This window comes from Capsicum annuum, chromosome 8 (genome assembly GCF_002878395.1).
Source record: "Capsicum annuum cultivar UCD-10X-F1 chromosome 8, UCD10Xv1.1, whole genome shotgun sequence".
Classification (NCBI taxonomy): Eukaryota; Viridiplantae; Streptophyta; class Magnoliopsida; order Solanales; family Solanaceae; genus Capsicum; species Capsicum annuum.
Window position 1 is genome coordinate 17,134,811 of NC_061118.1, and position 72,089 is coordinate 17,206,899.

General features: G+C 33.9%; 1 long non-coding RNA gene across 1 annotated transcript; it reads right to left on the reverse strand.

The window, feature by feature from the left end:
- Positions 1-14,311: 14,311 nt before the first annotated feature.
- Positions 14,312-52,838, reverse strand: LOC124886552. The gene is made up of 3 exons (XR_007043907.1): positions 42,903-52,838; positions 34,141-34,217; positions 14,312-24,298 (listed from the first exon to the last, which is right to left on the reverse strand). It is a non-coding gene; the product is annotated as an uncharacterized LOC124886552 (long non-coding RNA).
- Positions 52,839-72,089: the final 19,251 nt, after the last annotated feature.

A 72,089-nucleotide genomic window follows, 5' to 3' on the forward strand; every position in this document is an offset into this window, starting at 1 on the left:
TTTCTAATTTCTCCTTTATGTTTGAGAGAGTTACCTTATTTTCTTCTTCATTTTCAATGTTTGCCATTAGAGAAAATAATAAATCATAGGTAACTTCACATTCCTCAACATTTAGCATGCACACATATTCAAACTTCTCAATCTCCCCAAACATCTAGAGCCAGACTCACTGCATAATCAGCTGCAACTTTTCTTCTTGATTTTCTAAGGACCTGGTCCCTATTGCTTGTTTTGTCACCTCCAGTCTTGATATATTCCTAATAATCCATTTTGTGCATTGGAAAAGCTTTAATGAGATGCTTAGGGCTTCCACATTTGTGACAAACTTCAACATTGCCACCCTTTTTGCTTCATCTTCTTCTTTTTTGAAACTAACTATTTTTATTTATAGCTCTAACAATTCTTTTTTCCAAATAGGAAACATAATTGTCTTTTTAACTTGAATAAGATTTTAAATCCTTCAGTGCCAATTTTTTTCCCTTTTTTCTTCCTTCTTCTCTTGTCCTTGCTGCTTCTAAAGCTCATGAGTCTTTAGATTATTAATGAGTTCTTCCATAGTGAGAGTCTTCAAGTTTCTCGCCTCAGTAATAGAATCCACTTTGATTTCCTAGTACTTAGGAAGAATATCTAATATTTTTCTCACTTTCTTATATAAGGGAATCACTTCTCCCAAGTAGTGTAGCTTATTTGTGATAGAAGTGGATCTTGTTTGCATTTCTCGAATAGTCTCTCCTTCTTACATGGTGAAGGTTTCATACTGAGTAGTGAGCATGTCAACTTTAGAATCCTTCCCATCAATTATTCCTTCATGAGCTGTCTTTAAGAAATCTTAGAATTCTTTAGCATTTTCACAAGTAGTAATACTGCTATACTCATCAGTTCCTATGCCACAAACAAGAAATTTCTTTGCATTTTAATTCTTTTCAACTTTCTTTCGATCTTCATCATCAAAGTCTCTCCTAGTTTTGACAACAATCCTTGTTATGTCTCTTTCTCTAACATCTATAATAGAAACATGAGGACCATCAAGTATTATATCCATCATCTCACTGTCCTTATCCATGATGAAGTCAAACATCCTAGTTTTCCGCCACCAATAGTACTGCCCATTAAATTGGGCTGGTCTGGTTGTAGATTGCCCTTTTTCCAGATTAGGTGTAGCAACCATGATCAATAAATCACTCTAAGTATGAACCTTTTAGAGTGACCATGTTCTAATACCAATTGTGAAATGAGAAAGGTTGCCCTAGACTACAAGGGACTATGTCCCTTAAAGTTAGTTACAGGTAGTAACATAGTAAAACTGTAAAGAAGCTAAAACTTTGTAGGAATTTTAAAAAACAAGGATTAAACGTGGAAACCTCCTTGCTCAAGGGAGGAAAAACCACAGCATTCCCTCACAGGCACTTTAACAATCCACTATAATCCACCTCTTGTATATTGACTTCAAGGAACCTTACTCTATATTTCACCTACTTGTAATAACTCTACTTCAAGCCTACCTTTACAACTCTGCCAAGAACACACGCCATTACTAATTAAATCTAACCAATATTGAACTCAGGTAACTCTATCTAAGAACTTCTTAAGAAAAAAATGGAAAAAATTACTCTTATAACTTGAATAATTCAATTACAAACCAAGACTCGAGTCATGAACGCATACTCTCTCAGCATACAAAGAATGGAACTTAAGTACTATTGCAAATTAAGTTTTTGCCTTTATCTCTCTTTTAATAGTAAGGATCATGAAAACTCATCAATTGAAAAACATTATCTTTATTTTATAGAGGAATAATGATTGGGGAAGAAATCTGATTGGGCTAAGTGTCCTGACTGGTACATATCTTACCTACACCATTTGTTACACTAGACAACAAAACTATGCTGGCCATGTGGCAACTATATATTTCCATGAAGACCCAGGGAACTGGTCCCTTGTTGTCAACTAATCATCATCAAAACAAGATATATCATATATATAGAAGGAATAACAAGTTACATGACACATATATGAGATTAATAATTGAGGAAAGAGAAAGATATATGGTAAAATCATATATATATATATATATACATGTATACATACACACATACCTATGAAAGACTAAACTCAAAGATAATTACTTGAGGGAACCAATCTAATTTCTCCCAGATCATAGCCAAGAAGGAAACCTAATACTAGCATAATTAGGGTGTCTAACCCAATGATGAAAAAACATAAGATAATCATACAATAACATATCATACTATGAGAATGAAATGGAATAAAAAATCTACCGACAATATCAGGTACCAGTCCATAATCATCCTATTACAAATGATTTATAATAACCAATGATAAAGTAATTGACTAGTCTAGAAAAAAATAACCTAATCGAGCCACCTATAAACTCAGAAGATATAAGCAAGAACTCAACAAACAATAATCATAGCTTATACCTACGCAATCCCTATAAGGCTGATAAATATAATCACCAAAAAATTACACTAGTAATAGGCAATGCAGATAAATAAATGGCTATAACATAAGACAATTGTAAACCATATCCACCAATCCTCCTATACCATAAGCATCGAACATGAATCAGTTCCTTAACACAATAAGTACTCTACTAGTGTTAGACTTGAACTGTGAATAGTATCATAGATGTCAGACTAAAACCAAAAATAATATAAAAAATACTAGACCTAAACTAAAATTATCATATTAGATGCTGGAATCAAACTGGAATTATAGTCCCATAACTGAATATGTGTTTCCCTAGATCAATTTTGGAATTAAATCAATAAAGTAGAATAGAGAGGGTCATAATCTCCCTTGAACAAAGTAAATAGTAGTAGTAAAGGAGTAGATAAAATATTAGTTGCAAAAGCTCATAAATCAATGAATAAGGGGGGACGATTTCCATTATGCAGAAATCATTTTAAAACTAAAAAGTAGGAATAAATTCCTTTTCATAAAACAATGGTAAAATCATGATTTTGATTGGAAACATACCTCAAAATGAGCATGATTGCATTTAAAAGTATGCATCTCATCACCCGTATCCAAAAATTCCAACAATGAGTGCCTAAGCATCTATATACTAGAATCATATCTCAATCACTAAGTTGAATGAAATATCATATACTAAGGAATCCTTAATAAAAAACTATGATTAACATGCTTATAATTAAGGAAAAAATGATCCTATGTCCATAACAATTATTTCATCCTCGGATCAGGTCACATTTCCAATTCCAAATTCTCTAAATAGGATAAGTCATGCTATACTGGTAATAAATATATACTATAATCCCTACCTGAAATGAAATCTATACTATACACAATCTCTTAGAGAAAAGAAGATCGAAGTCTAGGTCAATGATCAATAAAAATCCTTGAATCATCCACTAATCACTCATCTTTTCTCCACAATCCCTAAACACTGCCACTTTAATGACCCTTCTAGTCATTTTACATATTTCCACTTACTGTCACTATTAGAGATTTTCTGTAGCTGCACCAAGTCATTTATGACTTTCTGGAATAGATAGTTCAATTATCGGGCAGTTTATTTGTTTTTTAGATCTAATTTTCTATTTTGAAGTCTTTACTGGTTCCAAATAGCCATTGGACGAAAACATCAGTCAACAACCTAGAATGCAAATTCCCACTATTCCAGCAGCTCCAAAAGGTAGATTTTAGGCTAGGAGGACTCTTGGTTTTGGTCCCAAGGCACCCAAGCTCATTTTGACCTATTAGTTTGAAAGTTAAGAAATTGGAAATTGGGTATGGGACTCATATATAATCGAAACAGCCTTGGATGAAAATTTTGACTGTGCCACTAAGTATGAAATATCAAATTTAGTGTGTTTATATAGATTGTTTGTGTATACAAGATTCCAAATAAATTCCAAAGGTTTGGCGACGACATGGAAAATTTCCCAAGTCTCAGTTATATTAGTTGTATCTGGTGCATCGCTAATGCAATGCCAAGGGTCGTGATTGCATTACCCTTGAAAGTCACAAGGAGATGTAATCGCATTGATTATGTTGTGAAAATGACTTACCATAATAGCCTACCAGGCCACTATTGCAATAAAGGGATATCGCGATAGCGACTTCTGACCCTGCCGTAATGTACTATAATAGCATGTGTTGGGTCGCGATCATGAGACTCGAGTACCTGGAAATCATATAAATACCCTATTTTAGCTAAATTTTTCTCATTCCTCACCCATTCTCTTGAGACTAAAACCCTATAAGGGGACATAGCTTGGAATTGAGGCTTGTGGGTGATCTAGGAGCTTGGCTAACATCTATTTTTGTGACTTCTCTTTGATTTATGGTAATATTTTACCCTTTTGTTGGTAAAATTTCCCATCTCTTGTTCTAAAATTCCAAAACTTCGGGGGCATGATTTTAGACCCAAATTAGCTCGGATTTCACCCATTTTTATGGTAATGATTCCTTGAGCATATGAGAATGTTGGGTTGGTTTTGAAAACGTAATTTTTTTTAAATAGGACTCAAATGGGATTTTTGGTGGTTTTTGGAACTGAAGCACAATAGTGCAATATGGGTATCATTATTCTCGTATTGATGGGTAGATGTGAATTTGATAGCTTGGGATCTTGTGAAAGCTTCTTAAAAGGGAAAAATGGTGATTTAATGGATCATTTGAGCTTTCTTTAATTTAAGGTAGGTTATCTCTTACCCCTTATTAGATTGAGATAACTCATAGTATATTTATGATATTGTGTTAGATTTGGGATGGATTTTAGGTATTGGTATGTTGAATTGAAATTTTTGGGTTAGTTGGACCATTTAGGCTACTCGAAAATTACAATTTATGCACAATTGACCGAGTTACTTATATTTTAGGTGAATTTCCTATCTTAGAGATATTTGAGGCTCTTTCAATATCTAAAGGTGGATTTAGTTACCTTAAGCCTAGTTGGGTATAATTTGCCTAAAATGTAACTTTGGGGATTAGAAGTGGGCCCTTGACCCACCTTAGTCTAAGACATATGTTAGCTTTTGTAGACAGTTATATTCTTGTTAGTTTCTTAGAAATGCTTATTAAGGTAAAATTGAGAAACTTTGACACGTGATGGATATATTTGTTGATGCGAGGGTTGATGCCTATTGATTATTCTATTTCTTATGTTATTGATGATACTACTAACTATGTTAATATATATACATAATTACCAGTTTGAGTTCGAAAGATGATTATGACTATTGATGATATATTTGTCGATTCAAGTTTGGCTATTGATGATATATTTACCGGTTCTAGTCTTGTTATTGATGATATATCTACTAGTTCAAGTCTCGCTATTGTTTATATTTATCGGTTCAAGTCCAGTTATTGATTATATATATTGATTCAAGTTTGGGTATTGATTATATTTATCGATTTAAGTTTGGCTTATATTTACCAATTCAAGTTTTGCTATTGATTATATTTATTGGTTCGAGTCTGGATGTTCATATTATTTTATGATGATATACTTATTATGATAAGATGATATTGGGGTGTGAGATTGATAATCTAGCTAAGTCAAAAATAAGAAAATGGTTATAATGTGGTTATTATAAATGAATTATAGTGAAATGATGAATAGTTGATGAGTGTTAATCAACTAACAAGTGATGAATATAGACAATCGATGGTTATGGTGTGTCATGACTTGGATGAATTCCAATTGGATTATGAGAGTTGATAAATGATGGTTGTCGGTTACACTATGTTGTTTGTACCTTCTAGGCTTATGGGGACTTGCGATGGGTTATTTACTTTTTTTCATTAATTGGAGTTTGGAGCCAATTTTATAGTTATGATTGCTTGTGTTGATGGTTTATATTACGTTATCCTTTTATTCTAGTTTTTTTAATTATTTATACATAGAGACATTGGAGTTACTTTAGATTTCTCTATACCTTGACTTAGTTATCTTACATTTTATTATCCTTATATCAAGGTTTAGCTCAGTGGGCCGAAGAAGCCTACTAGGTACTCGTGGTTTTGGTACTCATACTACACTTTTGTACATTTTTTTGTGTAGATTTGAATACTTATTGCTCTAATTGATCGACGTTTGTGTTGTGTTGATATCCAGAGATAGGGTGAGCTCTAGGAGTTGGAGTCACCTATTTCCTTCTGTCTTACTTATGTTTAGTCTTTAGTTTCAAGCTAGGATTATGTTGACTATTTTAAGACTTGGAATGCATTATTATTACTAAATGTTCTTGTACTGGCTCTACTAGGTCGTGAGATGGTATCTATGTTGACTATCTTTGTCTATTTCAACTATTATGCTTATTTATAATTTGTATTATTGATTTTCGCCTATGTTGGGCATTTTCCACCAAGTTAAACCCATTGAATTTACCTCCAAGTTACGGTTTGGCTTACCTACATGGGAGATTTAGTAGGTGCCATCATGACTCATAAATCAGGTTGTAACAACCACACTATAAAAATAATAATCTACATATCAAAAGTAGTAAAATAAGACCCATATTGCTATTAAAATACTCGAGTCAAAATTTTGATCACGAACGGTCCTGTGGGACCCACAAAAAAATGCGAAATTGAATCTTTCATGGGGTCCCTATAAGGACAAGGAAAGAATGCTCAAAATTTGAGCACAAATGGAGCTCGAATTGAGGCCCAAATTAGCCTATAATGTTATGAAATTCAAAACTAATTTCTTGGAATTTACAAGGAAAAGAGCGGAATTTAACAAGGAAAAACAACAGAAAATGATCAAGAGGTATTGAATTATCTTACCTTAGCCTCAATGGATATTTTCCAATAATTTTCACGCTCCAATGTTCAACAACAGCAAAAAAAGGGTTTTGAATAACAATTATAGTTGAAATTATGAAAAATGAAATGGGTAATCTTAGAAAATGAGAAATATGAAATTATAATCACATAGACAATGATTATTCTAGAAAAACGCATTAAGAATCATAAAAAATGGATCTTCCTTGATCCCAAAATGTCAAAATACAATATTGATTCGGTTTGTTTCTTATACATAGTGCTGGTCACTTAAGTGACACATTGTTCTCTAAAGAAAACTGGTCAAAGGGTCAAATACCGCTTAAGAAGACAAATGGTCGCTTATGCTACTCGGAAAAAAGGTGAACGATCACTTAAGTGCCCACACAAACACCAACAACTTTTGAAACTTATTTTTTCCCCTCAAAACTCATTCAAAACCCTATGAACATGAACCTATATTGCAAATTGATCATAAAACATGATTTAGATCCAATGGAATCATTAGAGTTATTAAAAAGGGTTGTTTACAATAAATTAACCGTTGGACCCCTATTAGGCTAATTTAACTAATTTCATTTAAAAACTCAATACAAAATATACAGGCTTGGGACCCAAACTAACTATGCTACCACACTAAATTAGACATTTGAAAATCAACAGCTCTATCAAAATTTGAATCCAAGGTTATTTCGATCAAATGTGGGTCCCATACCTAAAGGCTTATTTTAACTAAAATCCACACAATAGCCCAAATGGTATTTGAAAGCCTCGAAACCCGAACCAAGGGTCCCCTAGCCTAAATTTAATGTTTTAAAGTTGATGGTGTTGTCTGAATTCTCATTTGAGGTTATCTATAGGAATTTTTTGTTCAAGGCCAATTCCTTCACAATGGTAGCTCCAAAACAGGGAAATGAGCCTAAATCTAAAACGAACTGCTCAATAACTTAATCAGTAGTTCCAGAAGTCATAAATGACCTTTAGCTAATGTGGGTAGGCTCAAAATGCCAAAAGCACATAAAAATTGTCGAAATGACCTAGAGAGTCAATACAATATCCACTACTAAAAGGACTTTTGTTTACGAAAGTCAATAGATAGAAAAAGACTGAAAGATTGAAAGAATAAGGTATTGGGCCCACATACCCCTAACATGACTCCCTTGATAACCTCTAAGGAGAGGCAACACTTCCAAGGGATTTTGCTATAGGTATTCCTTTTTCAACCAACTTCCTTACATTAATTTCCAACTAGCAAAAACTCAACCTCAACAACCATCTGGCCTTCAACTGAACTGAGAATGACTAGCGCATGCAAACCCAAACCATAACATACTAACATCGCATCGAAAAAAGAACAACCAAGCAAAAACTCAGCCAAGCTACAGGATACCTAAGGCATGAGCCATACTACCAACTCTAAATTCTTAATATAACATTCCTTTGCCTTTCTAAACTAGATGTCTAGTTTGAACCACTCATAATATTATTCAAGTTATATCCATGCAATCACATCGAACTAACCTCAAAAGACTAAATCTAATCTACTAAAAATCCATACCAATGAGCATAAGAATAAGTCCATAAGTTGATACCTGGATACACAATTGGAGATGATCAAAGCCTGTGATCTCCTACTAAAGCTACAACAGGTCCAAATAACCCTAGAAACTAATAATTAGGAGACCAAAACACAAATTCTTAAAACCAAACAATCCTCTTTAGAAAGCCCCACCAACTACTGGTGAAACCATGCTAAGGTCAACTTAAGCACACTTCATCCGTCAAGATGCCAATAAAAAATTCCAATAAAAATTGAGAATCAAGGTTAAGAGCAGTAAAATCCAATATTATATGCCAACGGACAATCATTCCAGGACCTATCAAACATACTATATTTTAACCAAAGAAAACTGAGCTGGTAGGTATTGAGTTGTCTTAGCCAACCTATAAACGAAGTATCCACTAAAAAAAATTTGGAAATGGAGGCTATACCCAAGCTCTACAACTCACAGCTGAAATCTTAACACTGAAGCTGAACCATTCAATCTTAAATGTCCAAACCAATCTTACTGATGACTACGTATCCAAATTCCAAAATATATCATAACCTTTAAGCTGCCATTCCAAAATGTCAAAAAATCCAACCTTTAGCCAACATATCATAACTAAGGCCAAACACCGAAATTAAATTTTAATTTTAGATATAAGACATATCCCTATGATTCCTACAAGAGACAAAACTAAAATGTAGCTAGATATAAAACACCAACTGGGGAAAACCACTAGCAGAAGAGACAAGCCACTAACTTCATATCTACTGAATAGCATAATGCATCAAGTCATAACCAAGAACCCACCAAGGCTGCAAATAGTACTAGTGATAGCCAAAGTTCGAGTAACTCAAAAAAAGTATGATATTATAATTAATTTGGTCAAACCAATACTTAATATCAAAGACACCTACTTGGTCATCGAAAACTGATATCCAAGTATATATCACCAAGCAGAAGAATCCCACAAAGTCATATCAGGCAAAAATAATTACAAAATTAAGAAATTTTTGAATTCACTCTCTTAAAACAACCTAAGTTCAACTAAATAATGAACGACATCATCAGAAGAACAAATTACCCAACATAACACTATACCAAAATCAAGAGCACTCTAATGTAATGAACTTGCCAAATCGAAAGGGGAAACCTCAAACTGATCAATCTCTAAAATGGACCATAGATATAATTTACCAATGCTAGAACAACAAAAGAACCATGGAAAGACAAAAATACCTTTACTTTTACAATGCACTCAATAATCAACCTTTTCTTGCTAACAGAAAGAAAGACCAACAAACAAATGTTTTAGGCCAAATAGATAAGAATTGCAAGAAGGGAAACACTAACTAAATAACACTAGTCTAGTTGTCTATTATTGAAGAATCATTCAAGGTCAAAATAGTAACATTAACAATGATAATAAAAAGTATAAGTTTCACAAGAAAATAGAAAACACAGCTAGTACCACTCTAAGTTTACAACAAGGCCATAATGCCAAAGAAAATAGACTTAAACTTAAATATTACAACCTAAGCAAAATATCACACTGATTTACATATTCTGCTACTAAAATAAATTTTGTACGAGGGTAGTCACCTATGCGTGAATTCACACAAGTCATACAATAATAAATATTGTAAAATTAAGCATAAACCACCGATTACTATAGAAACCCCAACATAATTCAACTAATAACTAAATGATAAAAAGTCAAATAACGTCTATATAGATGGAGTCCAAAGTCATAGTCATGATGTGCCCAAAGGAGTACAAATATGAGTGTGTCCAAACCTAAAATAAGCGGCTGAATGACCAACAGAGGCACTAAGTGCACTACCTCAAACTAAAGGTGTTATAACTTTGTAAGGCTAATCTGTCTATGCTAATTGAGTAATGATCCTTTGATAGGGACACTTTCTTAACCAATGACTGGTCTTCTTGTAATCATAACAACTCATGAATCACTAACCTAGAAAAAAGCACATACTGACCCCAACTAGCTGACTAATTGACACCTAGGACACTCTTTAGACCAATGACCAAAATCACCCTAACCAAAATAGGTTCCTAGAATACTCTGAGGTATTGTACCTACTAATATAAAATAGCCATCAAAACATAAAAATCCTTATTAAATACTCCACAATGTCAGATGAGAACTCTATTGTTGTGACCACCATGACTGATCTGATAGCCACCTATTATTTAAGCTGTTATATGTATGGAGTTGACAGGCTATAAGTGATGTTGATCCCTACTCCTAGATGGAATGTCAATAACTTATACGAATGGAATGGCCTCTTACTAGTATCTCCATAAGTATCAATATATTTTCTCTGTGTTCCTCATGTGATCAATAACCTAAAAAGAAAAGATCAAACTGCTATCAAATGCTATAATGCCAAGTAGAGTGAAAAGGCTAACTCTCTAATAAATTTGCACATCTCACGCTCTAAAGAATATTATATCAAAGTATGTATGGCGCATTCAAGAAACCCATTCTTATACTATGAAATAGACAAGGAGCCTTGTTTAATACCAACCAGCCCAACTCAGGCCAGAGAACCTCTCGTGTATCAAACATTACCTTTAGATATGTTATAACAGTAAAATGGATTGGAATTCCTAACACTGAATCTTGAAAAACTAAGGTGGTCATAAACTCTATCGGAGCCTGAGATAGCCTCATATCTATAACTGATACAAAAGATCTTTGATATTAATAACTAAGTCTCTATCCCAATGTTGCACTAAATCTTTGGTAGTATATGCCAAAGTGTCATCTGCATCAATTAATAACCTTGAGTTATGTATCTGGGAAAGAATGGATTCAAAAAAGTACTAGGGGCTTATAAATGTACAGACACATGACAAAGAGCAAAGAATAAAATTTCCTATGGATGACCTATAGTCTCCCAAAGATAAGATACAAACGTCTCTGTACCTATATGTAGGAACCAGCTAATTACTTAACTCTTGTACCAACACACTGGTAAACCTAGGCTCTGATACCAATTTTTTGTGACCCGATTTCTCAGGTCATGGTGACACCTTCTATAATGCACCAATAGGTAAGCCAAACCATAGTCTAGAATAGCTTGTAATGGACAATCAAGAAAATAAAGGAAATAACAGAATGAATTTAAATAAAAGACTAATATAGAATACAACCCCAAGACCTGCTGAAGTAAGTAAAAGATCCTATAATATAATAGGAGTATTAAATGAAATATGACTAAATATACATGTGCAAGTAAAATAAAATATGAGTAAATATACATATGCAAACCTTCTCCAAGTACAATATAGAGATAAGTTTAATTAATATGAAGGAGAGTAGGAATACTTCAACCGTCAGGAGTTTATCCCAAATCTCTTATCCAAAGCTACTCAACATGATAAATACTTCTATGGCAAGAATTCATACTATGAACTGTAGGTTACAAAAGTGTTGTATAAGTACCAAACATATGGTAGTAAATAGGCATCATTCAATTGAGATCCAAAAATGATGCAAACACAAATAACATGGAAAGAAACAATATAAACTGGAGACAACTATCAAAAAATCTAAGCATAATTATGCTAATTGGGCAATAAAGGTAAACAATTGTATTGTAATAGTACTTAAAAACTAAAGTACAATACCATATATCATTAGCAAATATATAATAAAGAGTGAAAGAAGAATATAGAGTAGTAATACTAGGCCAAATGATACAATTATGATATGAATAAATGAGGAAAGACAGAGATATATAGTAATATCATATATATATATATATACATATATATATATATATAAACACCCATATAGGACTAAAATCAGAGGTGATAACCTAAGGGAACCAATCTAACCTCACAAGGATCATAGCTAAGAAAGAAAGCTAACATTGCTATAACAAGGGTCTCTAACCCAAGGATGATTAATCATGAGATAATATAACAATAACATATCTAACAACAAGAAAGAAATAGAATAAAAATGTATCGATAATCTCAGCTACCAATTCACAATCATCCTTCCATAAAATATCCATAATAAGCAATGATAAAGTAACTGGCTACTCTAAACAAACAATAACCTAATTGATCCTCCATAAATCCAAAAACGTAAGCAAGGACTCAACAAATAGCAATCATAGCTTATACCTATGCAACCCCCCATAAGAAAGATATATATAAGCACCAAACAATTATACTAGTTATAGACAACGTACATAAATCATTTTGATTCATCATAAACAATAGTAAACCATGTCCACGATCTTCCCATACAATAAGAACCAGACCCGAATTGATTTTTTAATATAATAAATACTTCATTAGCGTCGGAATTGAACCAAAAGTATTCTCATTGATGCCATACTTAAATTGGAAATAATATCATAAATGATAAACTTATGTTGGAAATTATATTCCATATGCTGGACTCAAACCAAAACTACAGTGTATAATTGAATAACCATGGATCAAGATTAACTCTGGGAATAAATATAATAACCCGTATTAATCCTAGCTTGATTCAGCTGTTAGTTTTATTCCTAAGAGGCTTAAGTCTTGAAATTTTCACTAAGTGTTGGGGACTTTTTCATTTTCAAGACCCCTAAACTTTGAGGATTTTTATTTTGGTCTTCCCAACCCTAAGACATTAGTTTTTAAGTTAACTAACATTTAGGAATATAAGAAGTGTGTCTTAGGGAGTTTTAAATTTTTTGTACAAGGTTTGGGTCTTGTTTAGATCAAGAATCCAACAAGTCACCATGATAGAGATGTGTCGTAGTGACATTCTCTTTGGCACATACATCGCATCACAGTGAAGGTGCTTTTGTCCGGTTCTTGATATATAATTTGAATGAACGTGTCATGATCTTTATCCTAGTGTGTGAAGTTCTTATTAAATGAAAAATGTTCATAGAAATCACTTAGAACAAAGTTAAGCTAAGAGCCTTTGATTCGTCCAAAAGTTGGTATTCGATTCTATAAGGGTTAACTTTAAACATGTAGAACTTTTTATATACGTGGAATTTTTCATCTGAAGACCCACAAAATTTTAGATAATTCAATTAGCTTCTAAACGGTACCAATTTTACCTTAATCTAATACCCGAGAGAAAAGTTATGATATTTTTTGTCAGAACCAGTAAACCACCGCGATAAGACGGCGTTGCAATGACCTTTTAATCTGCATTCCAGTTAGAAATTTTTAGTTTAAATGATTTAGGGGAAATTGAGTATTCCCCCCTTCCCCTCAACCTAATCGTTCATAACATGATTTGGGCATTAGTTAGGGCAAAAATATTCCCGCCTTCCCTAATTTTCCTCTCAAGAAAAACATTCCCTTTCCCTAAGAACAAATCCAATTATCTTTTCCCCAAGAAATCAAGAATCTAAGTTTCCCAAGTTCAAGAATCTTCAAGAAAGATTCAATAATGGTGTTTCTTTCCCAATTTAATAATTTTAAGGTATGTGGGAGTTCATCCATGGGCCCTCTTTTACCTATGGATCCCAAGAACCATTTTTGGTTTTAAATTATGAGTTTTTACATGTTTATGTTGAACTATCTCCCTGAATCTCTTGTTAATTGAATTTTAAGTTAAGATTATATGTGTTTTCATGTGGAATGAGTTACAACAGGTTTTGGATGTTGTAGTTCCCATATCATATTCAGTTGATTCAGAATAAATCCCCAATTTATAATTTTAGTTATGTAATCAGTTATCAGTGCATGCACCAGTTAGTATTTTAGTGTCTTTTAGTTGGGAGTAGGATTTAACACCGAGCGAATGCAGGGATGGCAACTTCCCCTTCAGTTAAGTAAGGTCATTAGTAGCAGTCCCTGTGTTCCTAAACTATATAGCCAACATAGGATATGAGGGGTCACCCATCAGTTTAGGCTTAACTTTCTCTCAGGGGTCACCCATCAATTTAGGCTTAACTCTATGGATTTTTGGGACATCAGTTTAGTGATTACTATTATTCAGGTTCTATTTTGATGGCAAGGATAAAATAGATCTTCTCAATGTGGGTCAGACGTTGGACTTTATGATAGCTTCCATGGTTTATGTTAGTTGCATGATAGCTCTCACACTCTTAGTCAATATTTAGTGTACTTTTACTTCAGGTGTACTTGACTAAGTGTACAAAATTTTAGATGCTTAGTTTTATAGCTTTTAGTCTTTTAGATTTCAGATTTATCTCAGTAACATAATAGATATAATGTTAGTCTTGCATTCTCAGATAATATAATTTTCATGATTTCATGTTAAGTTATCTCATATTATTTAGTTAGTCCTTACCTTATATGTGTATTACTCCATAGTTTCAGTATAGTTATTCAGACTAAGTACAGTTCAATCTTATATAACCCAGTATTCATACAATACCATGTTTTATGGTCTTTTAACTTTAGTTCTACCTATATTATAAAAGTAAAGTTTTAAAAATTTGAGTTTAGTGATTCACCAGCTTATAAGATTATATTAGTACTAATGTTTTAAGATATTTAAACTTTTAGTCTACTTTAGTCTCTTAGTGAGTCTACTTACACTTAGCATGCATACTTTAAGATTTCATATAAAATCAGTTTACTTATTACATTCACCCCTGCTTACTTAGTACATAATAGAAGAACTAATCCATATATACGTCTATGTGGCTACATCTTTTCATAATATAGGTATGAATTATAGCCCATATGTCATGATCAAACAATTGCCATTTTTAGGCAACATGTGATGAGTTCTTCTACTTCGGGGACTTCAGTAATAGGTTGTTCATGTACTTTACTTTATTACTCATATGTATTGATTAGTGGTAACTATAGTTAAGTCCCAACTATCTATAGTCAGTTTAGTAGAGGCTTTATTGATGTGAGTCAGAGTCAGTCATTTAATTTTAGTTCTTTCTTTAGTTTTATAAGGTTTTAAATTGTATTAGTATTATATTTTCCCCATATTTTATCATGGTTGTATTTTTGAACATAAGAACTAACTATCTAATATATTATAAATTAGTTGCTTAATAGTATGCCAGTTCATGGGTTAGCTTGGGATCACTTGTAGTTTCAAGCACCGTGTTATGACTAGGGGATAGTCTCAGGTCATGACAAAACTTGGTATCAGAGCCCAGAGTTCAAGCATCATAGGGTGTCTATAAAGTTGTGTCTAATATTTTCTTACAGAACGATACAAAGATGTCTGTATTTTTCTTTGAGAGGCTTTAGTGAATTATAGAAATATTTCCCTTTTTTTTATGTCACAGATCATGCAGTAGTGCTGTTTTCTCAGGAAGTTATGAAGACTCTTATATTAATCTATTCATGCTAAATCCTCTTTATCCTTTAGGCAATAGAAATATTCAAGCTTAAATCCTTACAAATAGAGTTTCTCAGACAGTCCCCACAGATAGTTATGAGATTACACATAGACTCAAAAGTATCCCATTAGTGCTTTTAAGTTCCAAAGTTTGAAGGACTTCATTTATGTTCATGAAAATCTTGCACTAAGCAAAATTTAGATGTGCTTTTAGATCCCTTCTCAGAATCCTTTGATAGCATATAACCTAGAGTTAGAAAGAATGAACCCAAAAGTTTAACAGTAGTAATGGTGGGGATAGTGCTTGTCTATATTTAGTAGACTTTGTATTAATGGGGCTAGTCATATGAAAGGTGAATCATTAGGCTTGAAATAGTCATGCAAGAATTTAAGTTTATTAATTTGAAATTATATATTGTTGATATTGGGTTTATTGGTCTAATAGTTATTCTCATGGTTTAGATGTGATGTTAGTAGGATATGAAGAAATTTAGTATGGTTTATTAAAGGTTTGGGGATATCCATGTTTAGTATTAGAATCTAAGTTTGAATCTTTAAAGATTGAGCTAATAGAAAGTAGTATTAAAATTCTTGATAGTTTGAACTCTATGTATGGTGATACTTATTAAGATTCTAAGTTAGCCAGTGTTTAAATCTATTTTATGATGACCATTTGGGTTATATCAAGTTTAAAGTTATATCCCAGAAGGAAATACTAGTATGAAGTTTCACTTTTAGGTGTAGTCTTTAAGGTTGAGCTTATTATTTATGTGTATTGTTATATCTCGTACTCTATAGTAAAGTGATTGCAGTTCAGTTTAAATATATTAAAGAGGTCCATAGAATTATAGTGATGGCTTAAAGCTAAGGGGGAGATGATAGAATAAATAACCAAGTCAGGCTTTCAGGTTCTAGCAATGATGCCAAAGTATTATTGAACATTAGTAAGGGAGAAAGATACCCGACCCATTCTTATCTTTGTAAGAAGTTTGTACATTAGTCCTCACGATATATACTCATGCCTTACATGTCATATCCATGATCAATACTCATATACATGCACTTTTTATGGAATCATGTATGCTTCTAGTTTCTAGTATGAGGAGTTCCAGTTCATTCATCAGTACGAATCATGTTCCAAGAATTTATAAACTCCAAACCCAGGACATACAACTCATGACTCATGTACTTATGCTTTATAGCATGCTCAGTACCAAGTACTCATTACACACTATTAAAGACCAATGAAATTTAAATTTATGTGCTGTATGTCGTCAGTTTAGACCTCTTTGATGAATTCATATTATTGATACTCTATTTTCAGCCCTCAGTTATGTGTTAAAGTTATTCTTATATGCTTTAGGTCCTCATGTTCTAACCTTTCAATGACCTCTCCTCTGGTTAAGATAGTACTGATGAATTGTTGTTTAGATGAGAGAGAGTAAATATTTCTTATTGACGAAAGATTGTTGTATGCTTGTTATAGCTAAGACTGTAAGGGTGAATTAAGATTAAGGACAAGTGTTGATATATGTCATGGTTAGTTAAAATTTTATGTGTGTAATTTTCTCAAGAATAGCGCATGAAATTTGTTAATGATAGAGGTTTGGAGGATATGAGAAATATGATTTTATGGGTTTTTGTTTAGAAGTGCATATGTGGTTATAAAGATAGTCTTGAATGTCGTGTTGTATATATGTGGATGAAAGCATTGTACGTTAGTAAATGTCTAGTAAAAGGTTGAGTATAGTTGTTGAAGTGGTAATAAGAATTATTCATGAGATGAGGAGTTGTGAAAACACAGGGTGTATCGAATTCATGATTCAAACTAGTATTACAATATTATGTGTGCACTTTGTAGATTCGAGTAGGCTTAAACATAGTGAGAGAATTTAGTTCTGCTCAGACTTCAGTAGGCAGAGTTATTAGTGCCCATGTGAATATTTTAAATAGCCTTAAGTGAAGTGCAGTTTTGAAGTGGAATGTATAGTTGAGTGTAAGCTTTCAGCATAATTCAGTCTGTATAGCCAGCAATTCAGTTTAGCAGTTAGACAGATAAATTCCTACAGTTTTCCATCTTTCTATCTAGTCTTACTATTTGAAGTTCATAAGTTTGGCTATTCCAAGAGGTAATTTGTTCGTATCCATGTAAATTATGAATTCAGATCAGTTCATGAATCATGATTTAGATTTAGATATTTAGTCATGCTTTAGTTCATAAGTACATCATGCACTATCTCAGTCTTTCCTTAGTATTTAAACCAAGTCAGTATCATTCATGGGATGCACTATCCCAAAGGGGAGATGTTTTAATACCCTGAGCTTTCATGTCCTAAACCTCCCATCTTTTCTCCATGAAACTAGATCTAGCTGGAGTTAATGGTTACTCATAATTGGACTCTCTCGTTTCTATCTCAGCCTTATAACTATTCTGATGTCATTACTTGTATTTAAGAAATTAGTTCAGTTTATGATATTCAGTTCATGTATCATGTTTCAGACTCAGATATGCAATTATGTTCCTAGTCATGCATGTTTAGTATGTGATCGCAGTTGCCTTAGTTCAGTACTCTCAGTCTAACTAGTCTTATTTGAGGATGAATGTTCCCAAGGGGGAGATATTGTAATAACCCATACTAATTGTATCTCAATTAAGCTCTTAGTTTCATGCCTAAGGGGCTTAAGTCTTGAAATTTTCACTAAGTTTTGGGGACTTAGTCGTTTTCAATACTCCTAAACTTTGAGGATTTTAATTTTAGTCTTCTTGACCCCTGAGATATTAGTTTTGACTTAATTCATGTTCAAGGATGTAAGAAGTATGTCTCAAGGGAGTTTTAGATTTTTCAAACAATGTTTGGGTCACGTTTGGATCACGAATCTAGAAAGTAACCGCAATAGGGCTGCGACGCGGTGACATTCCCTTTGGCACATACATCGCATCCCCGTAAAGGTGTTTTTATCCAGTTCATGATTTATAATTTGAATGAATGTGTCATGATCATTATTCTAGCATGTGAAGTGCTTATTAGGTGATAACTGTTCATAGAAATCACTTAGAATAATGTTGAGCTAAGAGCCTTTGATTCGTCCAAAAGTTGGTATTCAATTCTACAAGGGTCAACTTTGAATGTATAAAACTTTGGATATATGTGGAATTTTTTAGATCAAAACCTACCAAACTGTATATATTTGAATTATCTTTCAAATGATACCGATTTGGTATTAATCGAATACCCGAGCGAAAAGTTATTGTCATTTTTGTCAGAACCACTAAGCCACCACGATTAGACTGCGACGTGATGAGCCTTTAATCCGCATTCCAGTTAAAAATATTTGGTTTAAATGATTTAGGGGAAATTGAGTCATCCCCCCCAACCCAATCGTTCATAACATGATTTGGGCATCAGTTAGGGCATAATTTTGCCCTCCTTCCCCAATTTTCCTCTTAAGAAAATCATTTCCTTTGCCCAAGAACAAATTCAATTCCTTTTTCCCCAAGAAATCAAGAATCCAAGTTTCCCAAGTTCAAGAATCTTCAAGGAAGCTTCAAAAATGGCGTTTCTTTCCCAATTTAAGAATCTTAAGGTATGTGGGAGTTCATCCATGGGTCCTCTTTCACCCATGGAGCCCTAAAACCCTTTTTCTGTTTTAAACTCTGAGCTTTTCATGTTTATGTTGAACTATCTTCATGAATCTCTTGTTAATTCAATTTCTAGTTAAGATTATAAGTGTTTTCAAGTGGAATGAGTTACAAAATGTTTTAAATATTATAGTTCCTATATCATGTTCAGTTGATTCAGAATAAATCACTAATTTATGATTTTAATTATGTAATCATTCTATTTTCTCATATTAAAAAGAATTCTCATGTTTAAAGTCATGATCTTCACGTGTTTGATTAAATTCCATGTTTGGGTCTTTGAACCATAATCACTTAATATAGTATTTCAAGTTTGATATCATATTTTATATCTATTCAGTGTTGGTGGGTTATGAACACCTGATACCTATCTAATTTACACAAATTTAGCTTTCCAAGTACTCAGACAGTTAATCTATGAATCTTACCAGTATAGTCAGATATTCATATTCATGATGAGCATTATCAGTTTATATGTTAATAATTATCTAGAAGCAGAATGCATGCTATTTTTAGAATACCATGACCTGAGCTTATCAGTTATCAGTTATCAGTGCATGCACTAGTTAGTATTTCAATGTCTTTTATTTGGGAGAAGGATTTAGCACCGAGCGAATGCAGGGATGGCGGCTAACACATCTGTTAGGCAGATTCGTTAGTAGCAGTCCCGGTGTTCCAGAACTATATATCCAGCATAGTATTTGAGGGGTCACCCTTCAGTTTAGGCTTGACTCCCCAGTCTTTTGGGACATTAGTTTAGTGATCACTACAGTTCAAGTTCTATTCTGATGGCAAGGATAGAACAACCCTTCACAACGTAGGTCAGATGTTGAACTCCATAATAGCTCACATAGTTTATGTTGGTTACATTATAGCTCCCAAAGTATCAGTCAATATTCATTGTATTTTCAGTTCAGGTTTGCTTGAATAAGTGTACAGACTTTTAGATACTCAATTTTACAGCTTTCAATCTTTCAAATTTTAGATTTATCATAGTAAAATAATAGATATACACTTAGTATTGCATTCTTAGATAATAGAGTTTTCACGCATTCATGCTTAGTTAGCTCATGTTGCTCAGTTAGTCCTTAACTTATATGCATAGTACTCTACAATTTTAGTCCAGTTATTTAGACGAAGTACAGTTCAGTCTTACATAACCTAGTATTCATACAGTATCCATGTTTTACTGTCGTCCAGCTTCCGTTCTACTCATATTATAAAAGTAATGTTTTAAGAAACTAAGTGTACTGATTCACTAGCTTATTAGATTATGTTACTATTTATGTTTTAAGATATTTCATCTTTTAGTCTATTTTAGTCTCTTGTTAAGTCAACTTACACTTAGCATACATGCTTTAACATTTCATATAAAATCAGTTTTACTGATTGCATTTACCCCAGCTTACTCAGTATATTTCAAAAGTACTGATCTGCATATACATCTTTGTGGCTACATTGTTTAATAATATAGGTACCAATTGTAGTCCACACATCATGATTAGACAGTTGCAGTTTTCCAGGCAACAAGTGATGAGTTCTCCTACTTTAGGGACTTCAGCCAGGTGTTGTTCATGTACTTTTCTTTATTACTCATATGTATTGATTAATGGTAGCTGGAGTCATGTCCCTGCTATCTACAGTTATTATAGTAGAGGCTTCATAGGTGTCACTCAGAGTCAGTCATTTAATTTCAGTTCTCTCTTCAGTTTTACCAGATTATAAATTGTATTTGTATTATATTTTCCCCAGATTTTGTCATGATTTTATTTCTGCATAGCATAACTAGCTATTTAATATATTATAAATTAGTTTCTTAATAGTATGCCAGTTCATGGGTTAGCTTGGGATCACTTGTGGTTCCAAGCACCATGTTATGACTAGGGGGTAGTCTAGGGTCGTGACACTAAATCAGCAAAATAACTTAGAAAAGGACAAAATCTCTCTCGATTGAACTAAATAGTAGTGGTAAAAGAGTGGATAAACAACGAACCAAAATCAATATTTTTATAATTCCCAAAATATCATATCTAGGTTAAACTTATAAATCATTAAATAAGGCTGTATAATTCCCATTATTAAAGAATCTATTCTAAAACTAAAAAGTGAAAGTAAACTCCTTTTCTAAAAATAATAGTAAAATCGTGGTTTTGGTTGGAAACATAATACTAAGTGACCATGCATGTGCCTAAAATTCTGCATGCCATTACCAGTATGCAAATAATATAACAATTAGTGCCTAAGAATCTATATACTAGAATCACATCTCAATCACTACGTCAAATGATAAATCATATACTATGGAATCATTAATATCAAACTATGGTTAACATGATTTTAGTTAAGGGTAAAAGGGTCCTATATCCATAAAAAGTATTTCATCCTGAGGGTCGTGTCACCTTTCGAGTCCCAAATTTTCTAAATAGGCTAAGTCATGATGTACTAGTCATAAACATATCCTATACTCCTTACATATCATGAAATCCATACTATATATAATCTCCTAGAGAAAAATAGACTAAACCCTATATCGATGTTGAATCGTAATTCTTGAATTATCCATAAATCGTTCGTCTTTAATCCATGATCTTCAAATACTACCACACTGTCAAAATAATAATTTACACATCATAGAAATTAAATAATACCTATATTTCTATAAAAATATTCAGGTCAAAATTGAGTTAAGAACGATTCCACAGGGCCCGCAAATGCAATAAAATTGAATTTATCACGAGGCTCCTCGAAGGATAAGGAATGTATGCTCCAAATGGAGCTCAAATTAAGGAACAAATCAGCCCCCAAAGTTAACAATTTGATGGGGAAATATAACAGAAAATGATCAAGAGGTTTGGAATTATTTTACCTTAGCATTAATGAATAATTTTGCACAATTTTCGATGTTTCAAGCTCCAACAATGGCAGAAAAGGGATTTTGAATCACTATTTAAGTTCAAAATTATGAAAAAAATAAATGTCTACTCTTGGAAAATGAGAATATGATGTTATAATCACATAGACCATCATTATATGAGAAAAACATATCGAGAATCATTAAAAACAAAATTGTGTAGCTCCTAAAATACCAAAAATACAAAACAGATTCAATTTAGGTCTTATACTCAGCGATGGTTGCTTAAGTGACACTTTTTTCTATTAAGTAAGTGGTTAAAGGGTCAAAATACCGCTTAAGAACCCAAATGGTTGCTTAAGAGACCCATTTAAATAGTCAATAGCCGCTTAAGCGGCAACACCAACATGAACAACTTTTGAAACTTTTTTGGACCCTCGATACACATCTGAAACACTATGAACATGACCAATAGTTCAAATTGATCATAAAACATGTTACGAATATAATGGATTAAAAAATTTTAAGGAAAAATGTCATTTCAAATAATTTTTCTCCCAAGATCTCTATTAGGCTATTTTAGCTAATTTTCGTCTAAACATTGAAAACAAAATATAAAGGCTTGGGACCTATAATGACCCTCCTGGTCATTTCCTTGATTATACACATTTTTGTCCTTTCAAGCCTTCCTACAGTAGCTGCAGGTCATATATGCCATGCCAAAAATGTTAGTTTGATTATTAGATAGTTCATTTGGGTTTTAGGCTCATTCCTATTTTAGAGCTTTCGATGTTAAGAATTTGGTCTTGAATGAAAAATCCTAGTAAACAACCTTGAATGAGAATTCTAATAGTTCTATCAGATCTGCAACATTGATTTTAGGCTAGGGGGACTTTTGGTTCAATTCATATAGCTTTTGGACTAATTTTGGGCTATTAGGTGGATTTTATGAAAATAGAACTATAGGAGTAGGCACCGCATTTAGTCAAAACGATCTTGGATTAAAGTTTCAAGGGTTCCATTGAGTCCAGAATATCAAAGTTTTAGGGTTCCAAATGAATCTCGAGCACCCAATTAGAGCCCATTTTAGACTTAGCAAAATCTAGTGCCCGACATAGTCTGGTGCAACCGCTTAAGCGAACCTTTAGCCTCATGAGTGGTAGTTTTCTTAGCGAGCCTTATACATTTTAGCGGTTTGGCCAGTTGGTTGAGGTTCACTTTAGCGGTCAAGGATCACTTAAGCAAACATTGCTTTAGAGTCTATGAAACTAGTTTAGCGATGCCTGGGTTCCATGGACTAACCATTTTAGAGGACTTGTTCCGCTTAAGTGGTTTCTGCTTAAGCGGACAAGTGACCGCTGTAGCGGCACCTAGGGATTGTTAAATCCCCTTTATTCATCTAATTTCCCAACATTTTCCCACCATTTTTGTAGCTTAAAGAGATGGAAAGAGTGGGCAATCATCAATTAAAACTAAGGTAAGTTAGCCTAACACTCCTTGGTCATATCCAGTTATTTTCCCTATCAATTTTCATCCCATTTAATTATATATTCTTAGAAATTATGTCTTCAAATTCCTAGACTTTAAGGGCTGATTTGGGCCATGATTTATGCACCATGTGTGCTCAATTTTTTAGCATACATTCCTTGTCTTTTGAGGGTCTTCATGATGGATTTAATTCTGGATTTCATATGTAGGCCTTGCGTGTCCGTTCTTGATCTAAATTCTAACCCGGCCATTTATATATGTCATAACCCAATTTAGGATCCATGATGACACCTACTAAATCCTACTAGTAGGTGAGCCAATACCATAACCCAGAGCTAAATAAATGGGTTAATTTGGTAAGGAATTCCCATTATAGGCTAAATTCAATGAACACAAGTTATAAATAAATAAAGTGTTCTAAAATATAAAAACAATCATGCCAATCCCATGACCTGGTAGAGCTAGTGCAAGAGTACCTAATGTTATTAATACAACCCAAAAGTCTTAGAATATAGTTAATACACCTGTCTCGATACAAAAACTAAATAAAAATAAGATAGAGTACAAATGGACGACTCAAAACTCTAAGAGCTCACCCTATCTCCGAAAGATTAACTTTGCATGAACAATGGTCAACGACGATAGATAGTGCTCGGATATGCACCAAAAAGCTGCAAAAGTGTTGTATGAGGACTAAAACAATGGGTACTTGGTAGGAATCATCAATCAACTTAACTAAATCATGATATAAATATGATCTAATGCAAGATAATCGTAACAACGTCAATGTATAAAATCGAACCTAAATCATCTCCATCATCACTATTCATAATAAGTAATTAAACTGAAATAAAAAAATAACATAAGGTGTCTACACATACTAATATCACCATTCATAGGAAATAGCTAATTAGGAATCATAATGCATCATAAGGCATTAACACAAGGAAACACCCATACAAAGATGGCTCCCATACGCCAAATGGTGCATAAAGTAAAGAACTCATCACAACATCCCATACTACTGGAGAGTACACACAAGAGAAGCATAAAGGTATTTAACCGACACATATACAAACCTCATCATTATTCAATCATTTTCCCATAAAATCATCAATCGGTCATTTACCAAACTTTCATTAATTACCAACTTTAACCAAGTGCCCGTATTCCATACTATTATCATCATTTAGCAATCTTAGCATCCATATACACCAACCACAATTTATTAGCTAGTCATATCTCATTAACTAATCCATTTTACATACTAGCCATCCTGAAACCTCTAGTTGTTATTTAAAAACTATTTACCACATAACCTCTATTCCTGGGTTATCATCTAGCTATTATTCACGAACAAACCCATACTTGGCAACTAGGCATCGTTTATTAACTAGTAATCATCATTGACCTAATCATCATTATCAACAAATCATTGTGGCTACTAATCAATGTTAGTATTAATCATTATTATCTATAACCATCATTATCACTAGCCTTCAGTACCACTATTCATCATTTTAGCTAGTGTTCGAATATCCATTAGTCATCATTAGCATCTTAGATAATACCTATCATTAATCCTCATTTAATATCAAGCATCAACTATATCACATACAAGAACTTATCACTAGTGGTCTATAATAAGCATCCATAATATACAACAACATACACAAATTACACATAAGTATATAAATAAGCATGTGATTTCCATACATAGGGCTAGCCGGACTCGACCCAATAGATGTACACATAGGAACATCAATTTAATCATCCTTTTGCCTTAATGGGTACATATCATCATAATCAATATCCTCCGACCGTGTCGGTTATTATTGACCAATCATAATATCCTCTTTTCTTACCGAGTATCATCATCATCACAACATCTTCCAATCTTATCGGGTATATATCATCATAATAACATCCTACAGCTTTTGGGCATCATCACATCATCATAATATCCTCCGACCACGTTGGGTATAATTATATCATCATAATCTCCTCTAGCAATGTCGAGTATCAATATAAGTGCATAATTATAATCGGTCGCAACATCTATTACACAAGCAATTTATAAGGAAGTTTTATGATTTCAAGCATAATTAGAAACATAACTTCCAATAATTTAATAAGCATAAGTTATAATCGTAATTCATTATATCATTGCTAAAATTATCATAAAAAGTGTTCTCAAGCATGATTTCTAGCATATATTGTTGGTATGATCAATATCATATGAAATATCATGAGCGGTGACCTATTAGTAGCATACTCAATGACCTATCATTAGCAAAAGATAGTCTATCAATAACTTTACCAATAGCTAATCCATGGAATAATTTGTAGCTTACTCATAGCATAGTCAATAACATGATTTAAGGCTTAGGCAATATCCTAGCCAAGGGATCATTCAATAATGTATTTTCGGAAGCCCAATCAATAGCCAAACAATAGCTCAACATGAGCTTAGCCAATAACTCACATGCATGGCACAATCGATGAGAAATTACTTCTAATGTCATTCATCATAACCAACAAGTGCCAAGCGTTCCTCAGCCTCTCCTTAAAAGGGCATTCTTTATACATTTAACAAGCGTATAAGGGTTTCAGGAGAACTATATCAATCTTGGCTTTAAGAGCCCATTTTTAAATCCCCAAAATACCTTTTAAGTCCATTTCTATCCCGAACTAGGCTAAGGTATCTAAATTAACTCTTAGATGTATAGTAAGCCACCATTAACTCCAAGGAAGAGATTTTACCCAAGTTCTATTACTAAGTCTATTAGAACTAAAGCAACCCCATTACAATAAGCAACTAAGGCCAATCTTGCCCTAAACATGAGTGATAAGGTCACTCCTATCTAACTAGAGTAATTCTAAGCATTCTCAAGCTAAACATGAGATATCAAGTCTAATCCATTAAGATTCAAGGAAACAAACTAAGCATTTCACTCTAAGGGTCTCAAATGACCTAAAGGATTCAACTAATCCCAAGTCTTGCACATCATTAAACCAACACCTAAAACCCACCTCAATGCAAAATAAAGCTCAAAAAACAATAAAATTTTGCTTTTCCTTTCCCAGAAGCTTCTTCAAAATGCTAAGCTATCAAACATATATTCTACTTACCAATACGAAAATATTGATATCCATATTTCACCCTTGTGCTTCATGTCCAAAAATCATGCAAAAAACCTCAATGTGGGTCATACTCATGGAAAAACACATTTCCAAGACCAACACAACATGATATCAAGCTCATGGAATATAAACCCTTAAAAAATGGGTAAAAACCAAGCTAAGTTTGGGCTAAACTCAAGCCCTAAAGGATTTGGGGATTTGGTAAAAAAATCAAGAATTCAAGCATGAATTTGAAGGATTCTTACCATAAATCTAGAGATATTCACAAAAATATATGTTAATAAAGCTCCCAAGTCACCCCCAAGACTCAATACTAAGTCATCAAACTCTTTCAGGGTTATGGGCTCTCAAGAATGAGAGTAAAATAACCAAAACACAGCCTAAGGGGTCGTTTTATACCTATGCCAGGTAATTAGTTTTGGAAATCGCATTATAGCATATGCAATAGCACTACTTGAGTACATGAGCAGGAATGGCGATCGCCATCCTCCCTTGTGTGATCACAGTACTTGCTTTTAGCACAGCTGACAGCTAAAACTTAGAAAAATTCAAAGTTTCCCCCAATATCTCGGGATTCAATCAGAATCCAATATACGTAAGTGAATTATGTAGCCACATTATTCAATGTTTTAGATGTAATGGTGTAATCTTATTTTCCTTTCGAGGTCATTTCAACCAAATATGAACCTACACCAATATTTCTAATTTTTTAACTTTCCAACCAATAGGTCAAAATGAGCTCGGGTGCATCAAGACCTCAACCAAAGTTCCACCTAGCTTAAAATCGTGATTTTTGATCTACTGGCACAGTCAAAATTTGCATCCAAGATTGTTTAATTGAAGTTTTTAACTGGTGGCTATTTGAAACAACTGAAGACTTCAAAATAAGGAATTGGCTCTAAAAACCAAATGAACTTCCTGGCAACCAAACTATCACCTTCAGCAAGTCATAAATTATTTGGGGTAGCTATAGAAAAGCTCTAATGGTGAAAATAAGTGAAAATATGAAAAATGACCGAAGGGTCATTATAATAGCCACTACTAAAGGAACTTCCATACCTAAAAGTTATAGAAGGGGAAGTAACCGCATATCTTGAACAAGTGAGGATACTGGGCCGGTATCTCATTCTCAATCTCCAAAGTGTCCTCCTCTACTGGGTAGTGTCTCCATTGAACCTTAACTATAGGGATCTCTCTATTGAGTAATTACCTTGCATCACTAGCCATAATAAGCACCGGCTCCTCTACAAAGGTCAAATGCTCATCCAACTAGACTGAGTCCCATCTTAGCACATAAGAAGGATAGATACTATATTGCTGCAACATAGAGATATGGAAAACTGAATAAATAACAACAAATTTAAAAGTAAAGCTAACTCATATGCTACCTCACTAACTGCATGGAGAATATTAAAAGGTCCAACATATCTCAAAATGAGCTTACTCTTCCTCCATAATCTCATCACACCTTTCATAGGCAATAGGCGGAAGAATACATAGTCTCCAACTCCAAACACAAAGCACGAAGCCTATGATCTGCATAGGACTTCTACCTTCTCTGAACTACTTTTAACCTATCCTGAATCACCTCGATACTATACAACCACTCCTGGAGAATATCTGTACCTTAGGGAATAACCTCAAAAATCTCAAACCATCCAACCAAAGAATGACACAACCTACTATACAAAGCCTCAAAAGGTTCCATATCAATACTCGAATGATAGTTGTTGTTAGATGCGAACTCTGCCAAGGCTATGTGATGCTCCCACTGGCCTCCAAAATCCATAATGTAGGCTTAGAGAATGTTCTCAAGAACTTGAATAATCTGCTCTGACTGACCATCGATCTTCAGATGAAAGGTTATACTCAATTCCACCGAGTGCCTAGCTTCTCTTAAAATGCTCTCCAAAACCTTAAAGTAAACATAAAACCATGGTCTAAAATGATAGAAATGGGCATCCTATGCAAATGGACTTTCTCCCGAACAAAGATATGGGCTAATCTCTCACCAACGAAAATCATCTGAATCCTAATAAAGTGTGCTGACTTGGTCAAATTGTCTATAATGACCCAGATACCATCAAAACCATGAGGAGATCGAGGAAAATCACTAACAAAATCCATGGTAATTCATTCCATTTTTTACTCGAGAAAGGATAACCTCTGAGTTAAACCACCTAGTTGATGCTCGGCCTTTACTTGCTAAAAACAAAAGCAACGAGCTATGAAGTCTTCCACATCTCACTTCATACCACTCCACAAATAATGCTATCTGAAATCTCTATACATCTTGGTTGTGCCAGGGTAAATTTAATAAATAAAGTTGTGAGACTCATGGAAAATCAACTGAATCAAGTCATCAAGCTGAGGAACACAAATACGACTATTAAACCAAAAGATACCCTCCTAAGTAAGGGTGTCCCTCTCGGCTTACCATTCAACACTTGATCATGAAGGAAGCAAATCCTTCTATCCTTATATTGACGATCATAAATCTGCTTAAATAGTATGGACCTCGCCTCCATACTTGCAAAAATCCTCCTAGGATATGAAATATCAAGGCGAGCTATTAAGTTAGCTAAGGAATAAATATCCCATTCTAACAACCTCTGAGAGGCTAAAATACAAGCCAAGCTACCCATAATCACTTCCTTACAAATCAAGGCATTTACAACCATATTTTCCTTACTCAGATGATATAATATAGAAATATTATAGTCCTTAAGCAACTCCATCTATCTATACTGTCGATTATTAAGCTCTCTCTAGGTCTAAGAAGTTGAAGGCTATGATGATTGGTGAAAATCCCATAATGCACACCCTAAAAATAATTCCTCCAAATCTTTAGCATAAAAACTTTCGCCGCAAACTCCAAATCATGAGTGGGGTTGTTGCGCTCATACACCTTAAGGTGCCTAGAAGAATAAGCAATAACATGGCCTTGCTACATCAAAACACAACCCAAAACAATGGTAAAAGCATCACAAAACATAGTGAATCCTTCAACCTAAAAAAAAAGCTAATAGAGTCGCTGAAGTAAGACAGTCCTTGAGATTTTAAAGCTCGACTCACACTTCTTAGACCATCAGAAGGGAACCTCACTCCAAGTCAATCTGATCATAGGGGCTGAAATGGTAGCAAAACCCTTGACAAAGAGCCTATAATAACCAATCAATCCAATAAAGCTATGAACCTTAGTTAGAGATACAGGTCTAACCTAATTACGAATCACATCAATCTTCATAGTGTCTACTATAATCCCTGCATTAGACACCATATTTCCATGAAATGACACTGAATTAAGCCAAACATACACTTGGAGAACTTTGATAAAAGCAAACAATCTCTCAAACTCTAGAGAACAAACCTAAAATACTGTGCATGCTCCTCACTACTCCTAAAATGCATAAGGATGTCACCAATCAATACAATCACAAAGGAGTCCAAATAAGTCTTGAATAATTGATTTATCAAATCCATGAATACGGATGGGGTATTATTCAATCCAAAATACATTATTAAGAACTCATAATGACAATAACATATCCTAAAAGCTTTCTTTGAGACATTCTTAGACTGAATCATCAACTGGTGGTAACCAACCTCAAATTAATCTTAGAAAACATAGCTACACCCTGAAGCTGGTCAAACAAATATTCAATGCAAGGCATACGATAGTAGTTTTCCAACATCATCTTATAAAGCTGCCTATAATCAATGCACATACGTAAGGAACAATATTTGTTCTTCAGAAACAAGATAGGAGCTCCTCAATGAGAAACACTCGGTCTAATAAAACCCTTACTAAGAAGTTCATAAAGTTGAAAATTCAACTTCTTAAGTTTTGTAGGAGCCATACAGTAAGGTGACATAGAAATAGGTTGGTTGCCAAGCTCGAGATTAATAACAAACTCAATTTCACAGATAGGGGGAATACCAGGTAGGTTAGTAAGGAACACATTAGAAAACTCACAAATAATAAGAACAAAGTCAAGCGACTGACTCTCCATACTAGTATCATAAATATAAATGCAATAAGACTTGAAACCCCTCAAAATAAGTCTATTAGCACACATATAAGAGATAATCCCCATTGTCTTGCAACTAATAGCTCCCTTCCATGCAATTAGGAGTATACTAGGCATGGGTATGGTACCAGTCTTGGCAAAATAATCCATGACTACATGATGGTGGGATAACCAATCAATGCTTAGAATCAAATCAAAATTCATAATATCAAGAATAATTAAATTTGAATATGTATCAACATCACTAACTATCACTACACATGATCTGACTCGATCAACTACAAAAGAATCTTCAACGAAAGTAGATACACATAATGGCATAGATAATAAATCATTAGGAAACGCCAATCATGGTGCATAATAAGTAGAAATATAAGAACAAGTGGATCCAAAATCAAATAAAGCAAGGAATAAGTAGCAGCACACCAAAATCAAATCCAAGAATTGATGGAAAACCTGATTCATAAGATCCATAAATGTTGCCATGGCATTAGTCAAACTAAAGGACATCACCAAAAACTCAAAGTAACCATACCGCATTCGGAAGCAGTCCTAGGGATATCTATAGCCCTAGTATTCAACTAATGATAACCCATTCGAAGATCAATCTTTGAAAAGAACTTAGCATTCTTGAGGTGATCAAATAGATCATCAATCTATGGAAGGGGATACTTACTCTTCATGGTCACCTTATTTTATTGGTGATAATCAATACACATCGAAGGGACCCATCCTTATTATGTATGAAAAGAATAGAAGCACCCTACGGAGACACACTTGGGAGGATAAACCCCTTGTTAAGAAGATCTTTCAACTACCCTTGAGTTCTTTTAATTCAGCTGAAGCTATTGTGTAAAGTGGGATAGAAATAGGATGAGTGTTGGTAAGAAGATCAATCCTAAAATTAATTTTGATCAACCCCAAAATTAATTTTCCAATCGGGAGGAACACCAGGAAGATCATCCAAAAATAGCTCAGGAAATTCACAGATCACAAGACTGTCTGCAAAGAAGGACTTTCGGATCTAGAATCCTTAACATGCATTAAGTGATAGAGGCACCCTTTAGAAACCAATTTTTAGTCTCTAAGATATGAAATGAACCTTTTCTTAGGTACTAGGTAACTATCCTCCCATTCAATTACTGGCTCATTTGGAAAATAGAAATTGATCATTCGGGTCTGACAATCAAGATATGCATAGCACGAATGCAACCAATCCATCCCCAAGTCCACTATGTAACACTATCAGGTTTACCAAGGTCTCTCTACCATAAATCGACATCACACAAGTCCTATAGGCCCTTCTAGCTATGATGGAGTCAGCCACCGGAGTAGGCACAGTAAAAGGGTCTGAAATACATTCAGGATCAAAACCAAAATGGATAGCCACATAAGGGGTCATATATGAGAGGGTAGACACAGGATTAATTAGACAATATACATCACAAAAGAAAAGTTTGAGCATACTAGTAACAACATCGGGGGGCGCCTCAGAATCTTGGTGGGTGGCAAGAGCATACAGACAGTTTTGACTAGTGATAGAGCCAAAACCAAACACAACACTTTTTGGTGCAAGAGCTGATAAATTAGCAACATGTATCTTATTTGCCCAAGAAAAAACCTTAGAAGGACAATCCCTCTATATATGACTGATTTGACCATATTTAAAGCACTTGTTCTTCCCCTTTTCACAAACACCACGGTAAACCTAACCACAGAATATACAAGAAGGATATGATAGAGTTGACTAAGCCCCACTATCCTGAGGCTGGGATCCTTGTGATCTAAATCATCTATTATACAGAGAATGATGATCACCTGATGTCATTGAATAAGAAGCACTAGTCGTAATGTAAGAGCCAGAGTTTCACCATTTCTTAGACCATTTTCCCATCTCTATCATTTTGCTGTTGAGCTTTACCCTGATCCGAATAGCAAAACTTTTATTTTTCCTTTCACTCATCTTTGCTTGCTTCTTTTTTTGCTCTTCCACTTATTGCATCTACACCAAAATTCTAGTGATGTCCGTATCTTTGTTCAATAAGGTATCCTTGTTCTCCAAAATCAACTCATGGGATAACCAATAGGTAAAATTCCTCATTCTAGCCCTCATGCTAGACACCAATTCAGGAGCATAATTCTACAGTTGATGAAACCTCAAGATATACTCCTTTACTATCATCTTGTTTTGCTTCAAATTCATGAATTCCTTGGCCTTCATGTCCCTTAACTTAGGAGGAAAGAAGTGATAAAGAAAGGCACTAGAGAAATTGTCCCATAATGCAAACTCAACATCATCTCCCCTAGACTGGTCCTACTCCTCATATCACTGATATGCTATATCCTCCAACTAATAAGTTGCAAACTCTACACCCCGACATCAATAGCGTGCATCACATGGAAGATCTTTTCCATGTCATCAATGAAATTTTAAGGATATTTTTCAACTTTAGAACCACTAAAAATAAAAGGACTTAAACTTATAAATTGGCCAACTTTAGTGGTCTTGAAAGATGGAACAACCAAAGGAACACGCTCAGTCTGAAAGGCCACCAACTGGGTAAGAAAATTAATCAACTGGTGAAACTCAGCATTAGACATGTTGGCCTGGGTTGCCTGGTGAAGGATAGGGGGAACTGGTAGAGCTCCCTTAGGGAAATCAGAAGTAGCAACCCTCGACTGGGTCTGAACTCCTAGAGTAGGATAAGCTCCATCCATATTGTCCTCATACAGGACATAAAAGTTTTCATGAACATCAGATCATCTGGGAGGAATGATCTAAAAAGATAATAGATGGAAATTAGAGGAAATTCAAGACCTTAAACTCTATATCTTGAAATTGAACGAGAAAGGTAAATATTCCTAAATGCCTCGTACTCTTTCCCTTATAAGTGTTGTGCGCTATAAACCCATAAAAGATCCTCTACCTTGACATGGCTTTGTGGACACCTAATGACACCAAACCTAGTCTCTGATACCATATTTTCCATGACCCAAATCAGGCCTAGCATAAAGGGGAAATTTGTAAACACAATTTCCCTTAATATTAGATAAATTCCAAATATATAATAAGGTAAATTCAAAGAATAAAGGGTACGTCAATAACTGATAACCATGGAGTAGCCAAAACAACTTATTAGCATCGCCTAATTCAACAGTAATCTAAGCAAGCCTTCTAACGCAGGAACCAAAAACCAATCTTGGTTGGGACATGTCCCCCACTCTGACAGATGACAATGATAATAAAAATGATAATGTTAATGATAATGAAACTCTCAAATTAAGTCTATGATAATAACTAATGAAATGTCTATGTCTTCTAATGTATAAAAGCTTACCACTTCACCATAATGAACAAACAAACCAAGCTGATCCACCTAACTCTACTCAGGAAAAGTAGAGGTATCTTCAGTGCCTGCATTGCGTAGGGATACATTTCCTAGAGATGGTTAGTAGGGTGAACTCTATCATATAATTCGGGTATAAGGATAACATAATGTCATTAGAATAGTTCAAAACCATTCAAAACCAATGCACATAATCAAATGCATATACATAGATATATATATATATATATGTATATCATATGCCAGGATAGGGAACAAGGCTTAACATGCACTTTAAAATTTAGCCTAGATTGTATAGCTCAATCATCATAACATAAAAAGGCACTCATGAGTTATATGGGCCCAGATCTCCGCCAGATGGTAGGGACCCAGTATATGTGACTGCATAAACCAAAAGGTATATATATGTGCTATAGGGGACTAAAACCTCTTGGCATATCAAGATGACACGAGAACCAAATCATATAATAAGATGTAGGGGACTCAAACCTCCCAGTCAAATGATAATAATAAAGAGAACTCAAACCACTAAGTCATATAGACCCTTGTGTTGGGAACTACGATTTCCAGTATTGGTCCTTTAAGACCTTTACTTTCATGACTCAGCTACACAACCCTCATTAAATCCCAAATAAAATAATTAGCACATACATTATCATTTGTTGAACAATGATATACATTCAGGCATACATTGTTGGTATCTTCATACCAACTCACTTGCAAGGTAATATCAAAATGCCAGACCAATTATCATCACTTGGGGAAATTCACAACCCCCTTGGTTCAACTATACATAAACTTAGGGAAGTATAGAATCCCTTAGGGTTCAATCAAAAATCATTGTACTTTATTGACTTTTCATATTATGCAATAGTTTAAGAGTAGTTCAATATGCATACTTTTTATATTCAAAATCAAATTTCACAATATGATGTTGGGGTAATAACAACTTTAAAAGTCATAAGTTAAGGGAATCGCAAACCCTGGTTCATTCGCCATTCTCATGCATTAATTTTATTTTAAAACCACCATTTAAACGTAACCCATGTAGGGACAAATATGAAACATCACATAAACAACAATTGTTCAAGACCCTCTACCCATGTTTTCAAAACCTACCTTAATACTATGTGAACAACACTTTAAAGCTCATGCTTTCAGAAAATTAATAATTAGGGAAGTGTAACATGCCTGAAATACCAAGTTTCACGAAAAGAATTCAATCCTTGAGCCCTTGGATGGCCTACTTTTTAAAAACCTAAGCATGGATGCTTAAGAGAATTTAAGAGAGATTTAGGAGCGTTTGAGTACGTTATGTATAGAAACAACCCTTATTAAGTTCTTTATGAACGTGGGGTTTTAATTGAGTAATAAGGGAATTTTCCAAAGTGCACTCAATTTAAAAGCTAGAATTTTATCATCAGTGACTAAGGGTCACTATACAACTCTTATAGACTCATTATGAATGGTCACCAAAAATCGTAGCCAAGATAGTTCAAGGAACTCACAATCTGTTTACCCTATGACTCAACCTATATGACTCATAATGGGACCCTACGACTCCTAGGGTCTATTTATAGTAAACCTAACAACCATTCAGGTTATACACTAGACACCCTAAGATTTAAACCCAATGCCTCATAACGAGTCCTTATGACTCGTAGAAAGCCACTAATACTCTGAGCAAAACTCTATCACACACTTTCTAAATTGGCTATAATTTGGTCCAATGACTCATTAAAGGAATCATAATAAGGACATGAAGGATAAAATTTTAGAAATTTTCAATGACCAAAACCCTGAGACATTACAAATTCATAGATATAAATATAGTTATGAACTTACAATAATAAAAAAACTTCAAAATCTCAACTTTAATTAAAACCATAGAAACGGTGTTCATTAAATCTTAAGAATATGTCTTAGAATCTCAGAATATACTGTTGTAAAATATAAAAGAGTGTAAACTCATACAAAAAATCTTGTATGAGTAGTATAGATAAGCTAAACCTATCCTAGTAGAAATAGGAAATTTGGGTCAATTAACATTGAAGATAGAAAGGTCAGATCATGGTTAGAACTCACAATCACCATGTAGTGCTCATGGTTTAGTTTGTGAATTTTCATCTTTGGGTCTTGGTTGGTACACTTATCAATACGAACTCATGGTACCTAGTAATGATCGTGCCAAGTGCTCATTTGATCTATCCTCACTTTAAGGATCTGAAACCTTCTTATTGGGTCCTTCTTTCTATAGAATCAAGGTATGGTCGTATGATCATTAAACAATCTAGGAGGGCTCTCATCTGATGAGTCTTATACTTAACTCCTATATATTTATTTTTAGGCCTTCCATATGACCACATGGTATGATGGTATATTCATGGAACGATCATGCAAACTCTTTGTCTGATCAAGTCTTATGGACCACTCTTGTGGTGGGGCTGTTGGACCTGACCATAGTCATACTAAAGTTATTATAGCATAAATCATCTAAAAGTCCAATTTTAATCATTTTCATTCTCCAAGCATATTCAAACTATAATTATGCAAAAGCTAATCATATCTACATACAAAAATACCCTTATTCTTGTAAATATTCCTCATTGTAAGCATCTTAGGTGTCATAAATCAATGAAAAGTCAGACTATACTATCAATATAACTAAAGGTAACATTATAACAAATAATCTTAGTTGACTTTCTATGGGTATGATATCACATTTGTCACTTATTCAATGTGAGGTAGCCAGAGATGTTCAATTAGCCAACTTTGGAGTCTGTCTTATGCATTCCAAAGATGGTAACATTATTGTCTTCAACACGGTCAAGCCATCACTTGTGGTACTGGTGAAATAGAGATTGTATGATGATACCTTATTGCTCTAATACAAAAAAAGAACTCAACAAATCAAGCCATAATATTTGAGCTAGAAGATGATAAAACCTTGAGATGTCGAGGTAGATTATATGTACCTGATCTAGATGGATAAATAAAATATATTATCACAGAAGCACATAGCTCTTGTTATTTAATATATCTCATTTGTATAAAGATGTACCATGATCTTAAATATATGTATTGGTTAAATGACTTAAAGAGTGATATAGCAGAGTATGTGGCATGGTGCCCTAATTGTCAGCAAGTGAAAACAAAACATCGAAGACACGATAGCCTAGCTCAGACCTTTAATATTCAAATGTAGAAATAAGATGTTATTAGTATAGATTTTTTGATAGGTTTACCTTATTCTTATCAACAATATGACTTTATTTGGGTAATGGTTGATCGACTTATGAAACAGCCAATTTCAATAATCCAGTGTTGGGCTTGAACTCTAAAAGGTTAATTTTTTATCCTATCTTCGAGTATCACTATGGATAAGTATTTAGGGATATTTATATAACATCTTTGTACTAGATCTTAAATTCCATTTGGTTAATTAAAATTCTTAAAATAGGAGAAAATTTAAAAATGTGATAAAAGTTGAAATTTTAGAATTCTTACTTATTAGAAAATTCTGATATTGGACTATATAAGTTAGAAAAATTATTGGATTCACTCTAGATGGTTGTTAAGGAACTTAACTATTTCTTTTTTAAGTAAATAGTATTAGAATAACTTGGAACATGAACCTACCTGTTATTGATGGATGTACGTGTTATCCTTGTAGTTAGCTGGTCATTTATTGAATAGAGGGAACTTGCAATTGGAAAGATAAAGGCTACACTATCACAGATTGAATTGTTGGAGGCTCAAAATATTATCAAAGATATTAAAGTAGTAAATGTATGTATATTTAAACCTTTCCTCACCATTAAGTCACATCCTTATGTTATGTTTTTCTTTTATGAATGCTAATTAATTCTCATGAAATACAAAGATTGGATCTTCATTTGCCTTACATAGCATTCTCTTGTATGACCATCAAGCTTATAAGTTTTTGTCTTACACTCTTTATGTCAAATCTTCACAATATTACATATTATTGTAAATTTCTTTACTTGAAATTCTTTGGTAACATGGTATATTTATCATACATTATGAATGAAATTAAATAGCCATAGTATAGTTACAATTATATACATGAGAATTTAAAATAAGTGGTAGATTTAGATAGATATTCCACTTAAATAATAAATGATCTCTACCATGATTTACATGTCATAGGCCTTTAAGAAATTATTTAGTAAATGTTAACGACAGGAAGGTACATAGATTTTACTTTGCATATCCGCTTGATGTGATTTTATGCACAGGATTGACACTAGACCATTAGATCGTTATTAGATTAAGTGCATTTGGAGTTAGCTAGAACGTCATATACCTATTCCCCATACTCAAGTAAATATATGGCATATATATTCCATGGGAAAATCCTCATAGTGAATCTATTAAGGTATACCTTGTATTAGACTGTGACTGTAGTTATACGTATATGTATTTGGACTACGTAAGCCTTGTATTTGACTCAAATCACTTTTGACAGACCATCTATGATTATTTATACTATACATAATTTATGTACAACACCTAGGCAAAATATAGGTGCTATATTATAATGAATGCTCCCCTGGATATTATATGATGAACTAACAAAATTGGTGCATATGTTACAGCTTCATATCTTATATATAGTACTTGTATGCTCATAGTATTTTCACTTTGATACTTGATTCATATGAGCTTTTGCACTTGTTAGCTGTATTCTGTCTGCTTTTCATTCCAGTAAATATTTTATGTGTACTAACATCTCCATATTATTGACACTATGTTTTATTGACGCAGGCTCAGATCCATAAGATAACAGACGTTCACGATAGGCTCTATTGTTGTTTTGGTTGTTATTTTGGTGAACTCCATCTCTCTCTGTAACCAGTTTACATCTAGTATTTTTGGATAAATGTTTATATCTCTAATGGAGTATGTCGGAGCCTATCCCAACTAGTTATTAGTAGTATTATGTGTTAAACTTATAAGAGGCTTCATGAATATCACACAGTGTTGTAAATTATAATTTTTGTTCATATAACTCCATTGTGTGTATATACATCTCATATTGGATATCCAGGTCATTGTTATCCTATAATCTCATATGTGTCACAGATAGCTTATTTAGTATGTGTGTATAGTTCTTGTCCGCTCCTACCATTTTGGGGCATGACAATTAATAATAAAATCAATATAATAATTTTTATACTATTTGGTTAATCGGCTAGCGATCTTTTATGATGTAGTTATTTGATTCAACTAATAAGAAAATACTCATGTAATTTTTTTCTTTTTTAATATCCTTTGTACACACGCAATCTTCACAGCATAATTATTGCCCAAAAATATCATGAACTAATAAATATGATCTCAAAGAATAAAAAGATTGGTTATCTAAATATAACAACCAAAAAGAAGTATTTGAATGACTAGTAAAAAGTTGTATCTCAAAGACACAAATTCATATTCTTTCCTCTATCTTGTTAGTGTTAATAGTGCTTAACATTTCTAATCAAAGTAATGATTTTAAAGATTCCAACAAAATCCTGTCTTTTTTAATTAAAGAGATTGCAGACATATCAACCACAAAGAGATAAATAAATATAAACTTGAATGCATTAGAATTCTCTCAAATATGTCTTTACTAAAAGATTCAATTCAATATAAAATTGTAAAATAAAATTGTTACTTCAGAAGTCTAACGCTTCACCTAAAAAGGAAAAAAAATAATTCATGAAATAATAACAGAGCTTCTATCTAAACAAAAAAGTTACTTTCATATAATTAAGGATAAAAAGATGATTCAATATAATTTATTGGGTTATCAGTTTAACCATTAACTAGAATATAAAAACCAAATTAATAAACCAATAAAAAATTATAAAATTATTTAAAAATTGTTTAACACAATAACCTAATACCAATAACCAATATTATTTTTTAACTCGATTTATTAGGTAAACCGATTCATTTTTTAGTTAAATGGAATTATACTAAAGTAAAAGAGAAACAAATGTTCACCCTATTTCAGCCAGTCGGGATTTAAGACTAAAAACTTTGAGTTTCTATTTGGGAATGATTATTACAAATTTTAACCGATCTAACAAATTGAGTTCCTGCAATGTCTGCCTACACTACTTTGTGAGCACACATAGATGGAACTTCAAAACGTTTTCTTCCTAGTTCAATATTAGAATCTTCCCCCTACTTGGCCAGCACATCAGAAACTCTATTCTTCTCCCTATAGTAGTGGAACACCATCGAGTTTCCTAGACATCATAGCTTTAACCTATAATCATCAATAATGTCATTATATACTAAATAACCTAATGACAATATGTGTAAAACCTCAAGAGAATCAATGTTAATTTCAATAGGATTTATGTGGAATTCTTCAACTATCTCCAAACCTTCTCTAAGAGCTAGAACCTCCATATGATTGTTAGTAGTCCACGGGTACCCTTGGAGAAGCCCTTTACCTAGCCAGTAGTACTATGTCTCATTACCCTTCAATTCTTCATTTACCTAGTTTTCCAAGACAAGAGCCATCAGTATTTAGTTTTAAGAAGTTCTCGATGGGGGAATGACACTAAATATGTAACTCCTTGTAGGTCGGGGTGGGTTTATTTACTGAGGATAAATAGAGATACTCCATTGCCTCTGTATATATCTGGTGAAAAGAGAGTTTATCTCTTTTCTTGCTAAACATATTCCTATTTCTATTTTTCAAATACCCTAAAGGCTAAAAACTAGAATAGTGTGCCTACTAAAAATATGATCATAATTGGCACTTTGTATCTTAGACCAGGAGTTAGATCAGTTGATAGGGTGGAGACTGCCCAGATTAATATATAGGTGTTTCCCCCTTATGGAATAGGGTAGCCCAGAAATCTTTAATGATGAGGCATTCAAACAAGATATAAAGGATATCTTCATAATTGTAGATACATAAGATGCATCTAGGGGTGATTGGGATACCCCTCTTGTGAAAGAGAGAGGAATTAGGAAGTCCATTGTGTTGAGCAAGCCAAAGAAAAGTTTTGAATTTAAGGATAAAGTTTACTTTATAAATCCAAAGAAGGGATTAGGGTGGAGATCAGAGTTGGGGTAGCTCTCTTTGGATAGGATAGAGTAAATGCTTTGACAGGAGAAGAGCCCATTACCATTAAATCTCTATATCAGCTGATAATTAGGGATTCTAGTATTAGGCCTGAAGAAATATTTGATATTGACGATCAACTCAACGGGGAATTGAAGGGAGAGGATATGGAAAATTCTAATTAATCCTATCCCAAAAATATGCAAGGGGAAGATTTAACTGGGAGGCAGTAAGAGGACCTTGAATCATACTCCTTATGGGTTCCCAATGAAGGATCTATCTATCCAACAAGAAGTTGATTGTGCCCCCCCTTATGGACTACCCATTGGGCACCCAATTTATAGAATTCCCTTCCTAAAAGAAAGTTCTTTAAGATTTTGGAGGATAAATATGTATTAGAGTAAGACTTATGATGGTATTTATCTCTAAGAATATTTTCCTAGCGACTGTTATGGTTATGGAAGTATCTCCAAGCAAAGCTATCAAGCATTATGGCATTTCTCAGGTTTTCTTTATTTATTCCTAAGCCACCTTCCTTTTTTAGGATGGGTTAGAGTGTCCCATCTAACAAGGTGCATCTTTCTCTTCTCCAGTGTGAAATTCAAGAGGAGGTGAATTGAAAATTTTTGTGAGTCGACTGTTGAGTATTCTCAGTCGACTTTCTTGCAAATCAATAAACTTCACAAAATATATTAGATTTAAATAAATAGACAAGTAAATAAGTGACTTAAAATAATAACACAAAGATTTATCCTGGTTCGAAACCCCAATGTGGTGCCTACTTTTAGTTCCCTTGGGTTTCAAAGTTCCCTTAGATCTTTCAAGGTGGAGTTCAAGTACAATGCTGATGAACAAGTTTCAAAGACATATTTTGCTCTTCTGATCTTATAAAAAGCATCAATTTGTATTTCAAAGTTGAATCAATCTTATTCTTTGTATAACTATTGTAAACTAAGAGTACAAAGCTTTGTTAGACTATGATTGAGTCACTCTAAGATTTGTTCTTGAAGTTACGTGAGTGTTTCAGTCATTGGTCTTCTCTTTTATAATCTTCAATTGCTTCGGCTTCTATTCTCCATAAGGAAACCCAAGAGATTTTTTCTCAATCAAGGATGTGAATTGATTTGTTGATTGAGGAATGGCACCATAAAGTATATCCAACGTGGTGCAGTGTCCACATCCATACATGCCTATATTAGATATATCTATTTATAGGTTATGGTCTTCTTTCCTTTTGCTCTTAGTCTTGATTAACTTCGTTTTCCATAATTTTGGGAGGCCAGTATTCTTCGCGATTGATACTGTTGCAACTTTGTTTTGCTTTCTTGTCTTGATTTATTTGCTTGTTGTAGTACTTTGAAGCCACTAATATCCTTGATTGATATTCTTTCAATCTTGGAGTCGGCTTTCTTGTGATTGATATTCTTCCGATCTTAGAGCGGGCTTTCTTATGAGTAGATGCTTATTTTCTTTTTGGCTTGATTTTTCTTGATCCTTTGTATCTTTGGTGTATCCTACAAGATCTTTGTTTATTAGTTTGTCTCTTTTAGAACATATAGTGAAATAATGGGGCTAATAATCTCCCCTTGTTTTATAATGATAAATAATAAACATCAGCTGACTTTCCGATTATTAATAAAGTGTTCCCCTGTCTTACACATACCTTCAATGTTTTTTATTTTCTTTGAGCATCAGTTGACTCTTATCTTTTGATGGTTGACTTGATCTCCCTGTCTTACAGGCACGATCAGTTGACTCTCATCCTTTGATAGTCAACTTTCTCCCCATGACTTGTAGGCACCTCTGATGTTGCTTTCTCCTCTTTTTGGCATAGTAAAAAAGAACACAACAATAGACAGACAAAATGGTAGACATAGATTAAATAAGCAGTCTAAGTGATTACCAAAGGATTTAAACAAAGCAGTTGAAAGTGTAGCAAACAGTGTGTAAAAATCATTTTACAACCCAAAAAATGGGATAGGACCCCCTTCTGAATAAAAGTCATCATTCACCGCTTGGCTAGGAAATATGTGAGGGTGTTGTACATGTTATGGCAGAATTTTTCATAAGATTTTTCAACATTTGTAAAGAATAAGGAGTAGGAGTTTTTGAAGGATATCGTAAGATCTTCATTAGAGGAGTTAAATTGAAACTTGAAGGAGTCCATACGAGTAAACACTCTAGAGAACAATTTTATGCCTTCTTGTTTAAAGTCGACAAGTGTCATCCAGACAGTGCCTATATCTGTGCTTGTGCTCTTCCCAATATCTAGCACCTTGGAAGTTGACTCCTGAAGTAGCATTACTCCTTCATCAATAGTTTTGAAGTGGTCCTTAAGGTCCTCCAGTTTCTTCAATACAAGGAGTATGGGGTTAGAAACAAACTTGCATAAATTAGGGATATTAGATTTTGCTCAGGCAAAGTCATCCTTGCACCATTCATTTTCTACCAAGAATAATCCCATGCTGGAAAAAGTTTTGGAGTCATACGTAGTGGAGATGTTAATCGGGGGGTATGAGAGAGGTCAATAGAGTAGTATAGAAGAATTAGAGTAATTAACAATTCATATGGTAGACTGGAGAAAGGATGAACTTCCGCTGTACTCTCAAGCATATATTTACAGATCCAAGTAGCCTAATTTATCTTTTGCCTTTTCACCAATAAAAATAGGAAGAACACATCATGGAAAGTAACGTTGCTGAGGGATAGCTTCCTTGGAATCAGTGTGATGGCGATGATGTTGGCCATGATGTAGTTCTTAAATCATGAAAACAAGGGACCAAACTAACAAACGTTGTGTCTGGGTCGAACAAGATCTTTTTTATCTTCTTCAAATCTAATTTTAAAATTCTCAGTACAGGAGCCATTCCTAATGGGGATTGCACCAAAAAACTCTGTATAAAATACCTTTTCAAATAGAAAGTCATTCTGTATGATTCTTGTGCCAAGTACAAGAGTCTCAAGTTTATCGCTGTCAAGAGAGAGATGGAGATTTTCATAAAATATTTGAATAGGATCCTTATAGGCTTCAAGTCAACATAGACTAAAAACTTATGAAAAGTCTTGAAATTTTAAGAAGTGACTGATAGTGCAATGGGCTTCCTTTAATTGGCAGAGATTGATTACCCGACCGTGTATAATAGAGAAACTTTTAAAGGCTGAGAAAAATTTCTTTTGTGAGTATGTACATAACTTGTTCATGTCCTCGGTGTTGGGATGAGGTTTCTTGACTGGAGAGTATGGGCTGGGGCTGGACATTATTTTATTATAGTTGACTATTATGAATCGGAAAAAGATTCTTAAGAGGAGTTAGAGTGAAGAACATGATTATCAGAGAGAGGTTTGGGAAGGTATGTGGAAAGAATGACCATTATATGAGTTCTGTTCATCGATTAAGAGTTTGAATGGGAGTTTTAAAGGAGTGAAGGGGAAGATGAAAGGATGGAAAGATGAAAGGAGGACTAAACTAAAGAAAGATGAAAAGGGGTAAAGAGAATGAGATAACTGATGTAAGTTAAAGGATAGTAGAGGGGGATATTGGGAAGGTAAGAATTTATAGTGGAGGCAGGGGTGGCGTATGAAGCGGTGAAAGTAATGATGACACTCCCTTTATTTTTAAAACCAATTTTCAAAACTTTGAAAGTAAAGCAGTAAAAAAATAAAGAATTTCCAAAGATAAAACTCATGTCATTAATACTAATAATACCAAGTCTTTTTCTAAGGAAACAATATCTTTCTTTTAATAGGGGTTTGGTAAAAATATCTACTAATTGATTTTTAGAATCAACAAAGCTCAGAAAAAAAATCACCACTTTCTACATGATCTTGAATAAAATGATGTTTAATATCAATGTGCTTAGCCCTGGAATGATGCACAATATATTTAGACAGTCTAATAGCACTGATATTATCACACATTATAGGTATAGATTCAAAAGAAAAATTAAAATCAAGTAGTTGATATATAATCCATAAAATTTGAGCACCACAGCTTCCTACTGCTATGTATTCATCTTCAGTTGTTGATAGAAAACTAAAGTTTGTTTTTTGCTATGCCATGAAATTAGAGCATCACCAAGAATTTGGCATGTTCCACTAGTGATTTTTCTATCATTTTTATCACCTGCAAAGTCAACGTCTAAATATTTAATTAATACAAAATGAGAAGAGTAGGGATACCATAGTCTAGTGTTTGATCCGATGAGATACTGAATTATTCTTTTGACTGCAATCAGATGGGACTCTTTGAGAGTTGACTGGAACTTTGTACATTTGCATACACTGAACATAATGTCTGGTCAATAGGTGGTCAAGTAAAGAAGTGATCCAATCATTCCCCTATACTTATTTTCATCAATATCTTTACGAGATAAGTCTGAATAAATACTTGTGGATGGACTCATTGGGGTTCCATAGGACTTTCTTTTTTCCATACCAAACTTTTTGATAAGCTCTTTTGTGTATTTGGCTTGACTAATGAAGGCACCTTTGGGTGTTTGCTTGATTTACAATCCCAAAAAAAAATGTTAGCTCACCCATAAGGCTCACTTAAAATTCTCCTTTCATCAGATTAGAAAAATTCTCACACAAGGAGATGTTAGAACTACTGAAAATAAGAGCATCAGCATAAATTTGCACATAAGAACATTTGAGTCAAGCTTTTGTATGAATAAAGTTGAATAATTTTTTTCTCTTTGGAAATTATTAATTAAAAAAAAGTACTCAACCTCTCATACCAGGCCTTTGGAGCATGTTTGAGACCATCAAGTGCTTTTGATAATTTCAAAACATGATTTGGATAGGATGGATTTTCAATTATAGGGGGTTTCCTTACAAATACTTCTTCAAGAATGAATCCATTTATAAAGGCACTTTTGACGTCCATTTGATACCACTTAAAGTATTTAAAGGTAGCAACCGCTAGCAAAATGTGAATTTATTCAAACCTTGCTATAGGAGAAAAAGTTTTATCATAATCAATACCTTCTTGTTGGGAGTAACCTTGAGCTAAAAGTTTGGCCTTGTTTCTATTAACCTTACCTTCTTTGTTTAATTTTTTCTTGTAGACCCGCTTAGTTCCAATTACTGATAAGTTCTTGAGTATTTCAACAAGAGTCTAGACTAGATTTTGTTTAAATTTTCCCAATTCTTCCTTTATAACCTCAACCTAGGAGTCATCTTTGAGGGCCTCATCAATCTTTTTTGGTTTGATTTGAGATACAAGGGCAACAGATTCTTGCTTTCTCAATGAGGCTCTTTTCTGCATCTTGTCATCTCGATATTTGATGATAAACATATTTGGATACCTAGAATTGTGTTTCCATTATCTTGGAATAGTTGTTTTGACTATCTCAACTTTGGGATTCAACTCCGAAAGGGATGTAGTCGACTTTCCTTGTGATAGATTGGGAGCAATGCTAGCATTAGCTTTAGATTATGGATTACTCACCTATTCTTCATCAATACTTAAACTCATATAAGGGTAATTAGTTTCATCAAATACATTATTCATATATTCTTTAACACATAACGTTCTTTTATTATAAGACATGCAAGCGCGACGGTGGGAGAGTACCCAAGAAAAATACCTTTGTCACTTCATGGATCAAATTTTTCTAAGTTATTCTTACCGTTGTTGTGGATGAAACACTTATATCCAAAAAGATGAAAGTAGCTAATGTTTGGCTTTTTTCTCTCTACAGCTTATAAGGCATGTTCTTTAGAATGGGTCTAATGAGGCATCTGTTGATGATATGGCATATTGTGCTTACTGCCTTTGCCCAAAAGTGATCTGGAAGGTTGTGTTCTAGTAGTATGGTTCATGCAGTCTCTTGAAAGGAACAATTCTTTAGTTCTACCACACCATTTTATTAGGGAGATTGAGGTGATGAGAAGTTTTGAGAGTATCCATTCTGAGCATAGTATTCCTTGAAAACCTTGTTCTTAAATTCTCCTACATGGTCATTATGTACATAGGTGATGAAATGTCCTGCTTCTCTTTGTACTTTTCTACAATAAATCTCAAAATTTGTGAAAGCCTCATGCTTATAAGAGGGAAACATTACACTGGTAAAATGAGAATAATCATCAACAATAACAAAAAACATAGCTTTTCACACCTATACTTGCGACCTTGGTGGTGCCAAACAAATCCACGTTGATTATTTTAAGGGGTTTTGTAGTTGAGATAATATCTTTGAATTTTAATGATGTTCGAGTATGTTTTTGGAAGGCATCACAAATGTGATCCTTCTAAAACTTGAGTTTTGGTGAACTTTTCACCAATTCTAATCTTGAGAGTTTCTCAATTATGTACATACTAGCATGCGTAAGCTTTTTATGCCATAAACAAGCATCATTAGTTTGGACAGTGAGGTAGGTAAGGGTAGCAAAATTAGGACTATTTAAAACTCAAATATTCTCAATATGTTCACCGATAAAAGAAATGTCTCATTTGTCATGTTTGATGGAGCAGCTTTCAGCTTTAAAGGAGACTCTAAATCCTGTGCCACACAGCTGACTGATGCTGAGTAGGTTGTTTTTTAGTCCGTTTAAAATATATACTTCAATAAGTTCACATGATCAGTTGAGATTTACTAAGTCAACTAGGATAAGGTTGCCCTTAGCATTATCACCAAATCTGACTAATCCTCCTTCTATTTTCTTTATAGAATAAAATTGTACTTCTTTTTTATCATATTTCTAGAACATCCACTATCAGTGACCCATATTTCCTTTTTATAGCTTTTGCAGACATGTTCCTGGAAAATAAGAAAATCAATTTTGCTTAGGTACCTAAGTGCTCTTGGATCCTTGCGATATATACTTTCTTTAGGCCTCCAAACCCATACACCTTTAAGATTTTGCCTGGAGTTGTATGATTTATGCCCTTTATGTCCACAGGTATAGCGAATAATTCTTTGAAAAGAGAAAGAGGTCTTAGATGATTTAAACGATCTTGCTGAGGAACTTGAGTTGGTTTTAACTGAATTTTATCTTACAAAATTTTGGATTGGTGTTTTTTAATGCTACTCAATTGAATTTTTACAACATCAAGCTCTTCTTGAAGTAAATCGACTACGATTTTACCTGCTTCAATTTCAACCTGGCAGTTTCTTCGTTCCCCTACAATCTTTTGTTTAAGTAAAGCTTCCCAATTTTTTTTCTTTTATCAAGTTTATTGTATTCATCTATAACTATTTGAATCTCATCAATTATCATATCTAAATTAGATTTAAGAATATTTTAATTATGATAGTCATGTGGTCTTACCTCGCTTGATTCAACTTTTGCCATAAAGCACATGTTGGTTGCTTCTATTTCTTCTTCAATTTAATCTTCATCACTCCAGGAGCCAAATTTTTTATTTGTTTAGATGATCTTCTTCTTAATTCTAGACAATTTTGTTTAAAGTGGTCTATCCTTCCACAATGATAGCAGTGATCATTAGTTTTTGTAGAATCATTGTTTCTAAATCTTTGGGATCTCTGTTGTCTATATTTCATATTTTCCTTACTCCTCGGTTTATAAAAGCCATTCCTTTGCTATTAGATTCTTTCAGAAGATCTTTCTCTTCAGTTGGTACGACATTGAAGGCTACTTGGTTCTATTTTTTTTCTTGTTGTACCTGTTGATATAATTTCATTCGTATACAATAACATTACCTTGTAACTCATCATATGTCTTGTTGTGAAGGCATCCATCTTCCAAAATGGTAGCTTTAGTTTCCCATACTTTAGGGAGGCTACTAATCAGCTTCTGGACTAGTAGGCTGTATGGATAGATAATCCCTAATGATTTTAGTTCGCATACAATTTTGCTAAATCTAGAAAACATTGATTCGATTTTCTCATTTTATTGCATCTTAAGCAACTCATATTCATTCACTAGGGCAGCAATATTTGACTTCTTGACTTTGGTGGTTCCTTTATAAGTCACCTTTAATTTATCCCATATCTGTTTTGTGGTCTCATAAGTTGATATTTTGTCATATCTTCTCCGCTTACTGCAAAAAGAAGTAAACTTAAAGCTCGTGCATTATTCTAGATTATCTCATGTTTCTACTTGGTGACTTCAAAATTCTCGAGGTCTTTTATATCAGTACTGCTTGATTCTTTTTATTTGTCCTTGTAATGACCCGAGACTACCCCCTAGTCGTCACACGATGCTTGCGACCCCGAAGGACCTTAAGCTAACCTATGAATGATATCTTTTGTGAGCACTGAACCATAATACTGAAATAAATGCGGAATAAAGGGATGAAATGCCATAAGGTTCAAAACATCTAAAATACTGATAAAATATAACATCTATAAAACTGAATACTATCTAAAAATCTAGTCTGAAAAGCCTCTAACTGAATTTGTCTGAAAATAGAGTTAATGGGATAATCCCTCAACTAACTCCATCTACTAAAATACTGCTAAGCTGAAGTACTGAAATAAAAGCATATCCTCAATAGATGATGACTCACTGCTAAATCTGCTACTGCTGGCTGAATCTGGCTAAGCGTGGTCAGGAACCTGAGTGTTCGAACCTATGATATGAAACATCATAGCGCAAGAAACGGGTATACGATCAGTACATGGGAATGTAAGCCACCAAATTTTTTTCTAGAATTACAAATTTCATTAAAGTCACCACCTATTAACCAAGGTCCCGCAACGGAGTCAGCTACATATTTTAGATTATCCCAAAGAATCATTCGATCATTTTATTACTATAAGCATAAATAGCAGTAAATAACCATTTATTTGGGGAAGGGATTACCTGAACTCTACAGTGAATATCTTGATGAGACATAGTGACTTCCATAACATTCAAAAGGTCTACTTTCCACAAGATAGCAATCCCCCCTACTTGTCCTAAGGCCAGGATAGCAGTGACATTTGAGAAACGAAATTTGTTGGGCATAGTCTGATGGTTCATCCTATGGGTTTCTAACAGGTCTACCAAAGAAGGATTATACAAATCAAGAAGATCCTTGAAGTGATTTTTAAAGTCAGGGGAAGTAGAACCTCTACAATTCTAGATCAAAAAATTCATTGGGCGAGTAAAAGTAAGAGGCCTTTGGGGAGAAGCTTCTAAAAAGTCAGTGTCCCTCAGATTAGGACTCATGATGATAGCATATTTCCCCACGTCGGGATTGAGATTCGGTCGTACATTAACCGAGCACTTGACCATATTTTTGGGATATTTTACGCTTATTTTTTTTCACACAGTTCTTTGAGTAGAAAGACCCGTACCTGATCCAAAAAGGTGGATGTTATTTCCATCCCTCCTTCTTCCATATTTGAAGCTTTCGGTGGTAGAATAGAGTTCATAGTCACAGGAAGGACTTGGGCTTTGGGATCCATCGCAACTACCATCATGTGAGGCTGAATCCATGGCACTGAACCCTTCCCCTGTGGCAGTGGGTATAATGGAAGTTTCAAAAGGGATTGACTCATAGCTGGTGGATCGTTGAACACTTTCGTTTCTCACGCTATTCCCTTCGTTATGATTTGGGCTAGATCCTGAGGGTTTTGAATCAGAACACGACATTCTTGTTCATTCACTTTCATGGTAAAGGAGAGGGCCTGACCCGTTAAAGCCACCTCCAGCCATGATTGCGGAGGGTAAAGAGGGATCAGATTCATTGAGGTACATATTTTGTAGGGGTAGCGGTCGTTCCCTTATTCCATCAGTAGGGAGTATTGGTAAATTTGTTGTAGTGGATATAGAGGACTATGATGGATATGCAAACCCTTGACTCGGCAGATTTGAGAGTGATTTATTTATAGTGGTAGTGCTACTACGGAGAGGTTCAGAAATGTGTAATTGAGCAATGAGAGTTGGAGAAGGTGATAGCTGAACAGTTAATAGATCATTATTCTCATATGAAGAGTAATCATTTAAATGGTAAACTTCAGGAGAATTATCAGAAGTACTTACGTGAGTAGAGATTAAATTGTCATGCACGGTATCCACATGGGCCCTAATAGCCAAAATTGGAGCCAAAATTTGAGAAAGGGTTGGCCTCGTGCCATTGGTGAAAACAAAATTAAGAGGTTGAGAATTATGAATATTAGGAGCAGGAAATTTTAAATCAGGAAAGTCAGTGGGCCCTACATTAAAATGTACTAGTTTTCCATTATCAGTAAAGGAGCCATTTGGGTAATTAAATAAATTAGAGGTTTGAGACTTACCTGGGCCTTTAGGAATGGAGAAATTATGTAGGCCTTTTACCTACAAGTTTTTTTTTAGGAAAGGCCTAGCAAAGGTGCCTTCTAAAGTGGGATCATTGACCCGAATTAGCCCAGAAGGGCCTTTACCTGGCTGTTGAACAATTTGCTTTCCTTTGTCGGATGAACAGCGCTGCTATCTGAACGGGAACCTAACAAGCTGCCAGCCTTCATCTTCTTCTTCCCTTTATTTTTGTTCTTTCATAGTCTCAAAAAATTGCAATGATTCACCACTATACTTATCATCCGAATGTGAGTGTTCGAGCAAAGGTATTTTATATGGACAACGAGTAGTATGTCCAAGTCGTCCATAGTCAATACACAGTAAGGAAGCCGCTTAGTATCAAATCACTTATTTATGAGATCCTATGTATAGATGATGTAATAGTGGTTGTTCCAGAGGAGCTTGTACACACAAATGCGCATATCTACCTCGAGAAGTTGTTGAAGTGCAAGTGTCTATCTTGAGCAACTTCCCAATCCTTACACCAACCTTATAAAGGACATATATGTCGTAAAACTCCGTAAGTAGTTCGGGTAAACGGATCCAAATTGCAGTGTGAGTAAGCCGAGCTTGTGAAGCGATAAATTTTGGTTCCCACTTTTGTACAGATACAAAGCTGTTGAAGATGAACCATGGCCCGTCCTGAAGAGCGTGTAGAATGTTTTGCAACAGAGTGAATTTAATCCGAAAGAATTTGGAACCCAAATCGATCAAATTTAATTCTTCGAAAGGTTTCCATAATTCCTGTAACTTTTTCTTTAGACTAAGTAGCCCAATTTTTGACCCACCATCTTAACAATCAAGGACTTCTGCCAAAGTGAGTAAAGCCGTGATTTATCATCCACTGATAGTGGAATAAAATTACCTTCAAAATTTTACGGGGTGACCTCATCTTGAAGGCCGTCCGTCACCGAAGAGCCCATGAAGTTTGGGAAGAGGTCATTTTGAAGCACTTTGTATGTGAAAGTTGGGGTTACAAAGGTTGAATTTACAGAGTGTAGGGGAGACGGTTGTTGAGGATTGTGGTCAATATCCATGGAAGACGTAAAGAGAGAGCTTTTCACATTATGTCGGTTATCATTCTAAGTGAGGTGCCATGTGACTCAATTTTTAAAATAATTGTCAATTTAAAAGATAAATGTTTTCAGCTACCAAGCAAAAGTGGGCTAAAGTTCAAGTCATGTTTGTCAATCTTAAAATTAATAGTAAATTTATATTGTAAATAATTATTCTCTGTTCCATAAATTAATATAACATCATTTGAATCCGTGATTCATGTATCCAATTCAAGGCAGAATTGATAGTTGAAAGTGAGTTTAAAATTTTTCATACTTTGCTTTAAATACAATTTACATAGAGGATAAATAACGATTATTTAGAAGTTTTGCAATAGAATTAAGATATATTATACTGTAAAATTGAAATTTATAGATATTGGTATCATTAAGTGTTAATGTCTATTTTTATTTTCAACTGATTTATAATATCTCAAAAAATAGCACGAACTTCAACTGATTTATAATATCTCAAAAAATAGCACGAACAATTTGTCGTGGTCAAATGACATTGGAAAAGAAGTTAAAGAGATGTCATAAGTGCCATATAAAGGGCAATTGTAGTACTACATTAGTGACGAATATACTTGGGGAACTTTTAAAGTAACCTTCTTTCTTTTTGGGTGGATTAGATGGATAAGGATATGGGTCAAATGCATTAGGCTTAAGTCATCAAAAACGCACTTAAAATTATTTTGAAAATTCACTTAGACCACTCAACTAAGGCATATACCTATCAGGCTCCTAACCTACTCGAATTTTGATCCAATTAGATCTTTTTTTGTCAATTGGCTAAAAAGATAAAATGTGTGTGATGCACTTTCGATGTTCATGATAATTTAATGAATTAAACAGTGACACATGTCGTGTGGGTCCAAAAAAAATATTTTAAAATATATTATAGCAATATAAAAAAGTTATTTTAAAATTAATTAAAAATGACAAACCTTTGTCTTCTTTATCGTCTTCTTCACCTAAAATGAACTAGGACTCACCTCAAAATAACGTTGCTCTGCAATGCTTAAGTGTCTATCCAAGTGAAATACCTGATGCCAAAGGATTACTAGAGACATTGCCAACTTTAGGCCAAGAGTTCGGAATTTAATCACACATTGTACCAGTGAATTTCTACCTCATGCAATGTCTCAAACTTCTTTGTTGTCTTCTTCCCCAATTCTTCACTTCCGAACATCCAACTCAAAAATAAAATCTAATGTCGTAATTATTTTGGTCGTAAAAGCACTAATTAAACCAAGTTCATCGGTAAAAGCAGAAAAAATTATAAAAATTAATTGACAAGAATTTCTGTTAAGGTTGTTATTTTTCCAATGACACCATTTTTTTTGGTGACACATCATTTTTTTTGGCACGATTAGTACGAATTTGAAGTTGTTTTTTCAAAAAAAAAAATGTTAAGGAATTTGAATCTTTAAAAAGCACCACGGAAGAAGGAAAAAATTGTAACAACTCGATGATTATACTGATGTGTAAACTAGGTTGTAGCAATTCCAATGGTGTTCTATCACCATACCTCTTTGTTTCTTCACCATCTTTTCTACCAAACATATATTGAACAAACAAAAATAGTATAAGTAGTTGAAACGAAAAGCAAGGAAGCTATGTCGTTCAGTGGTAAAGTAAGAAAGAACATTGGAATCACTAATCAAATAAAAACGTGATTAGAGTAACTTCCAGTGAACAAAAAAAATTCAAAAAGAAAGAAAAATTGAAAAAAAATAATAAAAATTAAAATGAGGAAGAAGATAGAAGTAAGAATAGAGAAAAAGATAAGAACTCCATGAAAGAATTTTATTTTTAAAAAAATATATTTTTATGTTTGGCTTTATTATTTTGTTGACATGTCACTTTTTAATTGGCTTTGTAAATCAATTTTTTTGGCTTCACATGCGTCTGAAATGTGTAATGCACTTATGATACCATGTCATTAAAAAATACCTAATTGGATCAAAATTCAAATGGGTTAGGGGTCTGATAGGTACAGACTTTAGTTGAGGAGTTTAAGTGAATTTTCGGGACAACTTAAAGTGTCTATGGATGGCTTAAGCCAATCATTATATTATGGAGAAGGATAAATATATCCAAGCACTGCCATAAATGATATGCATATATTTCTATTATACTTTGATATGTAATACTTTTGCCGTCAATTTTTTGAATTGTATATACTTTAACTCAAATGGCGGATACATGGCATTATCCTAGTCATTTATTTAATTTTTATTTATTTTATGGACAAAGGACATATATATCCCCAAAAATATCACAAATGGTACACATATATCCTCCATTATACTTTGAAAATACATATACCCTAACCACCAATCTTTTGGATTGTATATACCCTTCGTCCAAGTGGCAGGACATGTGGCATCATCATAGCCATTTACCTAGTTTTTATTTTTTTTATTTGAAATAAAAATAACTCACTCAATGATCCACTGCCCAAACTAACTAATAAGTATTGATATTCGTTGAGATGTTAAATATCTTGTACATTTATTCTTGTATATTTGTTTTTGATAGTGTTGAAATATTACATAGCTTGTACATTTATTCTTGTATATTTGTTTTCCATATTTGTTGATCAAATCCCATTAATTGGGGATCATGATTTCCTGCCTAAAAGATGGGCTGGATTGACTTGTATCAAGTTGTATATATATTCAGTTTGTGAATAATAAAACTACAGCAACTAAAGATATTTTCTCTCCTTTTCAAGATGGCATCAGAGCTTGACCATTTTAAAAGCCTAAATACTAGCAATAAGAGTCACAATATGGACTCATCAAATCCATATTTTCTTCAACATTCAGACTATCTCAGTCGCATACTTGTTCCAATCAAATTGAACGTGATCAATTATCAGTCCTGGAGCAAATCCATGATTCATGCTCTCACGGCCAAAAATAATTTATATTTTATTGATGGATCAATTGAATCACCATTTAAAACTGGTAACCTAGCGGATTATGCTATATGCAATCAGTGCTACAACATAATTTTATCATGGCTTGCTCATTCTGTGGAGCTTGATCTAGACAAAAGAGTCATTCATGCCAAGACTACTCACCGGGTATAGAAAGATCTTAAATATTAATTTTCATAAAAGAATGCACCAGGAATATATCAGATTCAAAAATCATTGTCTCCATGCTCACAAGGTAATATGAATGTTTCTTCCTATTTTACAAAACTCAAAGGCCTTTGGGATAAATTAAATAAATTTTGAGTACTTCCTACGTGTAACTAAATCAAAGCACACACTGATAAAATTGAAGAAGACCGTCTAATGTAATTTCTTATGGGTCTAAATGATATCTATAATGTTGTTCAATCAAATATCCTCATAATGACCCTGCTTCCTTGTACGCCAAGCGTATTATCTTGTTATTCAAGAGGAAACACAGAGACAAATAACGCCAGAATCAACAGAAAATTTCTCCATTGCAGCTGCACTTCAAAGATGCACTAATAATTTTTTCAACAAACTCAAGGATAAGCAACATTGTGACCATTGTAATTGAGAAGGCCACACAATTAAGAATTGTTGCTGCCTGAAATTTTATTACAAACATTGCAATGGAAAAGGTCATACAGAAGATAGATGCAAGTTTAAAAAATGGCACTTGGGCACTGAACAACTTAGGATGCCAAAACAATAGACAATAACGCGAATCTCAGGGCAATTCTTCTCATGTTGCTAATTTAGCATAATATTTTTAATATAAGAAGGAGGTTCACTCATAAGATGCCAATGTTTCACATGGATTTTCCTTTGAACAACTTCAAAAAATTGCTCATACAGTAAGCTTGTTGTCTCAAAATAATAATTCTATCGGTAATGGTGACGCTTATGCAAATGCAACAGGTTTATCTCATTTTCATAATGTTTCAATTAATTTTGCATTCTCTAGAACATGGATCTTGGATAGAGGATCTACTAATCACATTACATTTGATTCCATATTGTTCACTCAAACAAAATCCCTATCAATACCTATTGTCAATTTACCCAATGGGTCGCCAGTATCAATTCATTCCACTAGCAGAATTCCATTCAACTCAGACATTACCTTAAATGATGTTTTATATGTTCCCTCTTTCCATTTAAATTTAATGTATGTTAGCAAACTTACCAATGATCTAAATTGACGTACCCTTTTATTGCCTTTTTTTTACTACAGGACCTTGCTACAGGGAAGATGATTGGCTCGGGTAAACATCATGATGGTCTCTATTACATGTTATCAATGAAACAAACACCCATTTCTCATCAAGTTTCACAACTAAAAGATTTATGGTACATGCATCTAGAACACCCGTCATCTTCTCATCTGAAATTAATTGCTCCACTATTATGTTCTCTTAGTATTTCTTTTGATAATAATTGTGATATTTGTCCTTTGGCTAAACAGACATGACTTGCATTTCCATTGATTAATATATCTACTCTTGCTCCATATGACTTGTTACATTATGATGTTTGGGGTCCTCATCGAGTACCGATTGATTCAGGGTCTCGTTTATTTCTTACTATTATAGATGATTTTACAGGATGTACTTGGTTATTTCTCATAAAATACAAGTCTAAAACTTCTCATCTCTTACAATCTTTTATATTATTTACTAAAATTCAATTCCATGCTTTAGTTTAAAAAATTAGGACAGACAATGGCAAAGAATTTAAAGTAATGAAATGTTTTTCACTCTCATGGAATCGAATACCAAAGAACTTGAGTTTCAACTCCACAACAAAATGGAGTAGTTGAACGCAAGCATCATCATATTATAAATGTTGCACGATCTTTACATTTTTAGTCTCACTTGACAATTACTATTTTGGGTGAATGTGTTTTGACTATTGTCTATATTATTAACCGATTACCAATCCCGTTGTTATATTCTAAGTCACCTTATGAATTATTATATATCAAATCACCATCATTTAGTCATCTAAAATTTTTTGGTTGTTTGTGTTATGCTATTGTTGTGCAGCATAAACAGAAATTTAATTCTTGAGCCAAACGTTGTGTCTTTGTTGGTTACCCTACTGGTCAAAAAGGTTACAAGCTTTATGATCTGGAAACAAAATAATTTTTTGTAAGTCGTGATGTCAAATTTTCTGAAAATATCTTTCCGTTTAGTCCAGTTACACCAACTTTGATGTTATTGCCACCCCAATCCTCTTCTAGCATAATTGACGATTTGTCTTATCCACCATCTTTTATAACACAAGCCCCATCTTCTCAGCCTAAACCTATTGCGAGAGTAGAATCTCATGAACCCATAATTATAGAGGATGTTTCTAATAATTTTACCCAATCTAAAATTTTAGTAGATGATAGTGAATCCACTTTAGATGAATCCAACCAACTTGTTGAAAATCCAATATCAAATGACTCTCTTGAACCTATTTCAGTTGAATGTTATAGTTCTTTAATCTCCTCTTTTAAGGCAATCCACTCATCTAAGAAAAACTCCTGAATGGCATAAAGACTACATATTGTCAACTCAAGCCAGTCATTCTTCTATTGCGTCAAGTTTAGAAACAAGTACTCAATATCTTTTATAGAAACAAGTACTCAGTATCTTTTCTCTTATTTTTTTCTTACTTTCATATATCTTCATCATATTATACTTTTTTATCTAACATTACAAGTTACACAGAGCCTGTTTCATATGCTCAGGCTATTCTTGATCCATATTGGTGAGAAACCAGGAATGCAAAATTAGAAATATTAAAACAAAGTAAGACTTGGAGCTTAGTTCCACTCCCTGTTGGTCAGAAACCCATTGGATATAAATAGGTCTATAAAATAAAATATAAATTAGATGGAACAATTAAGTGTTATTAGGCTCATCTTGTTTCAAATGGATATACTCAGATTGAGGGAATTGATTATTAAGAAACTTTTTCTCCCACAGAAAAACTCACGACATTTTGTTTCCTTCTTACAGTTATTTCTGCTTGAAATTGGTTTGCCTATCAATTGGATGTCTAAATTATTTTCTTTCATAGATCCCTACATGAAGAGGTGTATATGGAACCTCCACCAGGTCTTCGCGACTAGGGGGAGAACTCTGTATCTCTGCTCCACAAGTCCCTTTATGTCCTTAAACAAGCATTGAGAAATTGGTTTCTCACATTTTCAGAGGCTATTAATAAATCAGATTTTCAACAATCAAAGGCTGATCATTCACTTTTCACTACGACAAAAGGTATATCATTTACAGTGATCCTTATCTATGTTGATGACACACTTCTCACAAGAAATAATCTTCAAGAAATTGAACACATAAAAAGGTTTCTTATCAAACATTTCCGTCATAATGATCTTGGGGATTTGAAATATTTTCTAGGCATTGAATTTTCTCATTCAAAAAAAGGGATCTTTATGTCTCAAAGAAAATATGTAATGAATATTTTGCAAGATTCGGGAATCCTAGAAGCAAGGCCTGAAAAGTTTCCAATGGAATAAAATTTAAACCTAAGTTCTACAGATAGAATTCCACTTAATGATCCAACTAAATACAGAAGATTAGTTGAAAGATTGATTTATCTCACTGTCACAAGGCCTGACATTATTTATTTTGTTCAAACACTCAGCCAATTCATGCACGAGCCTAGAAAACATTATTGGGATACTGCTATGCGAGTTCTTAAATACATCAAGGGTACTCCGGGTCAAGGTTTGTCATTTCAAAGAAAGGGACCTTTATGTCTCAGAGAAAATATGTAATGGATATTTTACAAGATTCGGGAATCCTAGGAGCAAGGACTGAAAAGTTTCCAATGGAACAAAAGTTAAAGCTAACTTCTACAGATGAAATTCCACTTAATGATCCAACTAAATATAGAATATTAGTTGAAAGATTGATTTATCTCACTGTCACAAGGACTGACATTGTTTACTTTGTTCAAATACTTAGTCAATTCATACACGAGCCTAGAAAACCTTATTGGGATGCTTCTATGTGAGTTCTTAAATACATCAAGGGTACTCTGGGTCAAGTTTTGTTATTTCCTTCTACAAACAATCTTATTTTAAAGGCCTTTTCTAATTCAAATTGGAGTAGTTGTTGAACCCCAAGGAGGTCTGTCACAGGATACTACATTTTTCTTGGAAATCCACTTATCTCATGAAGATCAAAGAAATAATTAGTTGTCTCTAGATCATCAATAGAGGTAGAGTATCGAGCTATGGAGTATGCTATATACTTCAATACTTAAGGGTATAACATTTAACATCTGCAAAATTATTTTATGACAATCAAGTTGCCTTACATATTGCAAAAAATTCAGTCTTTCATGAGCGAACCAAACATCTTGTAATAGATTCGTATATTCATACATGCTTTCAATTAGCCGACATCTTTACAAAGGCTTTGGGAAAAGATCAATTTGTGACTTTGCGTAACAAGTTAGAATTTTATGACATCTACTCTCCAACTTAAGAAGGAGTGTTGAGATATTACATATCTTGTACATTTATTCTTGTATATTTATTTTTCATATTGTTGAGATATTACATAGCTTGTATATTTGTTTTCCATATTTGTAGATCAAATCCCATTAATTGAGGATCATGATTTCCTGCCTAAAAGATGGGATAGATTGACTTGTATCAAGTTGTATATATATTCAGTCTGTGAATAATAAAATTACAACAACTAAAGATATTTTTCCTCCTTTTCAAGAGATATATTTAAAAAGTCACAAACTATTTAAACACGATATAAATATAATATCCCATAAACAAAGAATTTGTAGTCTTCATGAAAAACTATACTAAGATTAAATGAGAAAGAACTAATTATTTTGATCTTAAACTTTCAAAATGACAAGTAATTTGAGACAACTATTATAAAAAAAATATGAAAAATAATTTGAAATGTTAAAGAGTATAGTTATTGGAAATACTCTTTTGTCTCTGCCTTCTTTTTTCCAATAGGCATGAGATTAGGATAATTTTTGAAAAAAATTGATGGTTTGTTAGGCCATTTTATTGATCAAAAAATAAAAACAAGAAAACAAAAAACTAGTGGGGCCAGCAGGCCCAAAAATAAGCAAAAAAAAAACATCTTAGTATTTGGACCTAGCCTACTTTCCTTTTTTGCCTTAGTTATATTAATGTCTCTGTCTATCTCTTTCTCTTCCGCTTTCAATTTGGCTTCTCCGGCAAGATGCTACCCAGCTATTATTATTGGAACCAAAAGCTCCACCATCTTCTACTTTGGATCATTTGCCAGCCACCCTGTCTTACTGTTTATTTTCGCATAGTATGTCTCACTTGACCAAAGTAAAAAGTTTCTTATTCTCTTTTTTATTGAGGATGGTATTGTTTTAACAAAAGAAGGTAGCCATCTAGAAATCAAAATTCTCCTCCAACGTTCATCCATTTTCTCTTTCTTCTCGATGCTAAACTATTTCTTTTACCCCACTTATCTCTGTATTTATTTTTTAGATTTACATTGGAGCCGATTCTTTCTCTTCTCTTCAAATCGAGGCATGTCTCTAACCTTTAATGATGAATGCAATATTTAATGTCTCTACCCTTTGTTTTTGTAATGATTTGAGTATGCTAACATAGATTAGTCTAGCTAATTTAGCAATTTTCTCTCCCCTAATGTTAGGGAAAACTTTGATGTAAATCTGTATGCTGCTTAGAATTTTTCTTTTTGATGCATTATTAATCATGACTATGTGATGATGCAAAATTGGCTTGTATTTTTCCACTGTGTTAATTATATCCTTCTACTCTATTTCTGGCTTCTTGATCCATGGATACTATCATCCTTATCATCATTGTAGTACTCTGTTGCACCTGGATTATCATCTCATGTAAGCTAGTATCTCTTTTATGTTCCACAAAACCAACAAAATCATTGTTGGTGTCATCTTATAGATCATTTATGCTTGTTTGGAGCTTGGATATACCACTATGTCATTATGATATTAGGTAATAGTTATAGATTATTTGTTCTTGTTTGGAGCTTGGATATACCACCATGTTATTATGATATGAGGTATGAGTAGTCCCTTCAGCTTGATACTTTAAAAATTAGCAAATTGTTTCTACAGTTGTGAAGCTGTGGGAGTTGTTAGGAGAAAATTCTTCAAAGTCTCTTAATGATACTGCTAACAACACCAACTCCTAAACACTAAATTGACTCTTATTCTTTGCAAATTGTCATCAATAGACACTCTACCCTTGCCAACTCTCCATAGAAATAATTGATTTTGAAAGGAAAATCCTTTTCCCAAAGATTATTGTAAACTTTTCTTTTCTCTTTTTTATTCGTGAGTTGATCCCAAGCAGATTTTACACTAAATACATAATTTCAAGCTCTCATCCAACATGCCTTGTCCCTTTCCAATTCCCCTTGCTTAGGCTTAATGGTCTTAAAAATGTATTCAATTATTTCCTTTGAGATATATTGCCTTAACTTTATCTTATCCCATTTATCTTCAATAGTGAATTCTTTCACCTCTATCACATCTTCTTCTTGATTTTTGTAATACCCCGCACGCTTCTAAGCTAGCAATTGGACCTTTGTTCTTATGAGTGTAAACTCTAGTACCGTGATTCATACTTGAATCCATATTTCATGATCATTAACCTAGTATTAATAAAGATTATAAGGTGGGAAAGATATTCATAAGTGTCACTTAGAGCAAAGTGAGATAAGAGTCTTTGATTCGGTCAATTTTTGGTATTCGATTTCACAAAGGTCATCTTTGAATAAGTATAACTTAATGAATATGTTGAATTTGGTAGATTAAGACCTACAAAATTGTAGATAATTGAATTAGCTTTCCAATAATACCAATTTTTCCTTAATCCAATACTCGAATGAAAAGTTATATCATTTTTTGTGTGAGGCATTAAGGGGTCGCGATAGCCCCACACCACGATAGCTATTCGATCCAACTGGGGGTCGCGTCATGAGGGCTTCTTGACCCAACTAGGGGTTGAGATGCAGGGGCTACTCCCCCATAGTTTTAGCTTCTTAAGGATCAAAGGTTACTTTGGTCCTTTCCCCTCAACCCTAAACGTCCAAAGCACAAATTATAACATCCAAAAAGGGATTATTTGCCCATCTTCCTTAAATCAACTCACATAAAAACCCACCTCCATTCCCAAGAACAAAAATCCAAGTGTCACCATTCAAGAACCTTCAAGAAAAGTTATTCTCCTTCAAGATTTAAGCTTTTACAGTATGTTAGGTGTTCATCCATGGGCCCTTTCCACCCATGGATTCCAAGAACCCAAATTTTAAGTTTAAAAGAATGATCTTTATATGTTATTATGAAATTTATCCGTGAACTCCTATAAATTTCGATTTTACATGATAATTACAAGTATATGTTGTTGAAATTAACCCTTATAGTTTGAGTGGTGCTATTCACATGTTAAATCCCTAAACCCATGATTTGTAGTATTTCAATTATGTTAGTATCTCATGTTTTGACTATTCTCATACTCAAGTCTATGAATTTCAAGTGTTTTTGATAAAATTCCTAAATGATTGGGGTTTGAATAATGACTCTTTGCTATGTTTTCAAGAGTTTTTGATAGAAAGAGTCCTTACACATTGAAAGTTGAAGTATGTTTAACTATATCTTGATAATTCAATTTTCAAGTTATGCTTTCAATTAATTTCACACAGAATGCATTATAGTATATTTTAAATATTATGACTTCCATATCATGTCCATACGAATAAAGAATAAAACCCTCACTTTATGATTTGGTCATGTGATTGTGCTATATCTTCATGTTTAAAAAGCATGCCCATGTTAAAGTCTTAGTGACCTGTGTTTGATGAAATGCGTAAGTGAATAATTGTGAACAATGATTTCCTTCCATGGTTTCAAAGCTTTCATGTGGTCCTATTATTATTTCTATCGAGTCTTGAGGGTTATGAATACTTGAAATTTAGTTATTACTTAGTTTCTGTAGCTTCAAAATAGTTTCAGATAAATCATGAGCATTACCACTTAGTTAGCCGACATGATTAGTTACTTATCCAGTTAAGCTAGTTTAGTCTAGTAATTAGTGTCATTTAGTTGGGAGTAGGATTTAGCACCGAGCGAACCTAGGGATGGGGGCTTACCCTCCAATTAGGACTGGGTCCTTAGGAGCAATATCTAAGTTCTGGAACTATATAGCCAGTGTAGGTTATAAGATGTCACCTGCCAGTTTAGGACTAATACTCTCAGGGATCACCCGCCAATTTAAGACTAATCTTAGAGGTCACCTGCCAGATTAGGATTGACTCTACAGCCATTGTTAGTACTCGTGGCACGGTACTAGCACCCTTCCAACTAGGGTCACAGATTAGACGTCGATCAACTCAGACTGGGATATGTCGGTTAGATGATACCTCCCACACTTTTAGTTTCAGTACTTAGTTGAGAATTCAGTTCAGTCTTGCTTGACCATAACATATAGTTTATTAGTTATTTAGTTATCAGATTTCAGTATTTTTGTTTATAGACTATTTCAGAACTTGTTTTATGCTTGGTCATGCATTCTCAGTCCTTACAGTTTTCATGCATTCTTACTCAGTACCTCATGCTATATATTCAGTCAGTTATTACTCATGCACATGAACCTATGTATATCAGCCTAACCTTATTTAGCATACCATTATATTCAAAGTACTGATCGCATACTCATTTCTTGCGCTATGATGTCTCATATTATAGATTCAGATGCTCAGGTTCTGGACTACACCTACATCTCCCAGTGCATCAGCAGTAGTAGCAGTGGTGATTTTTCTTGTTCTAAAGATCATTTATGTTTATTTCAGATCAGTTCAGCAGTTAGTCAGAGTTAGTTAGGGGCCTGTCCCATCAACTCCGCAGTCAGTCAGTTAGAGGCTTTCAAGAACTTTTAGTCAGCTATTGATAGTCTTTCAATATTGTTTTAGATAGATATTTTCAGTATTTTGATTTAGTATTTTATTTAGTGCTCATAGAAGGTACCAACATGGGTTAGCTTATGGCCCTTTGGGGCTGTAGGGATCGTGTGGCATCCAGAGTGTACTCTCTGGGTGTTATAAACTTGATATTAGAGCCTAATGTTTTACAGTGTCCTAGGGAGTCTAAAAGTCGTATTGAGTAGAGTCTTGTGCATGTGTGTGAAGCGCGCTATACTTATGGACAAAAGGATAAAAGACGTTTTAAGGAAAGTTTCCCTTCATATCTCAGATTATGCTATAGAAAGGTCCTCTAATAAAGTTATACAGATTCTCATCTTTCTCTATTTATGCCAACCCTAACTTATTTTCAAGGTAACAGAAACAATCAAGCTTAAATCCTTACAGATAGAGATTTTTCTCAAACAGTTATGGGATTGTATGCTAGCTTGAAAGTATCCCATCAGTGCATTTATGTTCCAAAGTATGAAAGATTGCATTTATGATTCATGAAAATCGTGCATTTATCAAATTCAAATGTGTTTTTAGATCCCTTCTCAAAATCCTATGATAGCATATGACCTAAAGTTAGAAGTAAGAACTCAGTAGTTTAGCAACAGTTATCTAAATTCAGTAGATTTTTCATTTACGGGTCTAGTTGTATGAAAGATGAATCAGTAGGCTTGGAACAGTGTATGCAAGAAAAGAGTTTATGTTTGTTGATTTGAAAGTATATGTCGTTGGTGTAATGGTATTCCCATGGAGTAGGGAAGATATAAGTTTAGAGAAGTGATAATTATAGGTTATGATAAAAGTAGTATAGTTCATTGAAGGTTTAGGGATATCCATGTTAAGTGTTAGAATCTAAGTTTGAATCTTTGAGGATTGAGCTAATAGAAGGGAGAGTTAAGAATTCTAAGTTAGTAAGTGGTTAAGTTGTTATATGATGATTGTCGCGGGCTATAAAAATCTAAGAGTTGTATCTCAGAAGGAAGTACTAGCAGTGGGTTTTACATTATTAGGTGTAGTCTTTCAGGGTAAGCTTATCATTTATGCATATTATTATAATGCAAATTCTAGAGTAAATGGTGGCAGTTAAGTTTAGAAATATTGATAGAGTAGTTCCCAGACCTAGAATGATGTCTTTAAACTAAGGGGGAGATGATAGAACAAGTAACCAAGTTAGGCTCTCAGATTCTAATAGGGATGTTAGTATGTTGTAGAATAGCAGTAAGGGAGGATGATACCCAACCAATTCTTATTTCAGTATTTATACTTCAGTTATCACAATATCTACTCATGCCTTACATGTCAGTTCCATGATCATAACTCTTCTTCACACACTTTTCATAGAATCATATATGTTGCCAGCTCCTAGTATAAGAAGTTCCAATTCACCCAATAGTTTGAATCATATTCCATGAATGTATGAACTCCCAATTCAGGTCATGCAACTCATGACTCATGTATTCATGTTCTAAAGTATGCTCAGTTCCCATAACTCATGCTACACTTCTAATGGTCAACAAAATTCAGATTATGTCATGTATATCCTCAGTTTAGATCTCTTGATGAATCCCTAATGTTGATATTCTACTCCTCAGGCCTCAGTTAAGTGTAGAGTTATGTATAGTGTTCACTCATGCTTTAGGTCCTCATATTTTAACCTCTCAGTGTGATGGTAGTGATGAGCAATTTCTTAGCTAGGATAGAGTAACCATTTCTTATTTACAAAAGATTGTGGTATGCTTGTTTTAGCTAAGGTTGTAAGTGTAAAGTAAGATTGAGGCTAGGTTTTAATACTTTTCATGGCTAGTTAAAATTTTGTGTGTGTTTTCTTGGGGATAGCACCTGGAAGTTGTTATTGATAGAGGTATTAGAGAATATGAGAAGGATGCTTTTATAGGTGTTGTTTAGAAGTTCATAGGTAGTTACGAAGATAGGCTTGAATGTCATGTTAGTGTGTAAGTGGGTAAAAACATTTTACATTAGTGAATGGCTAGTACGAAGTTGGATATAGCTGTTGAAGAAGTAATAAGAATTATTCATGAAATAAGGAGTTGATAAAAAGCAAGGTGTGTCGAACTCATGACTCAAACAAGTATTACAGTGTTATGTGTGCACTTTGTAAATTCAAGTAGGCCTAGTCATAGTGAGGGAATTCAGTTCAGCTTAGACTTCAATAGGTAGAGTTATCAGTGCCTATGTGAATATTTTTAGTAGCCTCAAGTGAAGTGCAGTGTTAAGGTAGAAAGTATAGTTGAGTGAGCATTGTAGAAGTGTGACTAAGCTTGAAAGTTAGTAGTTGCAGTGCATAAGGTTTAGTAGCTCTATCCTAGCTAATATTTCGTAGGCCTGTGTTCCATTTAACAGAATTTTAGCCTAGTTGTGATTCTTTTTTAGATGTCTTATTTAGACCATTCCCAAGATTCTTTGCTCCCTAAAGTCATTAGAACTTCATAAAAAAAGTGTCGAATAAATACTCTAGTTAAGTAAAAGCTTTCACTATGATTCAGTCTGTATAGCTAGCAATTCAGTTTAGCAGTCAGACAGACAATTTTATATAATTTTCATCTCTCCTATTCATGAAGAAAATTCCTTCAAGACCATGTAAGTCATAAATTCAATTCAGTTCATGCATCAGGCATCCGTTTCAGATCCTAGATTTTCAGTCATGATTCAGTTCGTAAGTGTCTCATACATTATCTCAATCTTTTCTCAGCATTTCAGCCAAGTCAGTATCTTTCAGGGGACATAATACCCCAAGGGGGGATGTACTGTAATCCCCCGAGCTTTAATGTACTAAATCTTCCATCTTCTGTTCATGTAACAAGATCCAGCTTGAAGTAATGGGTACCCATAAATTGACTCTCTCATTTCTATCACAACCTTATAACCCTTCTCATGTCAGTGCATATATTTAAGAAATCAATTCAATTTATGACATTCAATTCACGTATAATGCTCAACTAAGTTATGCAGTCATAATCTAAGTCATGTATGCTCAGTATGTGATCTCAGTTGCCTTAGTTCCGAACTCTCAGTCAAATCAGTCTTATTCAAGGATGAATATTCCCAAGGGGGAAATATTTTAATACCCCGCACGCTTCTAAGCTAGCAATTGGACCTTCATATCTATGAGTGTAAACTCTTATCTCACGATTCATACATTAATCCATGTTTCATGATCATTAACCTGGTGTTAAGAAAGATTATAAGGTGGGAAACATGTTCATAAGTGTCACATAGAGCAAAGTGAGCTAAGAGCCTTTGATTCGGCTAATTTTTGGTGTTCGATTTCATAAGGGTCATTTTTGAATGAGTATAACTTTATGTATATGTGAAATATGGAAGATTAAGAACCACCAAATTATAGATAATCGAGTTAACTTTGTAACTATACCAATTTTGCCTTAATCCCATACCCGAGTGAAAAGTTATGTTATTTTTTGTGTGAGGCAGTAACGGGTCGCGATAGCCCCGTGCTGCGATGGCTATTAGACCCGACTGGGGGTCGTGTCGTAAGGTGTGCTTGACCCAACTAGGGGTCACAATGTAGGGGCTATTCTCCCACAGTTTTGCTTCTTAAGGGTCAAGGGTTACTTTGGTCTTTTCCCCTTAACCCAAATGTCTAAAGCACAAATTATAACAGCAAAAAGGGCATTATTTGTGCATCTTACTCAAATTAACTCACGTAAGAACCATCCTCCATTCCCAAGAACAAAAATCCAAGTGTTACCATTCAAGAACCTTCAAGAAAAGTTATTCTTCTTCAAGATTTAAGCTTTTGAGGTATATTAGATGTTCATCCATGGGCCCTTTCCACCCATGGAGTCCAAGAACCCAAATTTCAAGTTTAAAAGAATGATTTTTAGATGTTATTATGAACTTTATCCATGAACTCCCATAAATTTCGTTATTACATGATAATTACAAGTAATTATTGTTGAAATTAAACCTTACACGTTTGAGTGGTGCTATTCGCATGTTAAATCCTTAAACCCATGATTTGTAGTATTTCAATTATGTTGGTATCTCATGTTTTGACTATTCTTATACTCAAGTCTATGAATTTCAAGGGTTTGATGAAACACCTAAATGATTGGGGTTTGAATAATGAATCTTTGTTATGATTGAGGTTTGAATAATGACTCTTTGTTATGTATTCCTAGTCCTTACATTTTTTATGCATTCTTACTTAGTACCTCATACTATATTCAGTCAGTTTTTACTCATGCACATGAACCCATGTATATCAGCCTATCCTTATTTAGCATATCAGTACATTTAAAGTACTAATTGTATACTTATTTCTTGTGCAATGATGTCTTATATCATAGATTCGGACGCTCATGTTCCCTACTGCCACTAGATCTCCTAGCGCATCAGCAGAATTAGAAGTGGTGAGTCCTCATATTTCGAGGACCATTTATGTTTATTTCAGATCAGTTCAGTAGTTAGTCGAAGTTAGTTGGGGACCTGTCCCATCAACTCCTCAGTCAGTCAGTCAGAGGCTTTCAGACACTTTCAGTCAGTTATTCAGTTATTAGATGTTATTGATAGTTTTCAGTATTATTTTCAAACCGATATTTTCAGTATTTCAATTCAGTATTGTTTTTCATATTTAAAACCTTATGGAATTTTTAGTTAAGTTCTACACATATACTTTTTTATTTTATTTAGTGCTCACAGCAGGTACCAGTATGGGTTAGCTTATGGTCCTTCGGGGCTGTAGGCACTGTGTGACTTCGGGGTGTACTCTCTAGGCATTACAATTTTACTCCATAAATTAACACAAAGCTCTTTGCTTTGTTTAGTTATTAAATTAGAAACTCGTTTCTCCCATTTTCAGTTGCCACCATATATTATGCTCCACTTTTCTTGTAACACCCCAAAATCTAGTTCCCGAAATGCCACACGGTGCTCCAAACTACAAGTAGTCCGGAGCTAACCCTGGTTGCTTCCTACTAAATTTGAATCTCAAAATGGGAAAGTATGAATGTGATATCATCATAAATGTGAAAATCTAGCTGAATAATCCGAACATATCAGAAATACTAGTCTCATCAATAAAATAAAATAAAATAACAAATACTGAAAAAAATCTAAATACGATAACTGAGATCTAATACTGAATTTGGTAGTCCGATAAGCCTGTACTAACTAAATCTAGAGAGTCACTGGGACAAACCCCAGTAGACTCAAACTGTTTGAAATAAATAAAGGAACATCTACTAATAAGCTGAAATATGAATAGCTAAGTCCCCGAACTATGAGGACTCACCAACTGCAGGGATGTAAATGAGATACTCGAAAATCACTGTCATTGCTGAGACTGAGCACCTGAACCTACTTTATGAGATAATGTAGCACACATACATATATGTAGATCAACACTTTGAGGATGTACTAAGTATATGGGGATGATATGCATAAGTAAAACATCATCTCATCATCATAGTTTATAAACAATGCATGCTAAACGAAAATGACTCACATAGGCTAGAATATCTGAAAGACTATAATCTAAAGTAATAAGAGAAATGTATACTTAATAATTCTCGTGAGCCAAATCATTTAGTTCTAAAAGTTATACTTGTATTCTTTCCCTAAAGCATATTGTCTAAGTGTAGAAAAGACTTACTCTAAAATCTAGAATCTGAAAGCTAAATTCTGAAGCTACTATCTTTATTTAAAACATAATCTGAGTAAAACTTGTGAGCCTTTACACTTACTTTTCTAAAAGCTTTTCTATTAGGGAAAAACACTTTATCTGAAAAGAGGTTCTCTTAGCCGACATAAACTATGCGAGCTATATGGAGTCCAACATCTTTTCCTCTTAAGGAAGAAACCTCACGTTGGGGAGAGGTGTCATACTTTTGCCAAGGAGTATAACCTCAACTCAAGTGATCGCAACTTTGCCTCTATCAGTACTCAAATTTTTAATCCTACGGTGGCACGTAGTTCTGGGGTATGAAACCGTAGTAACATATCCATTTCTATGCCAAATACTACTCCCTTAAATTTGGTGCACTCATCTCGTGGAAATCCACATTAAAACTCGCATAACAGTTTCTTATGAAACCAGTTATGCATTTAACATTTATCTGAATATCTCTGTAAAGTGGATTCCAAAACTCATTCGGAGGATCAAAAGATCAAATACTGTTTATAGAATTGAATATAAATATTTCAAAATCATGTAAATGCATGGCATAACATCATTCTTTGCAACATTCTTAAAACTCTTCAATAATAACAAGATGATAACTTCAAATCACAATCTCAGGCTCAATTCAATGGAAAAACTATAAACAATATCTCAAATCATGCTCATGTTATTCAAAATCATAAAAGAACACTCTTTAACTTAAAACAAACATGGGATTTCATAATTCAATCATATCATACTTAAAAAAATCATCAATAAGATACTTTGGGTGTAAACCCCAATTTCAAATTATAACAAATGCATTAAAAAATATAATTTTGGGCACAAGGACGAAAGAATTATCCTTTTTCAAACCCCACATACCTTTGATGATAAACTAGATGAAAAAGATTTCTTTTTGAGGTGCTATTTGTGATTTTGAATGGAGGTTCTTGAAACTCTTGGATTGGGAACTCCGAATCTTAAACAAATTTAGAAAAATAATTGCGAAATTTTGAGGTTCTTGGAATTAGGTATTGAAGCTTAGGGATTTTAATTTGATAGGATTTGATGAAAAGTAATCCTAATGTGGTTAGAATAGGATTTAATCTTGTGTTTGGGCAGATTGGGATGGGGAAAAATGACTCGTTTGCCCTTAAAACCCGAATAAAATAATATTGAACAGGGCCGCCCTCACATCGTGACCCCTGCTTGGGTCAAATAGCCCCGCGACATAAAACCTAATCAAGTCAAATAGCCATTGTGTTGTGACCCCTATCTGGGTTGATTGGCCCTCGCGACGCATGCCTATCGTGAGTCATCACTATTTTGGACGTCCAAACTCACCCTTACGCTAGTCCGAAAAACGCAAAACTCACTTGAGATGTACTATAGGCTTCCCCGATCATGAATCAACTTAAAAATTAACTTTCCAAGGTCGGAAAGGTCATAAATAAAATTTTCAATGTTCGAGGGCCTTGAAAATGACTAAGTCCCAATACTTGGCTAAAATTTTCTAAGTCTGGGACCTCTCTTGGTATGCATTAAAGGGATTAGATGAAGAGGATTTTGTGGGGTTATCTCCCCCTTGGGAACATTCATCCTCAAATATCTCTAGTTAGGATAAGAATACTGAGGAGTCTGAGGATACATCATAGCATGTACAATTGAGATAAGATTTCTAAATTGATTCTAAATCATTCGAAGCTTCTGAGTTAATTTATGAGTCCAGGAACTTGCAATGAGGACATCTATATAGCTGAATATACGATTAGAAAAGAATTGAATCAAGGAAGAGTAGTACCTTCGGCTAAATCTGAGTTTCCGGAGAAGAGGTGAGGGTACTTGGCTCGTATATCTGCTTCTTCTTCCCAAGTGGCACCCTCAACAGACTTGTTCCGCCAAAGGACTTTGACCAAGGGAACTTTTTTGTTCCTTAGTCTATGGATCTGGTGCTCTAAAATTTCAACTA